General features: G+C 38.1%; 3 protein-coding genes across 9 annotated transcripts; 1 reads left to right on the top strand and 2 right to left on the bottom strand.

Annotated features, from left to right (window-relative positions):
• Positions 1-393: 393 nt before the first annotated feature.
• LOC113544308 (astrocytic phosphoprotein PEA-15) lies at positions 394-13866 on the top strand. Its single transcript, XM_053230883.1, has 4 exons — positions 394-1324; positions 9126-9300; positions 9484-9639; positions 10432-13866. Exons 1-4 carry the CDS (start codon positions 1148-1150, stop codon positions 10494-10496), a joined length of 573 nt encoding a protein of 190 aa, XP_053086858.1. The 5' UTR covers positions 394-1147; the 3' UTR covers positions 10497-13866.
• A 5254-nt stretch (positions 13867-19120) lies between these two features.
• zgc:92594 (uncharacterized protein LOC436996 homolog) lies at positions 19121-30329 on the bottom strand. 7 transcript variants are annotated; one of them, XM_053231110.1, is made up of 8 exons: positions 28608-29290; positions 27479-28115; positions 25499-25594; positions 25188-25421; positions 24771-24793; positions 24540-24685; positions 23457-23707; positions 19121-22167 (listed from the first exon to the last, which is right to left on the bottom strand). In XM_053231110.1, the coding sequence occupies exons 1-7, from the start codon at positions 28616-28618 to the stop codon at positions 23487-23489; spliced, it is 1368 nt and encodes a 455-aa protein (XP_053087085.1). In that variant the 5' UTR covers positions 28619-29290; the 3' UTR covers positions 19121-22167; positions 23457-23486. The 7 variants fall into 7 exon arrangements, with proteins under 7 accessions (XP_053087085.1, XP_053087087.1, XP_053087088.1 ...); XM_053231112.1 differs by lacking the exons at positions 19121-22167; positions 28608-29290 and adding an exon at positions 29517-30329 and having other exon boundaries at positions 23011-23707; positions 27479-28189; XM_053231113.1 differs by lacking the exons at positions 19121-22167; positions 28608-29290 and adding an exon at positions 29517-30329 and having other exon boundaries at positions 23011-23707; positions 27479-28112.
• A 2054-nt stretch (positions 30330-32383) lies between these two features.
• On the bottom strand, positions 32384-43163 carry sb:cb1081 (sterile alpha motif domain-containing protein 9-like). Its single transcript, XM_026942968.3, has 3 exons — positions 43045-43163; positions 40889-40997; positions 32384-36733 (listed from the first exon to the last, which is right to left on the bottom strand). The coding sequence occupies exon 3, from the start codon at positions 36668-36670 to the stop codon at positions 33965-33967; it is 2706 nt and encodes a 901-aa protein (XP_026798769.3). The 5' UTR covers positions 36671-36733; positions 40889-40997; positions 43045-43163; the 3' UTR covers positions 32384-33964.
• Positions 43164-60948: the final 17785 nt, after the last annotated feature.

Genomic DNA, 60948 nt, shown 5'->3' with positions numbered 1-60948 from the left:
TGAATTGAATTGAACAAAGTTCACATTAGTGAGTCTCCTTATACATAAACTTAGATAAACTCAGTAGCTGGCATAGAATATGAATGTTTTTCTGAACTGTATGGATTATCATGAATGCCAGATCTCTTGTGAGGGGGCACGGTGACTTAATGGTTAGCACTGTTGCCTCATACCTCCGGGGCTGGGGGTTCGAATCCTGCCTCTGCCCTGTTTGCACGTTCTCCCCGTGCTTCAGGGGTTTCCTCTGGTCACCAAGTCCAAAGACATGCGTCGTAGACTGAATGCCATTTCCAGATTGTCCGTAGTGTGTGTGAATGTGTCCTGTGATGAGTTGGCACCCCATCCAGGGTGTCCCCTGCCTTGTGCCCTGATTCCTCTGGGATAGGTTCCAGGCTCCGTGACCCTGTGTAGGATAAGCAGTACAGAGAATGGATGGATGGATGCTCTTGCGAACAATTTACAAATAAATTTGTTTGTATCCAGAGGCCTGGTGTATGATAATGTGTCTGCAATTCAGCCTTTCCAATAATAATAGTACTAACCTGACAGATTGTTGGAGTGGATTAATTCACAGTTGTGTGTATATGTGTATGTGTGTGATCAAGCCAGTAAGATCTGTCTTGCCAAGTTCTCGTTAATCACAGAGTTGCCATGGTAACTTTTCACTACAGTTTCTTAGCACGTTCAAGCCAACAACAACTAACCAGGAACCTGTTGCAATGTTTGAGAAGATGCATAAAACCAGATTGATTGGAATCGATTTTTTGGCACAACCCAGATTCATTCCTTATTCTAAACTGATTTATGAGCTAAAACAATAAAACTGTTTTGCCTGGATTATTTGTGATAAACAGAAATTCATCAGATGAGTATCAAAATCAAACTGGGTGGATTGGATTTTCTCATTCTTTATATAACTGACGTATAACTGAGTTGTGGTAGGTTATAAATTGTATTTTGTTATATTATAATATACAAATTTAATATGGCATAAAAAAAATGTGGTTTTCTGTCATTTCTTTCCATGAGAGTTCTCTGAAAAATGAAATACCGTGACAAACAGCTCCATTTTTGACAGCAATTTTGCCCATTGACACTGAATAATGAGAACAAATCACCATCATTAGAGAGAGAGAGATGTGTGTTCATGGCTCCAGCCTTGAAGCCTGCGTTAGTGCACACTGTAGAGTGGCTAAATAGCGAGCCTGCTGATGTCATCGGGAGTAGCTCTGTTGGAAATAAGAAATATTCCTTTAAATCATCTTCACTAGATCTCCTGAGAGACAGCGTGTGTGGTTCACTGGTGGAACGTTTTGCAGACAGAGTGAGTAATACAACAACAGCATGTTGTTTTATTTTTCATTTCAGCTTAGAAATGACATCTGCTGGCTTAGAAATGGAAGAAAGATCTTTTTTCTTGACTTTTCTTTTGTACTATCCATTTAAAATGACCATTTCTCATATTTTGCACTGCTCCAAATATGGATGTGTTATGTATAAATGGCAACATGAAGTGTTTGTCTCTATATAAGTGTAGATGTGAGTGTATATATGTGTGTGTGTTCACAATCATATGTTTATTGTCTCGTGAATGATATTATGTTCCTTTCAGTCATTTACTAAGTTGTTCCATCTCTCTTTGTCATTTGTTCTGTGACTCTTTTTCTTCCTGGAGGGCCGGGTCCGAGGGGCGAAGCGGGAAACTTCGTTGGGGGTTACACTCTTGCCCTGTTGCTAGGTTACAGTCTCTCGTCTCTAAAAGGCAAGCTCGGTCTGGTTGTCATGGCAATCTCAGCCGTGTGAAGGGTGAATGGCGTTGCGGTGGTAGTGCCATGGCTGGGTTTCGCACACACACACGCACGCACGCACGCACGCACACACGCACACGCACATACGTATACACAAACACAGACACACATGCATGCACATTCATGCATCAATGCACTGTATTTCTAAAAGAGATAGTGGAAATGGGTGGGATCAAAAGGAGGCTGGTGAAGATGGATGAAGTTTTTGCAGATCTTTTGTTAGAACTATCAAATAATTGAAAAGCTCAATTGCAGTGTCAATACATTTACTTGGCAATTGATTTAGGTGATGGAAACAGATGCTTTCATGCTTGCTTTCTCATATTCCAAAGTGCTTCTCAGTATCATTTACCACTTTTTTATCTCCTTTCATTCATATGCACATGAGCATTTACCTACTTTCAGACTCCAAACGCTGAATTTGTATCTTGTTAGTGTTCGTTTTAGATTATTAGCTTATATATTATAGGAAACTTCCTAGATGACTGAGCATAATCTGTTTAACAAGGGATTTTAATAGTTATTTTTAAGTGACCATTTAAATCCAGCAGATCTAACACTGCTATTGTTTAATAGACAATAATTAATAAAGTACAAGATTATAGATGAAGTGGAACATATTCAACCCAAGATGGTGGAAACATCTTAGGACTAACCAGCAGGATATATTTCCGTCAGCTTTTTGGATGCATCATAGAACAGAATCAGCACTGGCTAAAGTGGTCAATGACCTATATTTCGTAAATGGAGATTCTTCAGAATCTAAAAATGTACAATATGTTGTCCCACAAGTTTCTTTTTTAGGTTTATAGTGAGCCCCTTTAACATGTAACAGGCTTTCTAATATGTTATTGTTTCTATAGCAACTAATTCACAGGAACCTAATTCTAATAATAAACAGATTAAAAATACATGCTGTTATTTAACAAACATCTAATTGCTGATATGGTAAATGTGAGGAGACGTTTGTTAATGTTTATGGAAGGAGTCTCCAGTGTCAGCACTTTGTAACAGTCACATATAGTGCTATCCCTTTACGTTGTCCTCCAGGGGAAAAGTCTGCGGATAAAGGATATTGTGCTTTGGTTTCCATGTAACAACTTGCATTTTTGTCTTATTGACTTTAAGAGAACGTGACTGTTTATATCTGCTTTAACGTAAGTGATAACGAGAACTAATTTGTTTCTCAGATGTTCCACATCATTAACTGTAACTATAAGCGGATAAAAATTAAGACATATCATTCTTGATAATGAATATAAAAATAACTTGTTGGCAATTGGTGTAGTATAAATCACTAGGAAAATAATATATAACTATCAGGCCGCATCACATCACTCTGTCATTAATTATTCCTTACTTATCACTTATGTTATAACAGCTATAAACATTCATTCAATCGCCATCCTCTCTATTTACTCTTTTGAAGGCAAAAAAATGCAGTCACCGAGAAACCGCAAAACTTAAAGTCCTCTGTCCTGAAGACTTTCCTGCAGTGGAAAACGCACAGGAGCAGCTTTACCTTTAACTTATTATGAAGCGCTGACACTAGAGACTCCTTTCATAATGCTAATAAACATCTCCTCACAGAAAGCTTCACCGTCTCAACAATTATACGTTTTTCTTTAATATTTACTAACACCATGATTATGATTAAGCTACAAGTCGCATGTGAATCAGTTGTCAGTATAAAAATGATAATGTATTACAACAAGCGCATCAATATAAAGCTGCGATCTGAATTTCAGCCAGAACTACTGTCCGAGCTGCTGTTTCGGAATTGTCATGTGTCACTTGATTATAACTTGTTATTAATAAGAATATTGTAGTGCTAGCATTTGGATTTGGCATTAGGTTGACTTTAGCATTGTGTTTTGCAAGTCTAGTACACTAGTGCTAGACATTGGAGATTCTGCAGCATTAAAAGAGCAGTGTGTGGAGCGTAAAAGAGCAGCCTGTAGATTGAGGGGCTCCCAGCCAGACCCCCCCAAAAAAAAGGGCGGGGGTAAGAATTTAGTCACGGGGAAGTGGAACTGTCCCAACTGTTTTTATGCTCTCTCACACACACACACACACACACATATGCTTATGCACAAAAGAGACAAAATGGTATGCCCAGACCCAGTACAGCCCTGACATCTCTCTCTCACACACACGCACGCACACACACACACACACACAAGGCAGAAAGCAGGAGACTGAGCAGGCAGACAAAAGCAGGCTTGTATGCGAGAATGTGAAGGACAGATCCTTTCTCCAATTCTCTCTCGTGTGCCTGATGGGGGGCAGGCAGTGTGGGGAACAATGTCATACTCTTCCCAGAGAAGACAGACAAGAAGTGCAAAGAAAGTGCCAAAAAAATCATTTTCGAGTTAAGGAAAGAGGAACGAGGCTTACAATCAAATCGTGCCTTGCAATAGATAACCTAAAATCCATCACTGTTATTGTCACAATTAAGCTTCCTGCTTAGTATACTCATCAGTGAGAAAATGAAAAGAAAAAAAAAAAAGATAAAGAGCAGAAAATGTGCCATTCAAATAAGAATTGGGTAATGCACTGTGGAGAAGCTTTTGTTTCTTTCTCCCTCTCTCTCACTGAATAAGCGCATATTTTCACCTGTGCGTAATGCAGGGCAGTCGTGCCCATCTTTCAGCGATAGCACAATTGAAAAGATGAACTGTGACGTTTATGGTAATGAGTGTGTGGGAGTATTTACAATCCTAATATCAGTGTCTGGAGAGCGCAAACCTCCATTACAGGAGCACTTTTGCTCTGCGGAGCCAATCAAACACCTTTTATTTAGCCTACCACTTAAGCTTGACCTATCAAAGAGCCGGCGTTTAACCTCTCTCCGAGATTCTGCATGGTTTTGCCGAACATTTTAATGAAGCTGCATTAGACACACAGAGCTGCTGGGGGTTCTGCGGTTCAGGAATAACATTACTAGGTAAAATGCATTTGAGATAAAGATATAATGGTTTGAAAAATTCACAGCATGCTAATATTTACATATATTACTGTCATATGCTTTTATGCAAAGAAGGCCAAGTATTTGGCTCTTTGTACTTTATTGTAATGACTCCACAAAGAAGTGCAAGACAGATATTCCTAAAGCATAAAAGTATGACAGTATCTCCAGCCTCCAAAACTTTAATGTTCTCTCATTGTGTCTCATGCCTTGTACATTCACAGGCCACTTTAATAGGAACACCAGTACACCTGCTCATGCAATTATCCAATCAGCCAATAATTGTGGCAGTGGTGCGATGTATAAAATCATGCAGGTACAGTTGAAGAGCTTCAGTTGATATCCACATCAGACATCAGAATGGGGAAAAAATGTGATCTCGGTGACTTAGACCATGGCACTGTTGATTTGAGTATTTCAGAAATTGCTGATCTCCTGGGATTTTCACGCACAATAGGACGGTTGGTTTGAGTATTTCAAAAACTGGTCTCCTGTGACTTCCATGCACAACAGTGTCTTGGTGACAAAAATCACTGATAATCACTGATATCAAATATGATTTAGGCTAATGTATTTAGGCTAATATTATGAATATTTTTAATATTTAACACCGGTCCCTGGAGGACTAGTGGTTAGGCCACGGCGCTCGCACTGTCGTGGCCCAGGTTCCCAAGCCTGGATAAAATTGGGGAGGGTTGCATCAGGAAGGGCATCCGGTGTAAAAACTGTGCCAAATGCTGACCAATGATCCGCTGTGGCGATGCCTAACAGGAGCAGCCAAAAGAACAACAACAACAACGACAACAACAACAACATTGTTTAGCTTCACACACAAAGCTCTAATTCCCAGCGTTGGAAAACCCTTCACATGGTGAAATATTTACATTTTCTACTATATAATGTTTAGAAAAAAAAATACAGGCTTTCCTGAAGTGAGCTATGTTTATCTTTTGCAGGCATCTCAATCACAATTCTGATCACAAACTGAACTGATTAAGCTTATTAGCTATGACCGTTTGCTATCCAACAGCTGGATCAAAATGTGACATTCACTGTGGGAGGAAATCACATTCAACTAGCAAGGTTTTAGACATCTTTAGGCAGACTGACTGTTTTTATCACTGTGTTTGTTAAACTAGCTCCTTACTCATCCTGATCTTTGTAGGAAGATAGCCTAGGCAAGATTAAAGCATAAATAAAAACATTTTCTCATTGCTTTGGGGGAAGTATACATTATATGGCCAGAGGTTTGTGGACACCTGACCATCACACCTATATGTGAATTTTTGAACAACCTATTTCAGATTTAGTCTCCCTTTGCTGCTGTAATAATCTCCACACTTCTGGGAAGGCCTTCCACTAGATTTTGGATTGTGGCTGTGGGGATTTGCCCATTCAGCCATGAGTATTAGTGAACTCAGGCACTGATTTACCAGAATTCAACCACCAACATCCAATGGGTTTTCCCAGACTGCCACATACTGTAGTTACAGTCAGGTTGATAAATATTTGGACATTGACAAAGTTATTGTTATTTTAGCTGTCTACCACAGTATATCGCAGTCAAAATTAAATAACGAATAAAAATAATGACCCGAAGCATATTTCAAAAGCAACCCAAGATTTTTTTAAGGCAAAGAAATGGTATGTTCTGCGATGGCCATGTCAGCCACCTGACCTGAATCCAGTTGAGCATGCATTTCACTTGCTGAAGGTAAAACTGAAGGCAAACCACCATAAGAACAAGCAGAAACTGAAGACAGCTGCAGTAAAGGGCTTGCAGAGAGAGAGAAGAAACCCAGAGTCTGGTGAGGTCTATGGTCAAAGTCATTGACTGCAAAGGATTTGCCACCAAGTATTAAAAATGACCATTTTAATTTATGATTAAATTAGTTTGTGATTATTAGTTTGTCAAATTACTTTTGGTCCCTTAAAAAAGGGAAGCCACATATAAAAAGTGCTGTAATTTCTACAGCATTCACACAGTCCTGATGTAAACATCCTCAAATTAAAGCTTCTTTTAGCCCATATTCATTTAATTTCAACTCCTATATACTATGGTAGACATCTAAAATAACAATAAATGTCAATCTCCAAATATTTATGAAACTGATTCTATGCTATACGGGTATAGACATTTAAATCTTTAAATGCAGTTTTCTCTATTTTCATGTTTGGTGGTATCCAGACTTTAAAATGCCAGAACTTCACTTGTTATTGAGATAGGGACAGGGAAACATATTTCAGTTCAGAAATGGGTGCAGTTTTACTATATATAGTAGAAAATATAAAAAATTTCACCATGTGAAAGGTTTTCTGAGGCCACCACATATAACTGTTTTTGATTTTCTTATTCAGGTATGCTGATGCTCAGTTTTGAAATAAGAATGATGTTGCCTTATTTGTTTAATCCTGTTTGATCCCATTTCCTAGCCTCTGGTTTAACTATTAATTCTCATCTGAAAAATGGAGTCTCTTGAGTCCCTCCTTTTGTCGGTCACTGCTGAATGTTACTGTTACTAAGGCCCTCTATTGCCCAGATATTGTAACTGCAATGCTTGTATTTAGGCCACTCCTCTGTACCAGTTGTTTATATATATATATATATATATATATATATATATATATATATATATATATATATATATATATATATATATATATATATATGTACATGCGATTTACAATAGAGGAACTGCAGTGAGCAGAGGCTCATATTCTTCCTGAATGTGTCTGTGTGTGCACAGGATGCCTTCGTTTCATTCATTCTGTTTTGTGGTTAATGCACATATAATCGTACACACACACACACACACACACACACACAGTCCCACAGAATAGTGGTAGATAGTGAGGCCTACAGTTGTGAACAGTACAATTTGGTCACATTTCATACACAGAGAGCTCTATGTTTGTGCATACAGCGGAGATGTGCTGTATGCCCCATTTAGTTCACTGTAATTTAAAGTTGCTGCACTTTAGAATATACAAGCTTGCATATGAGCTTCAAATCCTGCAGACTGCTTGTGTCCCTTTTTACAGAATGGGGTGGAATATAAATCTGCATTTGAGAACTACACCAATCAATCATTATAATGACAACATAACAGCAGTTTCTGAAATATTTCCAAAAATAAAAGTCTTCTGAGTCTTTCTATCAAGCCATGTTCAACAAGAGATCCACTAGAGGGGCTCGGAGAGCTGTGTGCCATCCTGAGCAAGTTAGAAGAGGCCAGAAACAAAGAGAATTAACCTGAACTCCATGTCTCTACTCCTCTTATAACATAACATAGCATGCCTTCATCCTTTTGAATTGTTTTCCATCTACTTTCTGGATAACAAGCCTTAGGTTTTGGAAATGTAAAGGATATTAGCAGATTAGAGGAAATATTTTTATATTTACAATATATTTTTTTGTGAATCCATTTATTTCTGTAAAGCTGCTTTGTGACAATGTCCATTGTTAAAAGCGCTATACAAATAAAATTGAATTGAATTGAATTAATGCATTTAAAAGGAAAAACCCACCCTGAAAGACTTGCATATTAATCTTTATAATTAATGTTATCTATGGCGGCATCCAAGATTTATTTAGCTTCTTTGTTTGGCACTATTTAACATAATGCCATTTCACTACCTGCTAGTGGCATTAGTGTGATTTATCTGTCGCTTAATCTCTACCTAAAGAGATCGATGCAGCTGCACTTTATTCCTTTAGTCTGTCCAGCTCTCTCACCTCCTCATCTGTACACTTTGCTCAAATAGATCAGGTTCCAAAGCTTCAACCTTAATGCTAATACTGCCATCAATGCCATTGTGCTTGTCATCTTGTAGCTCTTATGTGGCTAACTAGCTGCACTGAGTCTCTGCCATAACTGAGCCCAACTGCAACACATCATAAGTTGCAATTCATTCTGCGTTCATTCTGAGTTCAGCGTTTGTCATCTCCACTAATTTTACACTGGATTTTTCATTAATATGACACTGAATAGTTTTTTTTAAACATTGAAACCTGATCATTATCACTTATGTTTAAGAGCACTGAATTTTTTTTTTTTCTCCTATTAAACACCTTTGTAACTGAGCAAGCAGTGTATCCCTGTGACAACAGCTCATTAGACAACTGCTAATTTCTCACAGGAATAAAAAAATATAGCACCAATCAACACAAAGTAGCACAAGTACTACGATATAAACAAATTTAATGTGTTTTTTTGTTTCCTTTAATTAATTGTAATTTCACATAATGAGACTCTCTTACATAGAGCTTTGGATTGAAACTATGGTGGCTACCCATTCAGGTGTTGATTTAAAAAAAAATAGTTCTCACCTCATTCCCTTTCTTTCAGATCATGTCAGAATACAGCTCTTTGCTGAGCGACCTGTGTGAGAACATCACTAACGAGGATCTGGAGCAGCTGAAGTCGGCCTGCAAGGAGGACATCCCTGAAGACCAGAGCAACTCCATCACCTCCTCCAAAGAGTGGTTCAGTTACCTGGAAAAAAATGATAAGCTAGCTCAGGGTGAGAGAACAGACATGTTGGAAGAACCGCTTTTAATTTTCTAGGTGTTAGATACTGTAATATCTTTCATTTCCATTTCAGTAATGTCTGTTTTTTTTTTTAGATCAGTTCTAGGGAATTTATGTTTCTTTGCTTGTACAGATCACATATGTGTTTGTGCTCTTTTCTTTTCTCTGGCTGCAGATAACCTCTCCTACATCGAGCACATCTTTGAGATCTCGCGAAGGCCTGATCTTTTGACCCGGGTCATCGAGTACCGTACGACAGTGCTGAAGATCTCAGAAGATGATGAAATTGACACCAAACTAACACGAATCCCATCGGCCAAGAAGTACAAGGGTACCAACATTTTTCAGTTGTTCTTTTTAAACCTTTATCAGAAATTACCACTTTTCAGTCTTTTCAAAGTATGGCTTTCCAACTACTATAATGCAACAAATAAAAATGTCCAGTGTTGAGGAGTGCCCTTAGTGGTACATTAGGTCTTAATTAGGGCAGCCACTGTATGCTACTTATGGGTGTGATGATATATCACCATGTCAGAATAGTCACACAGTAGAATATTACAAAAAATAGTTATTTCCAGGTGTGTGAACTTTGCTGCATTTTAAAGAGCAATCATAAAGCGTGGTGAGAATAAACCAAAGTGATAAAAGCCATTACTGAAGAATATGTGGAGAGATATGTGGAAAAAATGTTCTCTGTTCTGATGAGACCAAAATTTTCCTTTTTCGGCATTGGAACAAAGTGATACGTTTAGCAGAATCCAAAACTGTTCATTTACATGAGCATACCGTCCCCATATTGAAGCATGCTGGTGGTAGCATCATGCCTTGGGGATGTTATTAATCAGCAGGGACTGGCCAGTGTGGAGGGCAAGGTGAAGTCAGTGGAGCTGCAAGAAAATGTGTGTAATGTTGCATACAACATACTGTAGGCATAGTGTGTAGCCAAAAATTGGCTACAGTGGTAGGCCATAAACAAAAAATGTGACTGATGACAAATTATACACAAAGATACTGAAAAGCATAATTGTCCAATCCAATTTGACCCCAAATTTAAACCAACTGTCACTTTAACATTTTGCGTAAAAATTCTAAACCCTAATGCTTATGTTCTCATTTCTTGCAGATATCATTCGCCAGCCTTCAGAAGATGAAATTATCAAGTTGGCCCCTCCCCCCAAGAAAGTCTGAGGTTGAAGTTTGTGACCTTTCTTCTCTGTCCATGGCACGCCACCTTGTCAAATTGTCTTCAGCTCCTATCTCTAAGCCCCGCCTTGTCCCACTCGCTCACCACAAGCCGCCACCCGAAACAGCTAAACAGCCAATTGGATTGACAAATGCTTCAAAGCCACATTCTGAACCCTGGAGGCTCGAGAAGTTTTGAAATCCGGAAGAAGGTGAAAGAAGGAGTAAGAGAAGGAAAGATGGAATGGACCAATAGTTAGTGTTTGCCATGAGTGTCGCTGAGATTGTGTTTCCTGCTATGGGAAATTGTTGTCAGTGAGTATGTAAGCCCATGTGGTTTAGAAGTGAATGTGTGTGTGTGAATGGAAGAGAATTTATATTCTGACCATAGAAATGTTGAATGCAACAGTGTAGTCCAAGCAGCCCGTGTAACCGAGACCTCTTCACATATCTAATATGGTGATAAATCTTCCAGCCTGTTTCGTTTACTCTTTGCTACTCTGAGTAATAGTGTAAGTACAGTTCACCTGGCTGTAGATTCCCTTTAAAATTCACAAGTTAACAACCTGCAAAAATGTTTAGAATTTAGTGAGAATTTAGTGTCATTAATTATTTGATAATTGCAAAGCCAACATTTGCCTTCCGTAGAGACACATTACGTGTGTACGTGATTAGATCTGTTTAAATTTAAATTATTTTTTATTATTTCTTTTGTTTATTTATCCTAAGCATTGTAATGAATCATTTTATGAAGTATGATGAATAGCTTATATCGCATATCAAACATATCACGAGGGTCACGTTTTCAAGAGTGTTTCTTTGATATCGATAAGAACGCCCATATTAAAGATGTACTTCATTAGCATACATATTGGGATTTTAGGTTTAAATACCTCAAACATAAACAGTGTTTGTGATCGGCGATTAAACAGTGACCGAAAAGGCATCCATGTGATTTTATTGGCTTAATGCTCATAAAATGACGACTTTTGCACAAGCACAGGGCTTGTTAGGGCTTAATATAATGTTGAGTCAGTATATTATTTTGAATCATAAACTGTGAATGAATTATTTGTGCTTCTCAGTATACTATACATTTGCATAAAAATTTCATAAGATGCATAATTAGAAATCTGCGAAATGATGGACGTTAGCATTACAATTAACAATGTGATTATTCAGTATTATATAATTATCGTACTACAATAAACAAGCACCGACCCCAGTTGGGGTAACAGGGGTGGACAAATCACAAGCTAGTCCACCAGTGAAGTGGAAGCACTAATGTGGTGCCCAGCCCCATGTTTCTGTGTTTTTGGTAAACCTACCTGACTAGGCTAAAAAAATGGTAGCTAATGTAATGTAATAACATATGGCCAGCTAGTTAAGTACATTAATACAGATTAATGTGTATGAATTGAAACTGTAGCCATAATCCTGATCAGCTAGTCATTGGCGAATGTTGTCTATAAGCTGTAGTGTTGATTTGAGTCTGATGTCTTTATTTTCTCTCAGTAAGTTTAGCTGTAAGGTGACTGCTGTCAACCAGATTGCCTCGGCTAATGTGTGTAATGCAGTAGGCAACCAGATTCAAGGTGTCACTTGAAAATCAAATGAAAACTTTTGTTTTGCGAAAGTCAGTAAGTAGTAAGGTTTTATTTTCTTTCTTTGGTTGTTTAACCTATTTGCCTGCAAGGCAAGAAAGGAAAACAAACAAACAAATATTCCAGACACAAAATCTGCTTGCCTTGGGCTAGTGATTCGTCCACCTCTCGTTAAAATGGTTGCTAATGAGTTATAGCTATGTGGAGCTAATGAGTTACATCAATAATATCACCAAAATAAAAAATCCTAACAAAAAAAAAAATAGGGTTCCAGCACTGTTGGTGCTTGGACCCCTAATAAACTGTCAAATAGAGTACAGGAAGCTGAAACTGTCTCTGAAATGAATCGGTATTACTGAATTACTGTACTTATATCAAAAACATTTCCAAGTGCATCTTCTTCCTCCAAGCCATCATATAATATTGCCCAGTTGCAGAAAGACTGTTGATTTAAAATCCAATATTAGCTAGATCACTGTGTCTCTTTTGCCCAGCCTCAACAGACTGTTGCTTTTGCTATGCTAAATACCAGTATGCATTCATATGACATTAAGTGCTAGAATAATTGCTGAGTAAATAATGTGTTTTTGTGTATATGCGTTTGTGATGTTCTTTTTACAGCTAGTGTTAAATGTCAGCACTTGCAGGGTATATGTGGTCCCCAGAAACCCTTGGACCTAAACTCGGTTTGTGCAACAACGACAAAGTCCAATTTATACCTATCCTCTCCTCTCCTTGTGCCAACAAACAAAATGTATTTTTGGATTGGATAACTTGTAGTAAACCTTTGTGTTTTGGTTTATATTGCTAGCTATTTTCATGTGATGTTGTCTGACAAATTGTAGGTATCATAAGAAGTTGAATTTCGCCTTTAGAATTCTCCAGTTCGAATGTGATCAACTTGATCCACAATATCTTCGAAGTTGGATGTTAATTGGTTATGTAGTATTATGCATTGTTGAAAGTAGCGTCTTTGTTTCTATGAAGTACTTTGGGTCAAACCGTTTGTATCCTTGGTTGCCAAGTCTAACAGGTGGAGTAATAGAAATGTTTAAAGATTCATAACTTGATGCCTTCTGATAACAAATACCTGGTAGATCTGTGAACACGTATCACAATACAAAATTTGTGAAGGACCAGTTTCATAAAATTCGTTTCTTACAAAGGGCTGGATGACTGAATGGCACCAACAATTACATTGAATGCTTAACCATTAATTTAGTTCATGGATAAAAATAAGACAATTTGAATAAAATGTTTTGTTTCACAGTGGGGAAACACATTAACATTACCACTTTTGACTAGTGCCACAGACTCACATGAGATACATCGGTTTTGAAGTAACTGTTTATTCTTCCTTCATCAAATTCAAAATAGATGCTTCTCCAGACCTTTGTAAGCAAATGATCTTTTCAACATTGGATCGGATTGAGAATAAGCTTTTTTTTAAGGATTGTGAAGAATAGTCTGCATTACAAATGACCAAGAAAATAGCTACCGAGTTCAGTCTGAGGGTTGGAGATTTTAGTTGTTTTACTGTTTTCCAGCTATGTATGTAAGTTTCAATGTTTGTGACCGTGTGACTTTGATAGTTTTCGCTGTTTAATCTTCAATTGGGTAGTTTAAGAAGTCTGAATCTTTGCACATATAAGCCAATTCGCATAATGTTGTGCACTGCCAATTTACTATTATTCATTTGGTTTATTTGCTTTAAAAACAGTGTAATGTTCTGCTTATTACCCAGTGTGAAAGTAAATCTAGACTTTGTCCTACATTGTTAGTCATTTTTTGACTGCCACAAGCTAATCAACCCTATTTCATGCAAATTTTTAATGAATTGCAACAAGTGAGGTCAATTTCATTGTATATCAGATAAATGAGATATGCCCCAACTATAACTCTTACAAATTTACAATTAATCATGATATTACAGCTGACATCAGACCAGCAAAAAAGACCTTGAAATGTCCTCACTTTATTTTTGTATATCTTGTCAGTCTGTGGGCAGTTCACAGTAACAGCTTGAATCATTGGTCACACTGCTTAGGCTCAGATTGCACGTGTAAATCCCAGCTTGTACCTGTTACTGTAGCTCTGACTTGCCAAGACGCTGACGAATCAGTTAGTTAATATCCCTTTTTGGAAAAGTCACGGGCAGCATTTCAATACTATTTTTAACACACCATCAACTTTCCTAAGCCAGAATTGCCATCTTATAGGAAAAGTTCAACCTGTAACACATTAAATAGGTTTATCTTGAAATATTTGTGATGTGTTTGGCGATTCTTGTGCTAATTTGTTGGTTGGTGCTGTTGGTGGGTTTGCTATGCTGATATCACAGAAGGACATTGGTAGAGCAGTTACAATGGTGTTTAGTAGGAGCAAAAAAAGGTAATCTCAAACATAAGGGATAACAATTAGCTTCCACTGTAAGCTCCTAAAAACAAAAGAGCAATAATGTATTTTCTCACCAATTTTCAGCAACAGTCAACGCCGTATTAATGAGTAATCCAACACAGAAGTTACAGAATGCGATGCAGCTACACAATGCAGTTATGCTGAGTACAGCAGAGTCTTGGCTCAGCTAGGGAGCAGTCTAACGAAATGACGAGCGCGATGGCATTGACAGTGGTATTAGCATGAAAGCTCTGAAGCTTTGGAAGCTGATCTGTTGGAACAGAGTTTACAGATGGGAATGTGATAGAGCTGGACTGACTAAAAGACTAAAGCTCTGCTGCATCGCTCCCTTTAGGCAGAGATGAAGCGAGAGCTAATCCCACTGGCGCCACTATCAGCGGGTAATGTGGGATACTAAGCAAAGTGAAAATAGACCAACATGTCAACTGAACGAAGTTTAAACTTAAAAAAATGTTCATTATAAATAGTAACATGCAAGTCATTTAGGGTGGATTTTTCCTTTAAGAGTTGTTCCAGTACTGTATTCACTCAAAGCCAAGAAGTGTGTTAGATAAGCAATAAGACTTTTGTGTTGTTGTGTTGTTGACTACTCAATCTACACAATGCAGTAATACGTCATGACTTTATTCTACTAGCTAGTTAGGTAGCTAGCTAATTAACATAGTCAGCAAGACAGCTAGTTTGCACACTGTATAAATTGGAAGAAAATAAGGGTAAGTTCTCTTCATTCGCATAGGATGTCAACAAGGGTGTGTTAAAAACAGTATTGGAAGGCAAGGATAATTACGTGACTATAAGGATAATCAGGTTTAAGTCCCTATATGATCATTGTACATTAATGCAAATCATTTTATATGAATGCAAGCCAATTGCTTTGCCTGGTTCGCAGTATGAATTTAGTCGGTACTTCGCTGAATATTTGCCAAGCTCTATGCAGATTATACATAGTAACGGCACTGTGCATATTTGTTACACCTGTTCCTAGCATTTCTTGGTCATTGTACCTCAACATGCAAGTGATTTGAGAACTTGGTATTTGTGTTCAGACCAATAGTCTTAAAAAACATGAGATTTTGACATATCCAGTGTATAATGGACATCATCTTAAACATAAGTGCATGAAAAGGTCCTATTGTCAAAATGTCATTGTCAAATTGGATTTCATAACATTAAGAATATATCGAATTTAACAATGCTGCAAAAACCATACAATGGCAAAAATGAGCCACTCTCGGCTTGTAACTGACCCACGTGGTGTTTCATTTTAGCTTTAGCTTTATTACAGAGAAAAAAAAAATCCTAGAGCAAACAAAAATCTAATGATATAATAACCTTTAAAAATTATTTTTCAATTATGATTTAAACTTACAAAGTATTTTTATTAATTGAAAGATTTTTCCAATTCTGGCTGATGTTTTCACCTTTAGGTAAGTTGTAAATATATATTGTGAATTTATAGCAGTGTGTTTTATTATTGATTTATTTATTTAATGCAAATGTATTTTTTGGTTTTTATGTACTGAAATTTGCTTACTAACTGGAAAATATGAGAATGTGTCTATTAACAGTTGCAATGAATCTGACGTGTAATGAGCCTGATTTTGCTATAAGTTTTTATTTGGGAGTCTTGCCTCAGGATTCTTTTGCTATTTGGCAGTAATGCTTTCTCTTTTGATACTCCTGTTTGAGCTAATTTATTATTTTCATCCTCTGATTGCTATGAAATTTGAATTTAAAAACGAATCAGACTCTGAATAATTAGCAATCTGTAGCCATCTAACCTGCGAAAAATATAGCTACTTTATTTTCTCACCACTTTAGTACTGAATCCATAAATGTATTTTGGTTTCTGTTTTACCTTCAGCTTAAGATATATATATATTTGAATTTGTCTTGATATAAGACGATTTTTCTTTATTTTTGTATTTTTGTTACAGCGATGTAAAATCATTTGTAGTTGATCATTTCTGACTATGCTTGTTTTGCTAACATGACAGGATTCAAACACGATTTTGCTTGACATGCCTTTGATGTGTATAGAAATGCTAACGGGTTTGATAATAGACTAGGAAGCTGTATGGTGGTTATGTATGTTATTAACAGGGTAAACACAGTAAACATGGAGAGCTGATCTGAGTGTAAGCCTGAACTAACAGGACAGTGGTGTTCATATAAAAAAAATTAGATTGGAAAATGAGCCAATTTTTTTTGCACATAAAGCTCTAAGATGAATGTCTGAATGTGACAAGAGTGAATTCCTGTTTGTGCGTTTGTGAACGTTTTGGTATAGGCATTTTGAAAGCTAGAGTCCTTTAATGTAATGATTTTAGAAAGGAGCCAGTAATGAATTACTTATGACCCTTTATAGGAGATCCACTTAGGTATGTTGAGTATTTTCATGTGCTTAAAAAACAATTCCTTGCATAAGTATTCACCCCCTCTGAACTTTCCCACATTTTATACTGCTAAAACCTGGAGCTGAAATGGGCTTAATTAGGATTTTTACCTTTCCAACTGCACAATATGTGTAAGATTTGGAGGTTCAAAATATATTTTTGTAACACACAGGATAATTAAATAAAAAAAAACAGAAATTTGTTGGTTGCGTAAGTATTCACTCCTGGATCGATTATAGCTGGGAGTCTGCTGGGATATGTCTCTTAGCTTTTAGCACTTTTGGATCCTGATATTTTTGCAAAATTTCTCAAGCTCTGTTAGACTGAATGGTGAACAACAATTTTCAAGTCTTGATCTTCACAGATTCTTAATGGGCTTTGCCTGGGTCATTCTAACACATGTTGGTTTTGAACCATTCCAGTGTTGCTTTTGCAGTATGCTTAGGGTCATTGTCCCGTTGGAGGGTTGGAAGGTGAACGTCTGCCCCAGTCTTAGGTCTCTTGCAGACTGGAACAGGTTTTCTTCTAGTTCAGTATTTGGTTCATTCCAACTTGCCATGAGATGTTCAGAACTTTATCCCGGAATTGTTTTGATAGCTCCTTGGTATTCATGATGCTGTTTTTTTTCTCTGGGGCCTTCCAGGAACAAGTGTATTTATACTGAGACCATATGACACTTTAATTGCACACTAGTTAACTCCATTCAACTAATTATAATATGACTTCTTTTGGCAACTGGTTACACCAGAACTAATTTAGGGGTATCACAGCAATGGGGTGAATACTTATGAATTCTCTTTTGTATTTTATTTTATTTCTTTATTTTTTGCATACTATATTGATTTTCCCCCTCATTCTAATATTATGGGCTATTTTATGTAGCTTCATGACATATAATCCCAATTAAAAAAACATGGAAAAGATAATGTGGTGGTGGTGGTGGTGGGGGTGACTTGGGAGATGCTTATGCAAGGCACTGTAAGTTGACCCGGTTTTTCCTCAGTAGCAAGACTTAAATATTATATTATTAAAGGATTAAAAGATTTTTATATGTGAAAAATTTCAAGAGATTATAAAGTTTAAGTTATCTTCTCCTGCTTTGGTATTGTGCCAAACTAGTTTGCTTAGAGACTGTACAGAAACACTTGATCACAAATCTTGCTGTAAATACAGCATATATTAAACAGAACCTTAAAGACTAGAGTGCTGCAGTGTGTGTGTGTGTGTGTGTGTGTGTTTTGAGGTGCTCAGTGCAGTGCTAGGCCCATGTGAGTGGAAATGAGTGTGAGATTGTTACCTGCCATGCTGAAATAAGTTATAATAGATGTGCAGTAGGCTTAGGTATTGGCTTTCCAATGAGTTCTGGCACATATTATTAACATAGAATTGTTCCTGGCAAAATGCTTATGGTGTGATATTTATATTGGGTTTGTAGCACTTTTTCATTTTCACTAAGGGTCTTTTAGAAATAATTAAAAAAAAAAAATGATGGAGGCTAAAATTGCATGTAAGGTTGCTCACCAAAGCAACAATTCAAGAGCATGGCTACTAAGGTCTGCTACTTGCATCTGCTGCTTGCCATCTGATTATCTGTTCTCCAGGATTAACTCAGTTGCTTCAACAATGACACAGACATTGGCTCAACATTGGCTTGATAACTTATTAAATTCCAAGATATTTTTATTTGAAAATATTCCTCCAGGATCTTATTGGAAGACCCAATAGACAATTGGACATAGAGTATTCCTGAAGGATCCTGTTGCACATGACTTCATCAGTTAGTAACTTTTTTTTTTTCTTATGCTGATTATTTTGATATGCATCTCTTAATAGTTTATAATTTTCCTGACATCAAACTACTTAACATTTTATGGGCTGTCTGCTGTTTCATTTTTTTTTTTTTCATTTTATTTTCTTGAGAAAATTGGATAGCTATTTTGCAATTATAATAAATAAAATACAGACATACTATGAAAAATTAATAATAAATTTATGATGACGTAAATTAAACTGAAATGATACCATTATGTCATTGTGCTGAAATCTGTATAAATATTTAATTATATATTATATTAAAATACATTTGCTAACCTACAGATGTGCGATTTTTTTTTTTTTTTTTTTTTTGTGAAAGGTGTATGGAAGAGGTGTTTCTGTTGCCAGAATAATTTAGTGAAATCATGGTAAGGAAACCAAAAGTCCCTCAATACAGCAATAAAGAGCCTATTATGGGAAAACAAGTAGAACACCAGGCTAATTTGTATGGTAGAAATACCCTTAAAATACACTTCAAACAGGAAGGAAGCTATTGAAGACATTTCAGACATTTGATCTTGCTGTGACCTTCCTCCTGTTCAGATTAATTCCTACATCTAACCTGTTCATAAGCTGGTTACAATGATAACTCCATATAAACCCTACAAACATTCAACCTCTTGTTATTGAGATATTGTTCTAAAGAAAAGCTCTGACGAATGCACGGATGAACAACCTGAAAACAGAACGCCTTCACCACTTGATGGCAGAGGCATAAAAAGGCTGCACGTTTTCTGATTTCTTCTCTGCCCAGAGCCAACAGGAATTATAATCAGTAAAGTAAGCCTGAAATATGTTGCTACACACTAAAATGTGCTCTTATAATCATTTAAATATGAATATTGGAGATACTAGATTCTTTTTTTATTTTATTTTACCTCCAGTTGAAAGAAACCTACACTATACCGTCAAAAATATGTGGACACCTGATCATTATATCCATATATGGCCCTTCCCTAAACTTTTGCCAGAAAGTTGGAAGCGCACAACTGTATAGGATGTCTTTGTAGGCTGTAGCATCACAGTTTACCTTAACTGGAAGTAAGGGATCCAAATCTGTTCCAGGATGACAAGGTCCCTGTGCACAAAGCGAGCTCCATGTAGACATGGTTTGAGAAGGCTGGAGTGGGAGCACTCAAGTGTCCTGCCCAGAGACCTGACCTCCACCCCACTGAACACCTTTGGGGTGAACTGGAACACCGACAGCGGCGCAGATATCCTGCTCACCCAACATCAGTGCCTGTCTTCACTAATGCTCTTGTGGCTAATTGGGCAAATCTCCACAGACACGATCATAAATCTAGTGGAAAGCCTTTTCAGAAGAGTGGAGGTTATTATAACAGAAAGGGGGAGAATAAATCTGGAAAGGAATGCTGTAACTGTGTTAAAGTAAAATAATTTCACATTTTGTGTTTCATTATACATCATATCACAGTCTGCTCTTAATTACTATGCAAAGAGAAAACAATTTTCCACCAGATTTCTTTCTAAGCACTGACTGGAAACATTGATAATGCTCATAAATTAATGTCATATCAAAACCAATGCTCAATATATTTTTTTAATTTGCTCATTTTGGCTCATTTTACAAACTATTTACAAAAAACTATTGAGAAGAACATGAATAGCTAATCAGTCAAAAAAACTATAAACAGCAAACACTATTATTTCATTTTTTTTCTTAAATACACTACAAACATTTTATCTTTAAAAATGATTAAATAAACAAATTTATGGCTGGAAAACATTGTGCAGTACACATGCCCTTCCAAACAAGACCATCTAGTCTAATATACACTCACCAGCCACTATTAGGAACACCTGTACACCTGCTCATTCATGCAATTACCCAATCAGCCAAAAACACAGTGCATAAAATCATGAAGATACAGGTCGAGAGCTTCAGTTAATGTTCACATCACACATTAGAATGGGGGAGATTGTGATCTCAGGGGCTTATCTCCTGGGATTTTCTCACACTATAGAATTTATACAAAAAGGTGTGAAAAGCAAAAAAAAAAATGCAGTAAGCAGCAGTGCTATGGCCAGAAACACGTTTTTGAGGAGAGAGGTTAGAGGAGAATGCCCAGGCTGGTTTCGAGCTGACAGGAAGGCTACAATAACTCCAATAACCACTTTTGACAACCATGGTGAGCAGAAAAGCATCTCAGAACACACAACCTTGAGGCGGATAGGCTACTACAGCAGAATACCACATCAGTTTCCACTCCTGCCAGCCAAGAACAGGAATCGGAAGCCACAGTTTACACAGACGCACTTCAGCTGGACAGGTAAAGATCGGAAAAAGACCAAGCAACATTTTATATACTCTAGAGACTGCTGAAAATCCCAAACCTCAAACCAACCATGTCACAGTCAAAATCACTGATATTACACTTTATCCCCCTTCTGATGTTTGATATGAACATTAACTGAAGGTCTTGACCTGTAACTGCATGGTTTTATGCACTGCACTGCTGACACATGATGGAATGAACAAGTGTACAGATGTTCCTAATAAACTGGATGGTCAGTGTTTATAAATATCCAATGCCCAGTAAATATTTATTTCAGTGCAAAAATTAGCTTGATACAGGTTTAGAAATGTAGAAAAAAAAAAACAGCAGTTACATTCAGTGCTTCACAAGGCTAATTTTATATTACACTAACACATTCATCCAGAAAGGGCAGCTCAGATATACACCCATCAGCCATAACATTAAAACCACTGACAGGTGAAGTGAATAACATTGATTATCTCATTACAATGGCATCTGTCAAGGAGAGGGATTTATTAGGCAGCAAATGAACAGCCAGTTCTCGAAGTTGATGTGCTGGAAGCAGGAAAAATGGACAAGCGTATAGATCTGAGCCACTTTAACATGGGCCAGATTGGGATGGCTAGATGACTGTGTCAAATCATCTAAAAAACGGCAGGTCTTGTGTGGTATTCCCGGGATGCAGTGGTTAGTACCTACCAAAAGTGGTCCAAGGAAGGACAACCGGTGAACCAGTGACAAGGTCATGGGCGCCCCAGGCGCACTGATGCGTGTGATCATTGTGAAACATACCACCTTCCTAAACATTGCTGCAGACCAAATACACCCCTTCATGGCAACGCTATTCCCTAATGGCAGTGGCAACTTTCAGCAGGATAATGCGCCCTGTCAGAAAAACAAAACATGACAACTCTTTGGCAAAAACATGACAAAGAGTTCAAGGTGTTGACTTGGCCTCCAAATTCCCCAGATCTAAATCCAGTCGAGCATCTGTGGGATGTGCTGGACAAACAAGTCTGATCCAAGGAGGCCCCACCTCACAACTTACAGGACTTAAAGGATCTGCTGCTAACGACTTGGTGCCGGATACCACAGCACACCTTCAGAGGGCTTGTGGAGTCCATGTCTCAACAGGACAGAGCTGTTTTGGCAGCACAAGAGGGACCTACACAATATTATGCAGGTGGTTTTATTGTTATGGCTGATTGGTGTGTGTGTGTGTGTGTGTGTGTATATATATATATTATTTTTTATTACATACACACTGCCCATTTTAATAGGAATACCTGTATACCTGCCCATTAATCAGATATCTAATCAGCCAATCATGTGGCAGCAGCACAATACAAAAAATCATGCAGATACAAGTCAAAAGCTTCAGTTATTGCTCACATCAAACATCTGAATGGTGAAAAAGTGTGATCTCTGTGACTTTAACCATGGCATGGATGTTGGTGCCAGATGGGATGGTTTGAGTATTACAGAAACTGCTGCTCTCCTGGGATTTTCACATACAACAGTCTCTAGAGTTTACACAGGACACAGGAAGTCTACAGTAACTCAAATAAGCACTCTTTACAACTGTGGTGAGCAGAAAAGCATCTCAGAACACATCAAACCTGTTGGTGGAGGGGCTACAACAGCAGAAGACCTCATCAGGTTCCACTCCTGTCAGGATTATGAGGAATATGAGGCTATCATATGAGTTACTTTATCCTTCTTGGCAGCTCAAACCAATCTGGCCATTTTCCTCTGATCTCTCTTATCAACAAGGCGTTTCCACCCACAGAACTGTCGCTCAATCATTGTGTTTTGTTTTTCCACACCATTCTGTGTAAACACTAGAGGCTATTGTGTTGTGAAATTCCCAGGAGGTCAGCAGTTTCTGAAATACTCAAACCAGCCCATTTGGCACCAACAACCATGCCACAGTTAAAGCCAAAGATCACACTTTTTCCCCATTCTGATGTGTGATGTGAACATTAACTGATGCTCTTGACCTGCATCTGCATGATTTTATGCATTGTGCTGCTGCCACATGATTGGCGAATTGGATAACTGCATAAATGAGCAGGTGTCAGGTGTTCCTATTAAAGTGGATGGTGAGTGTAGACACGTATAGTCACAGTCAGTAGTATCAAAACACACTTTTTTAAATTTATTTTTATATAACTGCAGTTATATCGAAAATGTTGTATACATTATAATGTTTAATATTGTTTTCTTAAAACACATATGTTAAACACACCATCAGACTCCAGGTTGAAAATATATGAATTCATATTCGTATCAAGTTATTTAGATGAGCACACATTACGCTTCCCTAGTGGCCAGCCTGGGATAGAAATTTTTACTAAATATTTAAAGATATTAATGCATTTTTGGTTATCAAAAATTAACAGAACAAGTTACAGGAGCAATCACTTAATTTCATGAGTGCAACAAAGTGCTTACAAGTGTGGAGAAGGCTCAGTGAGGATAGTATTACTCATCCTCCTCTTCTTCTTCCTCCTCTGGGGAATAGTCAGTAGCAGACTCGCTGTGGTCATACTCTTCCTCTTCTTCGCTCATCTCTTCCTCTTGCCCTTCGTCTTCATCACTGCTATCATTTTCGTTTTCATTTTCATCGCTGTCCTCCTCCTCATCCTCCTCCTCCTCTTCCTCTTCCACTCCCTCATCTCCTTCATCTACCGCATCACCTGTACCTAAAAGAGAAACACGCATCTTTTCTGACATTTAAAAAAGAACTGGTCAAGAGTACAGGAGGCAGAAATGAGGTGCCTCTGCAGGGTGAGGAGCTCGACAGTATGGGAGAGCCTCGGAGTAGGGCCACGGCTCCTCCGAATTGAGAGCAGCCGCCTTGGTCTGCTCCTGCTAGAGCCGTATCAGACACGTCCCACTGGACTGAGTAAACCAGGGCAGATCCAGCGCCCACTGCAAAGATTATATCTTATGGCTGGCATGGGAAAATGTAAGGATCCGCTAGGAGGACCTAGGGTCTGTAGCTGGAAATACCGAAGTCTGGACTGACTTCTCTCCTATCCAAGTAGTACCATTTGGTTTCAAAGTTCCACAACATTAAGTTTAACTATAAATGGATAAAAAGTGTTAGTCATTAAAAAAAATGAAAGATGTAATCATTGGCAAATTGGCCAATAGCTGTGGTAAAGAAGAACAGAACACTTCAGTATGTGATGTTATAGGGAAATAGTCTCTTGGGGTGGTTCATTTACTCTGCTTCACATCAGTCCACATCATTCCACCCCTTCATTGTTTAATTTCCTATAACAGCACACCCTGTCATGTTTTATACCTTACATAACTTTCGTTCAGCATGTTAACTGAGTGTTCAGTTTCATCACTGGTGTTATAAGTCTTAAAACCAAACCGTGTCAATCTCAGAGAAAATATCTACTGGCATCACTGATGCACTCAAGCCTTTTTTTTTTTTTTAAAACAACTGAGCCAATAGTTGGATCATTCTCTGCTTTTTATAATGTACTCTTTACATAGCTACTATTACTAACTTCAACTTACAGACAGTGTTAATGAATGCGGTGATGTGTTCCCGCAGATCAGCCATAAAATCCTCCAGTTTTCCTTCCATACGTTCCTCAATGACCTCCGTATCCACTGTCGCAGCGTGTGGCTGAAACAGTGGCCTTTTCAGAAGCCTGCGGTAACTGAGAAACACAGACAGTAACTCACATCTCCAAATTCACACTGGTGCCTTTAAATGTTACTGTATCACTCAAACTGGCCTCTTACCTTCTGGCACATGACATATATTCCTTTAAAAAAAAAAAAAAAAAAAAAAACACAGAACACCTTAATAAGCACAGTATCTACTGGGATATTAAAGGCTATTTTCAGATTACAAGCCCTGCTCAGTTCAGTCTTTTCACTAATGACATTAATGGTTCAAAACGGTCAAAATGGTTCTGCACCCTCAACAAATGCTCACACTTTCTAAATCAATAACATCCAGATATATTATAAACAAGGGTGAAACATCAAAAATGACATAACATAAAAATTCAATGCAAATCTCATTAGCTGTTCATGACCAGAGCAAGCCTGATGCATCCCATAGATTTGAGATCATTGTTGTGATTATTTCCCTCTAACAGCTTGCCCTGTCTTATTCCATAAACCAAAATTGATGACCTTAATGAGCTTACTGACCTTAATGAACTGGAATGGGTCATTCTCCTGTAGCAGCTGCTCGATGCCTGCGTGCACAACTCCTAGGCGACTACGGTCCTCTTCTGTTCGCACTAATTCCTGCTGGATGCTGAGGCTGTTCTCCCCCTCGTAGGCACGCACACACTCACTCAGCGACGACAGGAATCCATCCAGCCTGGTCATCAGAGCCCCTCGTAGGGTGTCCACCTGCTTGTCCACTTCCTCCAGGAAGGCCTAGAACAACACAGGCAAGCGTGTGTGTAAAAGACATATTTTGAGAGGGACAGAAGGAATCGAGTATGATGCATTACCTTGTTTTGCTGTTCCACCTCTCTTTGCTCCTGCACAGTTTTCTCTACTCTTCTGATCTTCCTGTCCACCTTCTGCAGTTGTGTTTCCAGAGATGCCTACAGTGAGACATATTAATGAGACCAAGGCAGTGTGCTTCCAAAATGGCTATGAAAAAAAAAAAAAGGAAAAAAAGTGCCTCACATTTTGTAGTATAGTGCAAGCTGAGCTGGAACTAAGTGGGTATACATGCACAAATAATCCATTATGTTCACTTTTAACAGCTCAGAATGTTTTTCTAGTTTTCCAGATTTGTTTTCTAAGCAACTTCGTCTACACACATGACGTTTCAGTATTTGGTACCAAGAATTGCAAACATGTCATTTAAATCACAAAATTCACTAGAGAAACACGGAGCGAGAGTGAAACACAGATCCCCAGTTCATATTCTCTACTGCTCAGTGGTCCAATCAATGGACAAAGCACACAGAGTAAAAACACTGCTCTGCGTTTCTCCTGTGTTCTCCTGTGCTCTTTACTGAGACAGCAGGTGATCTGTATTGTTAGTGATTTTAACAATTCTGTAGTCATTATTGTAACATGAGTTAAGCTGACTAAATAAGACCTACAAGAGACCTGAGCCATACAGAAGCGTCATGCTTCTGTCACTTTCTACATTCCACTTGCATCCGCTATACAAGTCCCTGTACATTAATATAAACCTTTGATTAGAATTAAAGGCTGCCCTGCTGTCAGAGCTGCTGTTATAGTAAATTAAGGAAAATCTTCTGACCAATCAGAATCAAGAATTCAACATTGTTGTGGAAATTTGAACAAATGTACAAATTTTAAATTACAATTTATGAAGTACTCACAAAATTTTTGATATTCACTGCAGTGTGATTGTAATCTTGATGAATATTCATTTAATTGTGCAGCCCTACACGTGCTGAAACAGAATGTGTGCGAACAAATTCTTCCAAACACACCTGTGTTTATCTCTATAAACATCCTGTTTAGCAATAAAGATATGTTCTTCAAGTGCAGTTTAATAAGTGCACTCTTGCCTGATAATGATATAACATTTACATTTATGTATGTAAAATAAAACTAAAAAGACATTTTAAACACAGGTTCTTCCCAACAATCTATGTGCATGTTTCAGATAAATCACCTAAAACTTTACTAATACCCACAGCACTTAGAAAACAGCATTTTTGCATGCCCCAGCCCACTATAAATACATTTACCTTAAAATATAATCATTAAAATACATTAAAAATCTCATAATTATTGCACTAACATGTGACTTCATGTAACACATCATGCTGGAAACGCCCTTTTCCATGAGTCATCCACAGGTTATAAAAAATTTACAATTTAGCATCCCAACCCGGTTGAACACATTCACGCCTATGACACATACAACAAAAAGTTGAACATTCAAATTTCCTGAAGATCATGGGAAGAAGAAAATCAGGTTCTCTCAATCTTGTTTATTTCCAGTGATATTGTGATACTGACTGGCGAGGTCATTTTGAAAATTCAGCCTGGTTACCCACATTATATTGAAAATAAATTATTAATTAAAAAATTCTCTCAAGTAAATCATTAGAATGTCTTTAAAGTCTTCATTCCATTAGCACATATATTTGCAAATACTACGCTGAAAACCTCATCCCTGTTACTCATTTAAGAGTATTTTTCACTGCCATTTTCAGAGAAAGAAAGAAATCTTGCAATAATATGATGTTGGCTGAGATGGATTAACACGTGGCTCCTTTTTGAATGGTTAAAAGCATGTTTTCTTAGATTCAATACTGGAAATTATAAAAAGCTAATCATTTAGCTAAAGAGTTACAAGGTCAAAATGACCGTGTAATCGTGGAATCACGCATGGACACTCCACATCTTATTATTAAAGACCACATTCAGACATTAATGCCAGTGTAGAACATGTCAATATGTCAGTCAGTATGTCATGTTAGTACTGTGCATCTTACCCGCAGATCCTTCATGGTATTCTTGAGCGTTTTGATAGCATGCTTGCTGTGCCCTCCCTCAATGGTGCAGGCATTGCAGAGGAACTTGCGCTCGTCCATACAGTAATATCGAAACATCTCGTCATGCTCGATGCACTTTCTCTTCCTCATGTCGCTCAGTGGCTCCACCAGTGGATGCTCGCGGAAGGCAGGGAGCTCGAGGTGGTGCTGAACATGCTCTGGACACATGGACACCTCGCACTTCAGGCACGTCTTCACCGCTGTGGATCTCTTGGCTGAATCGCCAGTGACGTCCGGACTACAATAATCACAGCGCACCTCACTGGTCCTGTATGAGGGTCCTGGTCGGCTGTGGCCGGACCTCTGGGCACGGCTGCGGCGCCGTAAGCCATCAGCGATGTTGGCGAGCTTGAAGTTCTTCTGCCATTGCGTGGAGCAGCGATGGCTCTCTCGGCATTCGGGGCAGCGCAGACGGCCGCGCTCTGAGCGGCTCTTCAGCCTCCGCAGACACTGCAGGCAGAAGTTGTGGCCGCATGGCAACAGGTGGGGCTCTCGGTAAAGATCTAGGCACACGGGGCACGTCAGCTCTTCCTCCAGCACGCTGGTGTCGTCCAAAGCTGTGGCCATGACGATGCTTCTTTAAGTGCAAGCAAATGAAAACTTTGATAATCCTCCAAAATACTTCTTTGATAACACAAAGAAGTCTCTTTTCTTTTGAGTAAAGAGATAAAAGGTTAAAAGTAAAACAATTTAACCCTAGAGTTTATAAAAACTTAAATAATTTCGGAGAAGACACGAGGCTGGCTCACTTTGTTTCTTAAAACAGAAGTCTAAAATGAAAGCAAGACCAAGGTCACCAGGTCTGCATGACAAAATCCACCCAATGACCAAGCAAAATTTTCCCCTAATTTAATACCTCACTATACCAAATGCGTTCTTCTATTTACACTGTAACACCCTACAGTTTGACAAAATGCTAGTAAAAAACACACTGGACGTAAAATGCTATTATTTATACGGTCTTAAATAATAGACAATGAATATATTTCATGTGCATTTCCTTATAGTTATAATTGCTTATTTCATCTTGCTATTTTGTATTTTTTTTTCAATAAAATATTCCTCTTACCTTTTTGACATGGAGAAGATCAGTATATTAATCTAATCTACGTATATTGATCTATGTCCATCTCCAAGAAAACAAAAACAAACAAACAAACTCGTCACAGGAAATCAACTTATCGGATGAGCAAACCCGCGGACCTGATGGCACTCAGACACATATCTATAATGACACTGACGGTCACGTGATTCCTCTTGCGCCTGCCTGCATCCAGATCAGCGGCTGCGCACTATTTTGACGTCCTGTTCAGTGCAGGTGCACAGAGGTTTGGGACGCGGTCGCTGTCTCTCAGTGCACAGAGAATATGACGAGCAAAAATACGTCAGAACTCGCGCGCACAGCTTTAAAAAAAAAAAAAAAAAAAAAAAAATTGCGCGAGACGCAAGTATTTTGCCGACAATTAGCATATATGCTAACGTCAAGTATTTTGAGAATTTAAACCAAAAGGGTGTCACCAATTCCCAACAACAAACGTTAACTAGAATATGAACATATCCAAAAATGTTTAAATAACGTCGTTTGTGTTTGAAAACGTCGCCGCTGTTTGTGTTTATTTAAAAAGAACTTGATGAATTAATCACAGCTGACCCTGTGACGAGGATTAACACGCCTCCAGTGGCACCTGCAGCGGCCTCGAAAATATCAACAAAACAAGTATAAACCAGATTAAATATTCATGTCTGCGTGTCATACACAATAACGAAGCCGGTATCAGATGAGCCCCTTACCTCACGCTTCCCAAAGCTTCCCCTCTGAACTCTCACATTCCCTTACTAGTGTTTAGTTTTAGTTTTAGGTGTAGGTGTAGGAGAGATGTGCGTCTCCGTGGTGTTATAACTAAAATCTGGTTCATAATAAATAGCACATAATAGTGGTCCTAAGTCTGAAATAAACGCAGGTGCCGAATTGTAATACCTGTTTCTCAGTAGAGTAGATATGCTTCGTTCGCCAAGGAGTCGGCTCTTTGAGTCGGCTCTTTTTATTTGATCAATGAACGCTGACAGTCGACTCGCGCGAACGACTCGGTTCTTTTAGACGACCGTTGAGATTCGACCGACATCCTGTATATGAGCCGTGTTTTAGATAATGCCGTTCCTCTTGCAGTGTACAGTATTTTAATCAAAATAGCTCCATGGAAATCCGTTTTAAACGTCTGAGCTTGTTGGTGAGCGGTGAGGCGTGTGGCTGGGTGTTTCAGGTAGCTTGAGGAGGAGGAGGAGGAGGTTCTTCTTCGTCTTGTTTTATGGCAGTTAGCACACCAGGTTACTGTGCACTTCCTCAGCTGCTGTGACTGGAGCGTTGAGGCTGAATAGTGACTGATGGGAAGGGCTTAAAAACATTATATATATATAAATCCTGCTAATCAGTTTTGGTGTTTTTAGGTAATTAACAATGTACTAAAGGATGGTTCGCCTGCAACCGGAGTAAAGTTGGCTCAGCCTTTGATAGTCATGAGGACATTTCAAAATAAAAGCCATGTACGTCGACGCCACATTGTATGACTCAATAAAACAGTTTCAGGCCTTCCGTTCCATTGTCCTTATATCGCTTTATCTATCTATCTATCTATCTATCTATCTATCTATCTATCTATCTATATATATATATATATGTATATAGATAGATAAATTTTTTTTTTTTTTTTAAATAGTAGCACTTTTATAAGGAAATGAGCTGTAGGTTTTACTGAGCATCTTGCAGAACCAGCCACAGTTCTTCTGGAGGCTTTGACTGTCACACTTGCTTCTTATTTTTTGCAGCAAAACCCTATAAATAAAACATATTCACTATGTTTTTTTTTGTTTGTTTGTTTTTGTCTGAAAAATGGTCTCTTATGTAATATGCTGCTTTCTTTACTGACATACAAACATTTTTCTGTAACATTTCATTTTTGCTGGAAAACTAATGTCTGGAAATCTAAAATGTTTTTGTACTGACTCAATAATGTCAATCATAAAATAAAAATCTAAAAATAAAAAGAATGTGATCTCATTTTGACCGTGGCATGATTGTTGCTGCCAGACAGGCTGGTTTGAGTATTTAACTGCTTAAGTAGAGAACTGCTGATCTCCTAGGGTTCCACTTCTGTGAGCCAAGAGCAGAAAGCTGAGGCTGCAGTGGGCACATGCTCACCAAAACTGGACAGTCGAAGACTGGAAAAATGTAGCCTGGTCTGATGAATCTCGATTTCTGCTGAGACACACAGATGGTAGGGTCAGAGTTTGGTGTCAACAGCATGAATCCATGGACCCAACCTGCCTTGTGTCAGCAGTCCAGACTGGTGGAGGTGGTGTAATGGTGTGTTTGGTAATGGTGTGGTGTAATAATTTTGAATGTTTTCTTGGCACACTTTGGACCCATTAATACCAATCAATCACCGCTTGAATGCCACAGCCTATCTGAGTGTTGTTGCTGACCATGTGCATCCCTTCGTGGCTACAAGTTATCCATCTTCTAATGGCTACTTCCAGCATGATAATGCACCATGTCACAAAGCAAAAGTCAACTTAAACTGGTTTCATAAACATGACAATGAGGTCAGCGTTCTTCAGTGGCCTTCCCAGTCACCGGATCTGAATCCAATAGAACATCTTTGGGACGGGGTAGAACGGTAGATTCGGAGCATGAAAGTGCACCTGAAAAACCTGCAGGAATTGAGATGCAGTCGTGTCGACATGGACCAGAATCTCAAAGGAATGTTTCCAACATCTTGTGGAATCCATGCCACAATGAATTGAGCAAAGGGAGGCCCTATCCAGTATTAGTATAGTGTTCTTAATAAAGTGCATGGTGAGAGAGAGTGTGTGTGTGTGTGTGTGTGTGTGTGTGTGTGTGTGTGTGTGTGTGTATGTAACAGGAAGAACTCTACAAGAAGTGCATGCAAATCTAAGTTAATTTCAGTTCACTTTTGAGTTGCATTTTTACTCAGTGCACTACATGCATGCCAATAAGCAGTTTGTAATTGTAATTTTGCGATTGTATGCTAACCTTTTTTTTCTTAATCATAGAAATAACATTCATAAATCAAATAACATTTTGCCACCTTATCTTCTAGGTGGTGCTAGATAGAGAATGTTGAGTAAACAAGGAGCCATATGAAACATGGAACATGGAACATAAATGATCCAAGCCAATTAAAAGCAAAACTCACAAACATTTGAATATGGCTCCTCTGATGAGTTACATTATTATGATAGAGGGAAAATAGGACCCAGGAACAGAGTTAAATAAATGTAATTTAATTTTTAAAAAGATTGATATATTTAAGGTAAAAGGGAAAAGAGTGACTTCTTTCCTGGCATAATGAACTTGGTAACATACAAATTTAATTAATAAGATAAAATAAATCAAATCTAAACTACATAGTAGCCTAAAAACGTAATTCTTTTCTTATCTGATCCTCAAAAAGACAGTTTATCTTCTCTAAATTTCTTAGCTAATGTTCTGACATCTGTTCAATCAGATTTGGGATTGAGCCGTTTTTCTAGAGTAGTTGAGTGGGATTGGTTTTTTATATATATTTACTATGATGTAACATATTAACTAAGGTGTCTTTCTCATTTTATGATGACAAGAACCACACCTGCTGTATCAAACACAGATACTTTTTTTTTAAATAGCCTTTTGAATGTAAATTATCAAAATGAACACTGCCATCATTTTAGTTTCAATTCAGTTGCAAATTTTATTAGTGTAGCGCTTTTAACAATAGACATTGTCACAAAGCAGCATTACAGAAATCTATAAATTCTAGATATAAATTTTAAATTTATAAATTTATCCCTAATGAGCAAGCCAGAGGTGACGGTGGCAAGGAAAAACTCCCTAACACAACATGAGGAAGAATCCTTTAGATCCCATAATCCCATAAAAAAATTCCCTTCTATAACTGTGTACTATAGAGGCAAAAAGTGATTTTTTTTATTTATAACAATGCATCATTACAATAGTATATTTAATAGCATGCACTGTTTCAAAGAATATAGTAATTTATCTAAACTCTCAATGGAATCTGAAAACAAAAAAAAAAAAAAATCCTATCATTCACATAAGACCCTCCACCGACTCTTTAACATGCTAATAGTACATACTTATCTATTGAAATAAGAATAAGATTCGCATATTTCAGATGACAGAGCAAAAGAACAACAATAACAAAAATAAAAAATATATATATACACAGTACATCGCTACCGTCTGAGCAGTAAACCTGATTATTATCTCATTATCTAGAGGTAGTTTTGCTGGACTGCCATGCTGGTTAGCTTAGAATAGTGATGTCTGGTTGCAAAATGGCTGACTCCCCAAATGGGTGTACCCAAGTTATTGATGCCAAACCATTTATGATTAATTGCGTAGACACAAGGATTGTGTTAGCTAAAGTCATGTCATTTCATGTAGGTGTCACTGCTTTTAGTATTAGCGTATACATATAAATGAAGAAATTATATTCGTGTAATGAATGTGCAGGAAATGGATGACAAAGTGTGCAGTTAAATACTGAATGAAGGATTCAGAGTTGACTTATGCGTGTGCAAAAAATGGAGGCGTCTCAGTTACCAATGAATCTGACCTTGAATGATCCAGACAGTGTGATGTAAGCATTATGCATCACACTGAAATGTACTGTAAGGTTTATCCTGTAAGTACACTCAAATATGACATTATTAATTAATTAATAGCATTGTCCTTTTAAAGTCTGCACAAAAGTGCTTTTTTTTCCCCACACAGAGGACACTGAAGGAGACAGCATCATAATTGGAGACATTGCTCTCATGGGGCAAAAATTTTATCTTGGACACCTTTATTCAAGAAAATTCTGGCTATCTTGGAGCTACGCACAAGTATTTTGTATAATCTGAATGGCGCACCCAGAAAGTCGACTTAAGCTTAACCCGCGTCTGAATACGAGGAACGTTCCCTGAGTAAATATTTACATAACGTTTGCACTTGTCAACTCGTAATATGTTCCAGACTGTATTTATACTAAACCATAAACTATTTTATCGTATTTGCCTTTTCTAGCAGTAAGATACGGAAGGTTAGTCAAATTCTATATCCCATCAGAGATATATTTAAATAAAAGCAGTGTCTCAGATCATGTGTAGTTGACACTGTAGTCCAGCAAAAGCTGACCCATTATGAAGAACATTACTAAAACCAATATATTATGTAAAATTGATTAAATTGACCCTACACCAGTGATGATATATTTGTAGAAAGTTTAGAATCCTGTTTTTACTTTCATACTTAATGGAGATTAATCTTACATAAAGGTAGTATTCATCCAATCTCTGTGTATTCATTGAACCCTACTGTTTAACTGGAGCTCACACTCATATCTAATGTATTTATCTTCAGCTTTATTGCTCATATCTGATGTTGTAAGCCACAGGTCCCTTGATGTTAAAGGCAAGGTAGAAAGAAACCTTTCCTTGACCACGCACACTGGCTGGATGATTGGGAGAAACCTCAATCTTCTCAGATCCTTCTACAGCAAAAACCTTATAATTTCTCACCTCTCCTCTCACACGTCGTAGTTTCGGAATTTCAGCTCTTTCACGTCCTTTGGTAAGAATGTCAGTTGAAGTTTCCTCTAGGCATGATATATGGATAAATCTCCGTAGTCCGTGGTCTTCAGTGAGGAAGAAGAGAGGAACCAGGTAACGAGAGCGTAGGTAATTTTTGTATGTTCTTTCAAAGGAATGATGCATGTATCTAACACATTCAGATACGTCCAGACTGTTGTGTCTGCCCTGTTGTTCATCAGGCCAAAAAAGCAGAAGGACCAACAGGTAGAACTCTGGACTTCTTCTATCTTTCTGTTCTGTCCAGAGATTGTGTAGCATTTCCTGAAGTTCTCCCAGTGGTCTGAGCGCTGTGGATGTGCCATTCCTTTGACTTAACATGACATTTGCAGCAATGTAGTTTTGTATAATATTGGCATCACTCTGTGAATGCAAGTAAATTTCTTTCCATTGTTCAGTGATCAGTTCCAGTTCAGTGTCTTGGTCTTGTGTGTGCAGTAATCCTGCAAATGTGCTGGCCTTTCTTTCCTTGAGGATCTGAAATGCTGATTTGTTCTGTTTGGATTGTGTTACAAATTTCTTGTAGCATGCATCAACTTCTGGCCTAAAGTATTTGGGTTCATCTTTGTGGCTGCTTGGCTTTGAGTAAAGGAGATACCATTCAAAAAATTCAAACTTTTCTTCAACTTCATCTCTTAGACTTGTAATGAGACTCTTATACTTCTCACATTTACCACTTCCGTAAGAGCTGAGAAAACGGTGTGGGGATATTTCCTTTGTAAGTACCTTGGCCCATTCATCGTGAAAGCCTGTGAGACGGTCAAAAATTATTTTTGCCACTTGCATGTAGCCGAAGATACCCCGGTTGTTGAAGATGGTAGATGTGTTTATCAGGACATCCTCTTTCAACTCTGGTGCCTCCTCTGCCACAGCAACTTCTTCTTCAGCTTTAAAAGCCTCAGTTGCTTTTTTTCCATGATGCAAGATTCTTCTAGCATATGCTTCAGGGTTTTTCAAGGGTTCTTCATTACAGGCAAGATTTTTTAGGCAGTTTTTATGCACTTGTCCAAGGGTGTCTCTGATAAAAGAGTTTCTTTCATCCCTCATAATCGCCATTTCAGCCCAATATTTAGCTTTTTCATAATCTTTCCTCTCAATGTAATAGAAACGGGCAAGAGCTTGTGGATAAAATGGATCTGCTGTAAATTTTTTCAAGGCCATTTTCAATACTGCAACACAGAAGGATGTTTTTTCTTCTCGTTTTATATCTAGGATCAGTTTGGAGAATTGATCTAGGCTCACTCTGGAGAATTTCTCCTGTTCTTGCAGCCTAGATTCTCGCTTTGTGAGTAATTTTTTAATAGTTTTCACCAAACATGGCGGCATGTCATCTCCGCACAGTTCTGTCAGTAGCTTCAATGTAGTGTCACTTCTGGTTACACCAGCTTCAGCTAACAATCTTAGACATTCATGAGCAATCATGGGATGTACCATTCGTACACGTGTGTTCTCACTTCTGTCCTCTTCTTCTTTCATTGAGAATATGACCAGAAAGTCTGTGAAGGGCTGCATATATTGCTCCAAAGATAAATTGACAAGCTTATTAACTTGCCTCTCAATGAACGTCTGACAAAGATCATGGGGGAGATCAGAGCTGGGGACATATGAATTAATCAGTGCCAAAAATGCCAGAAGTTGTTCTTTGCGGGACCTCCTTTTTTTCTTTAATGGCAGAAGAATTCTGCAGACCTCTGTAACATAAGATGGATCGTAATTTCTCAGCATAATGTTAAAGGCATAAAGTTGGGTATGTCTGTTTCCATGTATTTGAATGATGTCAGACTGTTTTCTCTTAAAATTGTCTTGCTCTTTCTCTGAAAGGCTTGAGGACAGTATTACATTTTCTGTTCTGTCAGTCAAGTCTGTCTGGCGGAGACAGTTTAAAATGATGACCACAGGGATTGTAGTAGTGATATTGTTCATCTTAATTTCATCACATAGGTTTTCTTCAAGGTTTTCTCGAAATGAAGGATCGTCACTTGTGTACTTATTGTCTAGAAGAAGGAGAACAGTATTTTGGTTTTCTGAACCACCTGCTCTAAATAACCGCAGCACTTGCTGTGCAATTGCCTTTCTGTCTGTTGTGGAATCTATTACTTTGGCACACCTGAGCTCTTTTCTCAGGTCCCATAGTACCTGCATGGCCAGGGTGGACCCTCCACTGCCTGGTTCATGGAACAAGTTAATATGAGCAATGCTCGATCTTTTAGTTTTAGTTTCACTGATCTTTCTTTGTAGTACCTGATACAGATCCCGCTTGACAAAGGGGGAGTTCTCTTGTTCAGCCCAGTAGAAGTTCAGCCATTGGGGTGGGGCACCTTTGTAAAACTCGAATTCCATCTGCATGGCATTTGTAGGATTGATCATTTCACCCTCATATTTATTGGCCCACACAACATCAAGGGATGACAGATGGTCTCGGTCTTGAGTCTTCAGTGGAATTTGCCCACCACGTTGAGAAGGAACAGTATAATTTGCCATCAGGCCAGAGTTCTGAGGTTAACCCTTGATTGATTTTGATTCTGTGTCTTCCAAAGTGCCTTGCTGGAGGAAAAAAAATTAAAAGTAATCATCAGTTTGTTGTAAACTCAATATTGATTTTTTTTTTTTTTAAATAAATGTTTGGCAGTTTGGTAACACTTCACAATATGGGTCCTTAGTAAACTAGTAACTATTCAAGAGCAACACATGTAAGAATGTATTAGGACACAGGATTGAGGTTGTGGAATACTGTGGTTGGAAGGCAGTAACCACCAGTAAGCCCCATGATTTTTAAAACAGATATGCAAAAAACACACTTTACTATCATTTAACGAAAGGTTTTATGCATCATGCACTCAAAGAAGACCCCCTTGCGGTGTGAAAAGAATAGAAACTGAAATTTACATAACCAAATTAGGTAACTAACATAAGTGACATCAGAAGATCATGAAGAAGCAGTGATCATGAAGCCCCATATACCTGGGGTGGAAAAACACAAAAAGAAGAAAGTAGAAGAGGAGAAATGGCCGCATAATACTGATAAGAAATTAATGCTAATATATTGGATTTTTTCATTTTTAAATGGAAAAAGGTTAGTGGCTAAGTAGCTAGCTAGTATATGGAGTAAAAATCAAGGCTAGGGTTAGACACACTAAGTTGCTAGCTAGTTACACACACACACACACACACACAGCGATTGGTGCAAACACTTCATTGCACCAATTGTATGGCGCATTTGGTATAACATAATCTTACATTAATTAATTAATATTTTTGCTGTTTCAAAAATATAACACATTGAGCCACAACCACCATATCACATTATAAGGAATTTTAATTTTGTGTATTGTTACACCCCTAATAATTATTCATTCATACTACCACAGGCTCACAACAAGGCACCTCACAGTGTACATCTAATTAGGCTGTCGTGGTTACGCCGAAAACAGCACATCACTACGATTCCCATCAGCCACTGCACCTCACCGGATCACGTCTCAGCACAAGTATTTAAGTCACATCTTGCACCAAACTCAATGTCTAGCTTTTGTCTTTTGTTGTTGTTTGTTGTCATGTTGTACATGTTGTCATGTTGTTTATGTTTTCTGTATCATTTGTGTTTTTATTAAAATATAAATCTGCACTTGCATCTGCCTCTGCTATTAATTCCTGACATACGCTTGCAGTTTAGAAAGACTTTAACACATAAAAATGTCATGTTAGAAGATTCATGCTAATCACTCATAGCAGGGCAGCACTAAAAATGTGCTGATTACCATCTAGGATCTTGAACCATCTAGAACCTTGAAGCCTGTAGTCTGATGTACAGTCATGGGATAAAGAAAGTACACCCTCCTTCAATTCTATGTTTTTATTTATCACAGCCTAAATAACAATTGTGTAGTACTCACCAACTTCTATAACAAACTCAGATGACTACAAAAAACAGATTTCAATATGTAGTCATTTTTTCCCAAAAAAGTAAACCGACATTCAGAAACCAGATGGGGAAAAAAAACAAGTACACTCTTCCTACTTTCATAATCATTAAGAGAGTAATTAGCTGCCAGGTGTTACTAATGAAATGCACAAGAAGACAAATGTGAGGCCATCTGTCCAGCAGTTTAATCTAGGCCAAAATTGGGTCATGCAACAGGACTATGATCTCAAGCACGCCAGCAAATCTACATCTGAATGGCTAAAGCAGAAGATAATCAAGGTGTTGGAATGGCCAAGTCAAAGTCCAGACCTCAACCCCATTGAGATGCTGTGGTGGGATCATAAGAAACCTGTGCATAAACGAGTGCCCTCAAACATCAATGTCCTGAAGCAGTGTTGCAAAGAGGAGTGGGCCAAAATTTCTCCAAAACAATGTGAGAGACTGATAAACTCCTACAGAAAACATTTACTTCAAGTTATTGTTAAAGGTTAAAGAATTGAAGGAGGGTGTACTTTCTTTTTCCAATGACTGCATGTGTATTAATTAGACAAAAAAGTATTTGGACACTTAAAATTATTCTGTCACAGTTAATCCATAGTTGATCTGATGGGGTATCTGTATGAATTTGAAGGTAATTAACTACATACATCCACTATAATTTAACTTGTGACCAGTTGGTAAAAAGTAATTGCAAAAATGTCTAAGAAGAGGGATGTAAATTTTGAGAAAAGTTAAGCTGTTTGCACAAAGAAGGCCACTCTATTCACCAGATCTATACAACCTGTAAAAAGGTTTAAAGATGGAGGACTTGTAACTAAAAACAGACAATGTAGAGGCAGCCCCAGAAAGACCACCAGCAGACTGGGTAAGCATAATTATGAATAAAATCAAGAAAGACAGCCGAGAAACATCAGAAAGGATTGCGATAGACATCAGTAAGAATTACCAGATACAACTAGAGCACAAACTATTCAAAACAGGATCAACAAGCATGGGAACAGAGCAATGGCGACTGGTGGTTATTAAAATGGGGAGGCACAATTGTCAGTTATGGACAATATTTTCACATATTATATATGCACATTTAACATGAACAATAGGTTTATATCATCACCCACCTTTTAACACATTATCATTTCTACAGTAACAGCTCATTTACAGGGATTTGTATGCCGGATGCTGTCCATAATCTAAGACTAATAATAAAAAAAAAATAATAATAAAAATAATACTAAAAAAAACAGTCAATCAATTTTACTGAACCAAGACAGCTAAAATGACCCTTTTTTGCTCCCTGACTTTTGAATTAAAATCTTTGGCATTGGTTTGCCATTTTGTTTAATTCTCAGTCTTTCCATATGTATGAGCATCAAAAGACTTTTCTAAAATCTGGTCAACATTAGCCGTTCCTGCCATTTTGTGCCAAAAAAGCAGATTAGCTGCTAAATCACACCACCACCGCAGCTCCAATTAATTAACTGATTGGCAGTTGGTTACAAGGTTCCACCTTTTTAAGAGGTCTCCCAGTCATCATATGGAGAAGTCGTGCATCCAGAGCTGAGACAAACAAAGAGCGCACTGTTCAGTAAATGTTGAGGTGTTTTTCTGTGCAAAACACACACTCCATTCACTCCGTTTGGGTGGGGTGTCCACTGAGTGTTAATCTTTCGTCCCACTGAAACACCATGTACATGAATTTTTAATAAACAGTCAGACACACATGGGCTTCAGTGAGTGTCTGTTAGTTCTCTGTCTGGGCTTTCAAAAGAAGCCCTGCTAGTACTGTACCAAAGGTGCCGTTACCTTTGGTAAACATTTCACTGTGGCATTTTAATGAAATTTTTGGGGAAGCCAGGCTTCCTGTGTAGCCATAAAACACTCACCTGTCATACAGAGGGAGAATAATGTGGGGGAAACCATTCATCAGCCTCAAGATTAAGCAAGCAAGGGCGAAATTTGCAAAAGAACATGAACAGAAGTACAGAAGCTTCTAGAGAAGTGTCTTATTTTCAGATGTATCCAGATTTAACTCCGATAGATCTGAGGGTAGACTGTTTCTGTGGAGAAAGCCAGGAGAAGAACTCCAACTAAATTGCAAGAGTACTATAAATCACAGACGTGGCTGGGGCTGGTTTTCCTACTGTGGTATTGGTAAGCTTGTGTTTATTGATGGGATCAAGAAATGTACAGAGGCATTCTGGATGCAAACCTTCAGAAATCAGTGAAGAAATTATTTGAGTGATGGAAGTGGATTTGTCGGTAGGATAAAGTTTTTGTTGGTTTTGTTGGTTAAAACTCGAAATTTCTACCCAACTATTACAGAAAAGAAAAAAAATGTGCTCCTGGTATCTTTTTTTGAAAAAAATGCCACTTGGTGTGACATGTTGTTTTCTAATGCATTGAAATACATACATCTGTAAGTGTGGCTTAAGTGTCCAAATACTTTTTGGGACCACAGTATATTAGTAAAATCTGTCAGTAATTTTAGTCAGTTTGATCAGGTAGACATGGCACTTACCAATTTTTTACCATAAATAAATTATCAACACTTTAATGCCAAATCATACCCATTTATATATTTCTGAACTAACACCCCATCTGCTTTTGCATACCTACGTTTTGCATTTGTGACAGTAATGACAGTGATTGAACACAACCTCAGCTAATGAAACTCAGTGGAATGTATTCAGGGTTGCTGACTTAAGACCAAAAGTTATGTCAGTGTTTACACAGGTAAATCTCTGTTTATTAAGACCTTGTCAGATTATGTAAATCACCTTCACGTAGTACACGTCTCCGAGGTTGTTGGATTTTTCTTCAGTAGAAGAGTCCGCGGCAGAGTCTTTCAGTAGGCTTTAGACCACGGCTTTAAACACAAGCACTTGCCTATAAACCAGAAAAAAACAGGGATAGAAAATGTGGACTGAAGAACGAAATAGCTTTTTTTTCTTTGCTGTCTAGTGTAATTGTCACAAATTCTTTTTCTCTGTGCATAGTGTGCTCCCCAGCATGGCATACACTGTTCATGATTTTTTTTTCCATGTGTTTCTTTGTGTCTTGTCTCTTCCCATGTCTTCCCCATTTGACCCCATTCTGTCAATTATTTTGTCTGTTTAAGCCCTGTTCTATTTTTTGCCTCATCAATGTTTGCATTTCTTTGTTTCTTTGTTTATTGTATTTTTTGTCTCATCAATCATGCATTTCTTGTTTCACTGTTTCCCTTTTCAAGTGTTTCTAGTTTGATTTCATGGTTTTGACCTGTGCTTTTGTTCCTGTGTATGAGGAATTATGCCTGTTTGCTTCTCTCTGCCTCTGCTTTGACACATACTACAGACTCTGATGATGAGTTATGGATTGCTCGTAATAAACAACATGCTGATTTCATGCTCTTGCATCTTGCCTCTTACCACACATTACAGTAATGTAACAAGAGACATATGAATGAGAACATGGCAAGCATTGAAATAAACATCTAACAGGAATCTAGAATATTACCAATATACTGCTGCATGAATAGTCGTACTGTAATTATCACATTAATCAGTAACACACACAATTTCTGAATAGCAATTTCTGAAATCCCTAGTTATGGCTGAAAAGTGACTACTGACAACCTTTCTTTCACTCATAGAACTGAGAAGCCACAAAGGGTTGAAAAGGTTAATGTCTGAGAATTAAGTTATACTGTCTTGTGGTCTGCCAAAATGACAGGTCTGGTTAAAGCCTGGAAATTTAGTGAACTTTAAAATAATTTTATCAATCTTAAAATCAATTTACAAAAAAGGTTTAATAGTTCTTTTTTCTCATCCATCTAGGGGTTCCCTGAAAGCAAATCTCCAAAACTCTTAAATAGACAATGTACCTTTATAAGAATTTTGTGCTACTTACTATTATATCATGGTCTGCCTGAATACTCGATTCTGAATGGCTGGAAGGTGTGGGTTCAAACCATTGAGTGCACAAGTAGTTCCAGTCAGTTTAATCACCGTTCTAAATTAACATGCTGCCTAACAACAGTTGTAACCATAGTAACATACAGATACAGTTGCATACAGTAGTTAAACTCACAGCTTCAATATTAGCAGAGACGCAGCACAGACACACGTCTCTGTCTCTCTCTCTCTGTCTCTCTCTCTCTCTCTCTGAGAACTATTTATTATAATCCATTCAAGTTGAGCTTTATTGTCATTCTGCTACATGCGTGGACATGTAGTTGAACGAAATATCGTGTCTCGCAGGACCACGTTGATACATACAAGTTAAATATAAATATAAACACAGAAGTATAAGAAACAATTAAGGTGACTATACATACTTTACAAAAACTTTACAAAAACTATACAAAACTTTACACAGATACTGTAAATGGAATTGTGCAAAAGAGGTATTTTATACATGAAATTGTGCAAAAGAGATATTTTAGGGGAAGCAGCGCATAGTGCAAGATGATTTGTAGTGCAATGCACAAGTAAACATATATTATCAGACTGAGTCTTTGCCAGCTCTCAAAACAGCAAGAGCCAATCTGTCTCATGGCATCAAAGAAGGCAAATGTAATTCAAATAAATGTAATCTTAATGCACTACTATATCTCTGTGTATGATTTATAGCTGGCAGAATTCTAGATCTAATGACCCGTATATAAAATAAATAACAAAAATTAATTTTAGAGTTTCAGTCAAATTTTGCACTGCAAAAAATCAATGACAGCTTTAACTTGTCAATGCTGGCAAGCGGCCACAGTATAAGTAGGATAATCCACGGCTAGTTGTGCATTACACCACTTTAATGCACTCCGCGGAGGCAGATCTGCTTCACGTCGGGTGGTTGTTTGCCTCCACATCGTGCATTAAAATCATGTAATGCACACCTAGCCGTGGATTATCCCTTACGTATTTTATTCATAGATAAATGATCTGTGCAGATTTCTTACCTGTGTGCTAGGAGGTAGAGTGTGCCCTCTGAATGTGGTTTGAATGTGCCCAGGTGTCATTTAAATGGTATAGCAGAATACAGCCCCACTTTTTCATCCAATAATTTGTATGAGGTTTGTTTATCTCCACCCATTGTAACTGCCATTTACACTGAAATGAGAGTGAAGACTAACAGAGACAATGCCCATTGTTTCTGTATCTTGCATTTACTCTGAAATGAAAGTAAAGACTAACAGAGACAACGCCCATTGTTTCTGTATCTTGCATTTACTCTGAAATGAAAGTAAAGACTAACAGAGACAATGCCCATTGTTTCTGTATCTTGCATTTACTCTGAAATGAAGTTGAAGACTACTGTAGAGATGTGCCACCTTGAAGGCTTCATTCATTTATACTGTACACTGTAATTGTACATCCATACTCGTTTATATGAGCGGAAACAATATTTAAATGAGTTTTCTCATAGTTGCTAATTGGTTCTAATTGTCCTGGTGACAATAGTTCTGGAAGAGTAAACTGAACTTGATGCATAATTGCATGTCAGGTATAACTCTGACTCAAGGCGTTGAGGCATTCTGAAAACCGTTCTGAAAACCTGTGTGTATCATGGAATTATTACCTCAAAACGTCAGTTATTTTGAGTTAATGAGTCATTTTGAGAAACCTAAATAAAATAATGATTTTAGTTTGCCTTCAAATGCCAGAATTAAGCTTACACAAATGTAGTACCTGCCTTTTTTGTCATATTAATTCACAAAGAATATAAATTTCTATTACAAAACTAAATTTCAGGCTGCGCTAAATCACACTGCAGATGCAAAATGAATTCTTTTTGGATAGTCAAGGGTATTGGTCTTTTAGGAAGAAATGGCACAAATTTCATATTCATTAAAGCAAGTTTGATGCAAACATACAGCCTGTAAATAAATCAGCCTTAAAGTTTTTGAAGGTTTTTACACATAGAAACCTTTAGTAAAGGTTGTGTCAGTGTTTTTTTCCCCATAGCTTAATTCTGATATACAGCATTGCACAGTATAACACTTCTACAGTAACACGTTGTTCATGTCAGTATGGTGTAAGCTTACTACGTCTGTCAACTGAAAAGGAGATCCTAAATGATCATAAGGAAATCATTAACATTTTCAAGCAACTGACAAACAGAAGACTGCTGATGTAAAGCCAGAAGCTAATGCTAAAAATGATACTTGAACAAAGACTAGAAAGCATGATAGTGAAATGTATGTCCTGTGCAGCATTGCCAGTTGATGGCTGAATATACAGTATATATATATTTCATTTGGTAAAAGAAATACCTTAACCTTTTTTACAAACAACATCCACATAATGCTGGATTTTCTCCAATGTTATTGCACAATTGAGCTGAAGTACCTAATTAGGCTGTTAATCTTTAATATACATGGCAACTATCAAAGTATTATATGTTTTTACTGGAGTAGGGAGTATACTGTACATATAGTTCTGAAGAAGAATGCAGGAAATAAAATGCAGTGTACTTCAGTGTAATAAACAAAGTTTCTGAAGGTTAAACCAGTATACATTCAAAAAGGTTGATGATGTAATAGCTGTTGTCATGACATTCATTCCATGGGATTACAAAGTACAGAAACTGTTGTTGTTCCCTTTAGGGGTCACCACATCAGATCATTGGTCCACATATTTGATTTGGCACAGTTTTTATGCCAGATGCCCTTCCTGATGCAACCCTCCCCAATTTTATCCAGGCTTGGGACCAGCACTGAGAGTGCACTGTTGTATGCTGGGAATCGAACCCGGACTGCACCAGCGAGAGCGCTGTGGCCTAACCACTAGTCCTCTAGGGACCCAAAGTACAGAGACTGTACAGTGCCAAGAAAATTATTTGCCCCCTCATAATTTTCTCTATTTTTGCATATTTGCCACACTAAATGGTTTCAGATGTCCACACTAAATAATATAAGACAAGAAGAACATGAGGAATCACAAAAACATTTTTAAAAGATAATTTCATTTAACCCATTTGAAACAATAATTGACATCCTAATCTCCATAACCTAACTGCCTTTGTCAGATTACAATGATTGATGACCAGACAGATTTTCCGGTAGAGAGCAGAATTCATAGTTCTGTCATATATGGCAAGTCACCCAAGCCCTGAAGCAGCAAAGCATCCTCACACCATCACACTACAGTACCACCACCACCATGTTTGGCTGTTGATATGGTGTTCTTATTGTGAAATGCTGTGTTAGCTTTACACCAGATATAACTGTAGAACCCAGTGTGGATAGGTGAGGAGGAAGACTTGGGAGGCAGGCAGAGTGTCAACAGAGCTCTGGGATCACATTTATTTTCAAGGCACCTTCAGTGCACTTTCAAAAACTCAACAAAGGGTGACAAACAGAAAAAGGGTCATCATTCAAGTCCAATGTATGTGTGTGTGTCTATCAAGCTCTACCAGCTATGCCACTCTCCCTCTCAGGTTATGGGAGTCACCGAAAGCACAAAGAAACCCACATATGTAGACATGCAGTGATCATACACCATTGAGAATCATCACACGTTACCTGCCAGTAAATTTGGTTAACTGGTTGATTGAGTAACTGAGGGGGCAAGTACTTTTTTCACAAAGGGCCACTTGGTATAGGACAACTTTTTTCCTTCAATGATCACTTAAAATTTTGTGTTTACTCAAATTGTCATTGTCTTATATTTTGTTTGAGGAACAAATATAACAATTCCAGAAGATCAGCAGTATTATAGGACGGTGATACTGTTACAGGCTGTATAGCAATACAGCTGCATGGCTAATGCGGCTGCTTCATTTAGAAAAAGAAAACCTTGCTTATATGGATATACAATACCCTTTAAGTGGGCAAGATATGTATGCAAGTAGGCACAAACACAATTACAGTTTATCTAAATGGGGAAAATGTTCAATTAACCTGGCTATGGCAGATTTTTATTTATACACCTGAATTCAGATAATCATTAACTGTAACATCACCAATAAATAAAAATTATGGAACATATATCATTTGTCTAGCGTTCTAATTATTCTGTTCATTCATTCACTCCATCTTCGGTAACTGCTTCATCCTGTTAAGGGATGCAATGGGTTGCAAATAATCCAGAGCCTATCCCAGGAACACTGGGAATCCATACTGGATAGGAGACCAGTCCATGTACTATTGCCCACACACATTCGAAGTGAGCAAGTTGTAAGACATTAGAGCACCTGGAGGAAACCCGCACAGACACAGCAAGAACTATGAAATTCCACATAGACGGTAGCCTCGAACCCAGGGTCGAACCCAGGATGCTGGGGCTGTGAGGCGTCAATGCTACTCATCCCACCACCAGATTCTCAAGTTTGTCAAGTTACAGAATAAATTAAGGTAGTTATTCTGAAGTGTAATAGTAGTAATCAGACTGGGAGAGGTTGCTGCTACCCCAACAGTAAATCGATTCATTATAAAGTGTGGGTAGTAATGACAGGAATGGGCGTTCTTTAATGCAGCACAGGGTTACTTGGTTGATCAGAGAGTTTCTGTGCTTAGCCAAAGTGGCATGAAGAGAAACTGTTGTAGCATATCTAATAGTTTTTTAAGTGTTCTTTATTCTGTCACAGTTCCCAGTGAACCAGTTGAATTATTTAATTAATTAAAAAGCCTTTACAGTTTACAGTTTGCGTCTTTACAGTTTTTTCATGTCATTGCCCTACCACACAGTAGTGAAAAATAATGCACTAGAAATGACAGACTGGTAGTAGACTACTGCACATGGTGCGTGACTTCAGTCTCCTCAGGGAGTGTTGTGTTCTGTTGTATTTCATGCTAGATGTGCAGTGTATATAGTTTTAGATAACAGTTTCATGGACTTGCACAGGACGATAAAGGACAATGAAAAAGAACAATGGATGTATTGCTTGTGTAATTATCTTTGGAGAATAAAACATATTACTACTTAACACAGTTATTCATTTCCCTTTGAAAATTTAGCAATATTCCATTTGTAATGATATCAAAACATGATCATTTGTAATGATAACATAACATGAAAGTTAAGACTAATTTTAAACACTGAACATGGGAAACTGAAACATTTAGTGATAAGGAACAATTCTCTGTCATGTAGGTGGTTAATGTTATTTAGCTCTTATGACACGAGACTGGGAAAGCGGTTGAGACTAGATCAAGAAACATTTATTCAAATGCTTATTTTATTTTCTTGTCATGTGCTTATGGTTTTCTGTTTAATTGTATGAACTGTATGATTTTCAATTTTCAAAGACCTTTCTTCATTCTTTCTTCCTAGAGGACAACTATAGAATTCTAATTAGTTCAAACTAATCTTAATTTAAAAATTTATCAACACAATTTAATGATTTATGCTACACTAGGTACTTATAAAAAAAATACAGATTTATCTTTAAAATGCCTTTTCTTCATATCATGCTTTTATTTGGTATTTCAAATATTTCTGAAAACGAACCTTTTGTCTAATAAATTGGTTATGTAAATTAAACTTATTATTATTATTATTATTATTATTATTAGTAGTAGTAGTAGTAGTAGTAGTAGTAATAGAAGTAGCAGTAGTAGTTTATATGTGTACAGTATGTTTCCTGTTTTTCCAACAGGGTGTGGTGTTGTTCCATTTGAACCTGAATAATCTGTTTATTTTTTATCACCAGTGTGCTATTCAAATCATCTTAACTGTTAGAGAATGTCCCCGTATCTGTCCCTACATTTCAACCCAATCACAGTCTGAACAACACCTGGTGACAATATTACTACCTAGCCATCCATCCATTCATCCATTTTCTGTACCGCTTATCCTACACAAGTTGCGGGGAGCCTGTTACCTATCCCATTGGACTCAGGGCACAAGGTGGGGGACACCCTGGACGGAGTGCCAACCCATCGCTGGGCACACTAGCTAGACAGATCTTTTGATATTTTACAGTATGAAAGTTCTGTATTAAACTTAAGATATCACACTGATGTTCAGTAGAGATTGTCTGCTTTTAAATATAGCTAAGTGCTGCTACAGCCTATAGCAGGGGTGTCCAAGGTCTGGCCCTAGGGCCAAATGTGGCCCGTGGACAGATGTTAGTTTGCCCAAGGCTTCTCTCTAACAATGTATGATAGGTGGCCCCCAGCCAACACGCTGCAATTTTTCCTTTCACCTCACAATGGCAGCAAACAGTTAGCTAAATTTTAGCAGTTGTCCCTTTTTTTTTTAACTATACCTGCAAATTAATTTACTGAATGATATTTAGTCATAGCTACAAACAAAAAGTGCAAAGTTAACAGTAAGGAGGGGCAGTTTCAAAACAGCCAGAAACGTGAATAAGTTTTCATTAAGAGCCATAGCAAATTCATGTGCCTCAGATGTCAAAAAACTGTTGCAGTAATTAAGAATTTTAATGTCAGTAGATATTATGAAACAAATCATGATCAATACAACCAAAAAATAAAACTATTCAGAGGAGGAGAGAGCAAAGAAACTAGAGCAGCTGGAAGATATCCTGGTAAAAGCAAGCTAATCATGGAAAACCTTTTGTGAATTCATAAACTAAAGTGGATTTGTAACAAAGCATTAAAAATGGCAATTTAATGTATGATTATGTTAGTTTGTCCAGTTACATTTGGTCCCTTAAATAGGGTGTACTACATAAACAAAAGTGCTGTAATTCTGACAACTCCAATATACCTGACTGTATAAGCTTGTCTGCTTTTATGTTGTAAATATTTAGTATTTTTGCATAATTCATAAACAATATTTTGGTGACCGAACCTCTGGTATTTTGATGTGGTCTGATCTGGCCCCCTTTGAAAAAAAGTTGGACACCCCTGGCCTATACATAACACTCAGGATAACGTGTGAAGCACATTCTTGATAGATAGCTAGACACATGCATGAATTATCAAGACTAAGGTAGCCAGGTAAGTAATTATTCACGTAATGGTGTTTGTATGTCCCCATTTTAGCTGCTTACAAGCCAAATACATAAGAGCTGCAAAATTAATTGCACACACACACACATCTACACAGTATTGCCTCCCCAACCCCCTACCTCCACCCTTCTGTAGCTATAGTTACATTAAGAAAGAAACAATGTGTTCATTTGTATCACTCACCACTGGATTCAGGTAGGAGAAAAAAAATTCTGTTTTTGAACTTTTCAGTATATATGTAATTATATAAAAATAATATAATCTATAAAATATAGCCAGATGTCACAAACCTTCTGTAATTCTGAAAGACTGCCACTAGAGAGAGAGAGAGAGAGAGAGAGAGAGAGAGAGAGAGAGAGTTATCTTTCAGAGAAATATTCAATAACCATTTGTTTTTAATTTGTACACTTTTTTCATAAAATGTTTTGTAATAATTATTTCACTGTTTTAATTCATTGTTTAAGTAATATAGTTTCATATTTATTTTATTCATATTTGTTATCAACAGAGAAATTTAACCACTTAAAGGATATGAATTAGTAATGGATTATTTGAAAGCAGTACATTTTTGCAGTTTGAGAACGACTTAGGAAATGAGACGCAAACGGCAGCATAAATTGTAAATGTAAATTGTTGACTCTTACGAAAGGCCTTTAGGTATTATGTCTTTTTGTCTCTACTTCTTTCGGTAGAAAATTTATAATATACTGTATATTAATTAGCAATGATGTAATCATGTTTATTTAAACACTTTATTTTAATATTTTACAATCTGTAGGTTCAGACTGCAGCCCACCACAAATCTGATTGACAGTTCTAAGAGAATAAGAGAATTTCAGATGCTATTAACTGACTATACAACAGCAACAACAACTAATAATAATAATAATAATAATAATAATAATAATAATATATGTTCCTTAAGTGTGTTTCATCTATAAATAACAAGATAACAAAATCCAGTTGATGATTAAAACAGTTTTTCATGTGTAGAAGCCTAAATGGTTCCTGGAGCGGTTCATAACAGTCTTGTGAATAATCATTTTGTGCATATGCCTGTCATCATCTACTGTCTTGAGAACAGTGGATAAATATCAGTTTGTAAATTAAAATCATCTAGTGTCATATACTAGTGTCAAATCATATACTGTTGTTTAGCATCTTGTTGCACCAGTCAAACGTATTCTCTCTCACATAGTAGTTTAAATGTAAATTAGAAAAAGCCTTAATTTATTTCACATGCATTACAGCACAGTGAAATTCTTTTCTTCTCATATGCCCTGGAGCAGACCCCGACCTGATCAGTAACTCTGAGCCTTAAACGTTGAGCCACAGATTGCCAGTATGTTTAAAAACTACTGCACCAAGTAGCATTATGCCAAAATAACCTTAACTTATAAAGTAAAACCAAGAATGGCAAACTCTCTGAAATACACTATTTGTATTGGAGCATAGGCATAAACTGGAATGATCATGAGAGAATCTACAAAGCTGTTTTAACTTTTTTTTTTTAATAGCAGCCAGCATTGCTAGGTCCTTGGCCAGTGAAAAATGTAATAGATTCAATGGTGATTACTGGACAGATACCTCACAAATAATTTTTAGAACTTTACTAATAATGTAAAGTTTTCTTTTGTCTGTCATTCAGAGTATTCAGCTGAAGATTATGGTGGTAGCACTTTACAATAACAGTACATGAATAATCATGCACTAATACTTGAATTAATACTTACTTAAATATGAACCAATGACAAGCTAAGGCACATACTAATCACGAACTAATGAAGAGCTAACCTTAACTACAACGTGAGTCTTATGAATTTATGTGTGAATAACGATCACACGTATTAATTAACATATAGGAGTAAACTAAATCCAACATACTCTATAAGAAAGAAAATGAATTATATGTGCATAATTTCAAATTATATAATTTGCCATATGCAGCTGCATACCCAAACATCACTGTTGGCACTGGATTACTTTCATAATTTACAGTGATCCTCCTTATAGAACATAGAAAGACAAACTAATCATAATAATAAACACCAATAATTTAATCTCAACCCATACTGCATCATTCTTCTTCCAAGCTACTGTACATAGTTGGCCCCCATATTATCCTGAGCATTACCTAAAGGCTGTAACAGTACTTAGATATATTTAAAACAACAGGTAATCTCTACTGAACATCAAAGTGACATCTTAAGTTTAATACAGAACTTTCATGCTGTAGAACCTCAAAAGATGACTTGCTAGTTTAGCTCATTCAGCTACTCAATGGTTTATCTAGGCTGCACATGTTTCCGGTGGTTAGAAACAAGTTTTGGTTTGCATATTTCACAGATCATTATCACACTTTTTCTCTGAAGCATTTAAAACTGAAGATAAATTGAGCCAGGGATTCTTATCTATCGCTGAGTAAGTATTTGGCACCTAAAGTTTAGACTTTCAGCAGAAACGTTTGATTGGTTCAGAAAATTTAATTAATTAAAAATTGCATATGTCTTTTAATTAGCTTACAGTCTTCTGGGTTTAAATGCATTATTATCTTTTTACTCAGTAACAGTCATTGAAAATCAGTGTAGTGAAGTTGAATATTTTATTTTTAATAACTCAAGTAAAAGTACTCTGATTTAATTATACTCAAAAAGTACTGTTACCATGAACCATGTACCCAAGTAATGCAATGAGAGTAGATGTCATTTGTTATTTTCCACCTCTGCTCAGAAGTGACTATTTCATCTGGTTATTCAAAACAGACTAGCTGAAATGGTGATGTATCACACTGAATAACTAAATGAAAATAATTTAATTTCAATGCCAGGACAGCACAGTGGTGCAGCTGTAAGCATTGTCTCTTTACATCTCCAGGGTCCCTGGTTCAATCCTGAGCTCAAATTACTGTCTGTGTGGAGTTTTTTATGTTCTCCTCATGTCCAGGTGGGTTTCCTCCCACTACCCTAAAACATGCCAGTAAGTGGATTGGTGTGGCCTCCTAACAGTAGCCAACTAGCCATCTGGCTTCCCTTCACATATCATTTACAAACACCACTCTAAATATCCTCCTCTATCCATTGCTGTCTTTTAAAATTCATGTCCTCCTCCAAGGCATGCAATCAGATCAGTTATTCAAACCGGGAAATCTTGCTACCCCTAAACTAAGGAGAGAACGTAACAATACCCAGTAGTCATGTTTACAACAGATGTATTGATAGTTAAATTTTTTTATTTTGGCCAGAGTATCCCTTAAAAACTAAAGCAAAGATATCTTTAATATATTATGTAAACAGAAAAATGTTCTGTAGGCTTAGATTATATTTTACATGATCATTGGAATTACACACATTTTGAAAGTAAGTGCAGAAATTCTTGCTTAGTGTTCAATATTAAATAAAACAGTACTTTTGCTGTTACTATAGGAGAAGAGAATTAAAACTTTTCAAATAATTTTTAGAGGAATTAAATGTCTTCAGGTTTTAAAGTAATGTGTTTTTCTTTTTTCTATCATTCAGTAGGTCAGTGACCTGTAAATTGTGTCAGATGGGATCTGGAGGTGACAGCATGTAAACTCTGGGCTTCTTTATTAGGGCTTAACCAAGAAACATAGTCATAGTTTATATCATATATTTAAATCATAACCATACATGGTGACTGTAGATAGTATAATCATATAAGCAAACCCAAAAACATGCTCAAAACCAGAGACTAAAAGAAACATAGGTGGATAGAGCTATGCAGCAAGATACCAGGAAAGCCTACAAAGCAGAATAAACTAGAAAGGCAACTGGTAGTAAAGTAAAGTAATAACACGGGAAATCTGGAAATACGGAAGGACAAAAGCATGTCTCATGCACCTTTGAGATGCAAGACCTCTATCCTGGCACTGGTAATATTCTAGTTTACACTGTTGGTACTCACACCTAATGGTCAGTTTAAGAACTCTGTCAATTTTATTAATTCAGCAGCCATTCTGGACGCCAGACCTCATTGTGCAGAGTGCAGATGTGCATCCACACCCATCTTTCTTGTTTTGCTCTTGGAAAAGCACAATCTATAAGTTTAAAAGGCTAATCTATGCACTAACATATGATTATGTGTATTTTGATAACTATTTACATGTGACATGGTAAATGTAACTCGAGGCACATAATTGTGATGCTAGATTGTTTATTCATCTTAACATCGCTATGTTCCTCATATCATCTCGGGGAGTTTTTCCTTGCCACCGTCGCCACTGGCTTGCTCATTAGGGATAAATTCACAGTGATAAATTCAAATATTTACAATATATTTTTGTGAATCCATTTATTTCTGTAAAGCTGCTTTGTGACAATGTCCATTGTCACAATTTTATACAAATAAAATTGAATTGAATATGTTCTAAGTTATGTAAAGGTGATTTATATGCAATCTTACATATTGTTTTGAGCTATGTGAAATGACTGTAACTTTGTAAGAGATAGTATTTTTTTCCATATCATTGTCCATTTTTGTTACAGTTTCGCAAATTGGTCTTCAGTAATGAGAGTTTGACCCTGACTTCCATCTACTTTACTGTGCCTTTGTTTAGCTCGCTGCCAAAGCAAAATAAGAAAAACGCAAGCTGAGGGCAGAAGAGTGAAAAGACTCACTTCGCATCAAGAGCCTTATAGTGGACTACATGCACTTTATCTCCAGAGAGATCCAGAATGTCGCACTCATTGAAACAGGTCAGAGGCTGAATATTCAGCCAGCAACACTGCATCCTCACGTCGCTCCCATAAATCTATTGCAAGCCAAGCTGCAGCTGAAGCAGGTACAAAGGCAGAGGCCGCGCGCACAAGAGCTGAGTTTGCAAAGCGCCAGATAGATATGGAGATCAAAAAAGCTAGGATTGAAGCAGCACTGAATGCTCTGAAAGAGGAGGGTGAAGCTGAAGCAGCTCTCGCAGCAGCAAGGGTGTTGGAATCCGCTGCAATTTGTTCAAATGACGAAACTGAAAGGGGCAGTTCTGTTGCCGTGGAACGTACCGATGAATACAATAGAACATACTTTTCTCAGAATCAAAACGTGAAGAAAGATGATGATCAAGCAAGTGCCGAGCACAAAGACATTACTGGAATTAGCCAGTTTTCTCCTGATGCTGTAAATACAATGAGCAGACATGACCAAACAGGGTGTCACCATACAAGGCAGCCAAATCGCTCTCCCTCTCACCGCTTGCCAGGTACGCCAGCATCTCGATCCAGTGAAGTGTCTGATCTTGCTGTGTTTCTTGTATGTCATGATCTTCTCACTACCAGCTTCAAAGTATTTGACAACAAACTGGAGAATTACATACCCCGGAAAAGAACATTCATGAACGTCATTGATGGTCTGAATCTAAAAGGCAATGAAGAGCTCGATTTGCTTACCAAGTAGCTTGAAGGTGAGTCCTTCCAACATGCTCTGAGAATAAGAGCGGCCTCATGCACACGACCCTGAAGCGGGTCTGAGACATTTGTGGCAACGTCTTGACTGAAGCATCTTTATTTAAGCATTCAGAGAGTTTCCTTAAGATTTCTCACAAAGATTTCAATCAGTTGCAAGAGCTCGCAGATCTGCTCCTGGAAGTGCAAGCAGTGAAAGAGAAAGGCTATCTACCTGGTCTCTGATTCCTTGACACTTCAAAGGGAATAAACTTGATCATCGAGAAACTGCCTCACAGTCTTCAGGAAGCTTGGCGTGTTAAGCGAACAAAATACAAGAAAGAATATCTACTTTTTGTTTGTCAATGAGCATGCTGAAATGAGAACAGATCCCAGCTTCTTTTCAATGTTCCAGCACATTGCCTCTTAAAGCTGAAAAGATCCCAATGACGCAGTCAAGATTCAGAGCTTCTGTCTCTGCCAGCAAAACAGAGGTAGAGTCGAACACATCTGCAAGTTCCAACATCAGGTCAGTTGACCTGAAAAGACAGTGACCCCTCCATACAAGGAACCATTCATTAGTGAAATGCAGAGGTGTCAGAATGAAGTTCTTAGCTGAAAGGAAAAGGTTTCTCAAGGAGAACTCTATCTGCTACAAGTGCTGTGTTTCCTCAGATCACAGGGCCAAAGATTGCAGGGTGACTATCCATTGTTCAGAATGCAATAGCCATTACCATGTCTCCGCTCTTCATGATGGTCCAGCTCCATGGCTCAAAGAGGGACCTACCACACCAATAGAGGCTCAAGGCGGGGAGCAAGAGGAACCAACTTCCACAGACCACATCCGTCTGCACAGAAATATGTGGAACAGGGCTACAAGGAAAATCATGCTCAAAAATCTGCCTAGTCAATGTTTACCCTGACTGTTGTCCTAAGGAAAAAAAGCATATGTACATCATGTTGGATGATCAGAGTAACCTCTCTTTAGCAAGGTCTGCCTTCTTTCATATGTTCAATGTTCAAGGTGAAGTCTTCCTTTACACGATGAGAACATGCTCAGGCACAGTTGATACTAGTGGAAGTAGAGTAAAGGGCTTCATGATGAGACTTTGGATGGCAGAGTATCGATGATGCTTCTGACACTCAGAGTATAATTCAATCCCTGACAACAAAATGGACATTCCCACTCCTGAACCTGCTGCTTACCATTCTCATCTTCAAGCCACTGCATCTCAGATACCTCCTGCAGCTGCAGCTGACATTCTCATTCTTATAAGGAGAGATCTTATCCATGCATATAAGGTCCGCAGACAGCGCGATGGGCCTCACAAGGCTCCATATGCCCAACTCCTTGACCTGGGATGGGTGATTGTGGGAGACGTATGTCTCAGTGGAGCTCACAAACCCACAGTGAGCACTTTCAATACTAGTGTGCTTGGGAACGGCAGCCCCAGCTTTCTCACTTGCAAAAGCAACATCTGTTCTAAAGAAAGGTTCACAAGTGAAGACCCCAGACTATTCATAAGGAGCACAAAATGATCTCACGACATTGGGAAGCATATCTTCACACAAATCAGTGAAGACAATATGCTCGCACTATCTGGGGAAGATGAGGCTTTATTGGACATGATGGACAATGAATTCGTCAAAGACGAAGCAAATAGTTGGGTGGCCCCACTCCCGTTTCGCTGTCCCAGAGGGCTTTTGCCCAACAATAGAGACCAGGCTGTCAGTCGTCTCGTATCACTTCATCATACTTTGAAAAAGTAGACAGACATGAAAGACCATTATGTGGAATTCATGGAGACAATGTTCAAACAAGGACATGCTGATATTGACCCCCTCTTGAAGACAACAAGGAATGTTGGTACCTCCCAAGTTTTGGCATTTATCACCCACAAAAATCAGGGAAGATCAGGATAGTGTTTGATTCAAGTGCCCGATACAACAATACAGTCAGGTCCGGAAGTATTTGGACAATGACAAAGTTTTTGTGATTTTACCTTTATACACAACCACAATGGATTTCAAATAAAACAATCAAGATGTGATCGAAGTGTAGACTTTCAGCTTTATTTTAAGAGGTTCCACAAAAATATGGCATTTACCATTTAAGAATTACAGCCATTTTAAGCAAAGTACTTCCATTTTCAGGGGCTCAATGGTATTTGGACAAAGTGACATAATTGTAATTATAACCATAATTTTAATACTTGGATGAAAATCCTTTGCAGTCAATGACTGCCTGAAGTCTGGAGCCCATGTTCTCAAAACTCAAATTCTGAGTTTCCTCCCTGGAGATGCTTTGCCAGGCCTTTACTGCAGCCACCTTCAGTTGCTGCTTGTTTGTGGGTCTTTCTGCCTTCAGTCTTGTCTTCAGTAAGTGAAAAGCATGCTCTATTGGGTTGAGATCAGGCGACTGACTTGGCCATTGAAGAATATTCCATTTCTTTGCCTTCAAAAAAGCCATGAGTTGCTTTCGCAGTATGTTTAGGGTCATTATCCACCTGCACTGTGAAGCGGCGTCCTATCAGTTTTGTAGCATTTGGCTGAATGTGAGCAGAGGGTATAGCCCTATACACCACAGAATTCATCTTGCTACTTCTGTCAGCAGTCACATCATCAATAAACACCAGTGAGCCCATTCCATTGGCAGCCATACATGCCCATGCCATAACACTTCCTCCACCATGTTTGACACATGATGTGGTATACTTTGCATCATGAGCTGTTCCTTTCTTTCGCCATACTTTTCTCTTCCCATCATTCTGGTACAAGTTAATCTTGGTTTCATCAGTACAAAGAATCTTATTCCAGAACATGGGAGGCTTTTTTAGATGTTTTCTGGCAAAGTCTAATCTGGCTTTCCTGTTCTTGAATGTTACCAGTGGTTTGCACCTTGTTGTAAACCCTCTGTATTTACATTCATGAAGGCGTCTCTTGATTGTAGATTTTGACAATGATAAGCCTACCTTCTCCATCAACTTCTGTTGATGTTGTGAAGGGGTTTTTCTTCACCAAGGAAAGTATTCTGCAATCATCCACTTTAGTTGTCTTCTGTGGTCTTCCAGGCCTTTCGATGTTGTTGAGCTCACCAGTGCTTTCTTTCTTTTTAAGAATGTACCCAACTATTGATTTGGCCACACCTAAGGTTTTTGCTATCTCTCTTATAGATTTATGTTGTTTTTTCAGCCTAATGATGGCCTCCTTCACTTGCATTGGGATCTCCTTGGACTTTGTTTTGGTAGCTCCAGTCAAACAGCTGCCAAATGCCAACTCAATACCTGATATCAACTCCAGACCTTTTATCTGCTTCATTTGTCTTGAAGTAATGAGGGAATAGACCACACCTGGCCAATTAACTTCTTGTCAGTCAAGCCTTACACTAGGCAAGGAGTGCTTAAAATGGCTGTAATTCCTAAATGGTAAATGTGGAACCTCTTAAAATAAAGCTGAAAGTCTACACTTCGATCACCTCTATTTATTTCAAATCCATTGTGGTGGTGTATAAAGGCAAAATCACAAAAACTCTGTCATTGCCCAAATACTTCCAGACCTGACTATATATCAAGTTCTCCTTAAAGGCCCAGACCTGAACAACAGCCTGATAAGTGTGATCATCTGCTTCAGTTCTGACTCAGTGATGGTGGACATTGAGCAAATGCTTAATAGCTTTCTGGTCAAAGAGGAGCATCGTGATTACCTGCGCTTCCTGTGGTTTCAGAATCACAACCTTGATGGAGATATTGTGGAGTACCGCATGAGGGTCCATGTTTATGGCAACTGTCCCTCTCCATCAGTAGCTGTATACGGGCTTAAGAGAACAGCCGTAGAGGGAGAGCAGGAGTATGGAAGTGATGCAAGGCTCTTCACTGAGTGCCATTTCTATGTGGACGATGGGCAAAAATCATTCAGTTTGGAATCAGAGGCCTTTGAGGTACTGTGCAGATCTCAACATATGCTGGGACGGTCCAATCTCTGCCTACACAAAATCTCATTCAACAGCCCCATCGTCACAAGAGCCTTCCCAAATGAGGATCTCACAATCACTTTGCAGGGCCTCGATCTTGGTCTAAATTCACCAGCCATCCAACAAAGCTTAGAATTAGGCTGGGACTTGTCAACAGATATGTTTGTATTTCAAGTATCCATCAGTGACACTGATGACAAGCCATCAGTGACAGTGGTAAGCACCGACTACCTTACCAACAGACCACAGTATGTAAGGATGCGTGACTGTGTGTCTGAGGTGGTAGTCTGCAACACCGGGGCTCCACAGGGCACGGTGCTCTCCCCGTTCCTTTTCACACTGTACACCTCAGACTTCAGTTATAACACCAACACCTGCCACCTCCAAAAGTTCTCAGATGATACAACCATTGTTGGATGTGTATCTGATGGGAATGAACAGGAATACAGGGACGTCATCAAGGACTTTGTTGACTGGTGTGAGTGTAACCACTTGCACTTGAACACCAGTAAGATGAAGGAGATGGTGATTGACTTCCGGAGAGTGAGAACACAGCACCACATACCAGTGACCATCCAGGGCTCGGACATTGAGTTGGTGGATAGGTTCAAGTACCTAGGTGTCCACCTAAACAATAGACTGGACTGGCTGGATAACACTGATGCTCTGTACAAGAAGGGCCAGAGTCGCCTCCACCTGCTGAGGAGACTAGGGTCCTTTGGAGTGTGCAGGACATTTTACGACACTGTGGTGGCCTCCGCAATTCTGTACGCTGTAGTCTGCTGGGTGGGAGGCAGTGCAGAGCGGGACAGGAAGAGACTGAACAAGCTGGTTAGGAGAGCCAGCTCTGTACTGGGCTGCCCACTGGACTCTGTGGAGGTGGTGGGTGAGAGGAGGATGTTAGCCAAGCTGACATCTATTATGAACAACACCTCTCACCCCCTGTATAGGACTGTGGAGACCCTGTGTAGCTCTTTCAGCAGCAGCCTGCTACACCCCCAGTGTAGGAAGGAGTGCTACCACAGGTAATTCATACCAGGGGCTGTCAGACTTTACAACACTGCATTACTGTAACGTTCAAATGTGCAATATTTTATAATTTTATATAATTTTATTTCTTACAACACTGCATTACTGTGATATTCATCTGTGCAATATTTTTAGAAATTTTATATAATTTTATATAATTTTATTTCTTTTATTATTCCTAGTGTGCATATATAGTTATAGTTTTAACTTTTCTTTCTTTCTTCCTTCCTTTTCTTTCTTCCTGCACTTTAACTGTCTGTGAGCTGCTGTGATAAGTGAATTTCCCCACTGTGGGATCAATAAAGTTTATCTTATCTTATCTTACACTAGGCAAGGAGTGCCGTCTACCATTAACAGCTTGTATGATCCTCTTGGACTTGTAGTACCTGTAAGCATTGAGGGTCGCTCCATTCTGAGAGATATCTCCGGAGATGCAGATGATTGGAGAAACAAGATCGATGGCAGAAATGGAAAGATTTCCTCAAACATCTGCAGAGACTGAAAATCCCAAGGATGTATACTTCCGCTTCCTTGTCTACTGCACACTGAAACTGAAAGAGATCATTGTTTTTTGTGATGCCTCCACTAAAGCTGTAGGCACAGTAGCTTACCTGAAAGTCACTAATGCAGACGGTCTCAGTGAAGTTAGTTTCCTCTTCGGTAGAGCAAAACTTGCCCCAAAGCCAGAGGTCACTATCCCTCGACTTGAGTTATGTGCGGCTGTACTGGCATTGGAAGCAGCAGAGTTATTCAAGAACAACTGGACACAACACTGGATGATGTGAGTTTCTACACTGACTCTAAGGTAGTGCTAGGTACATCTTCAATGAGACAAGGCATTTTTATGTCTACATTTACAGCCGAGTACAGCGCATTAGACACTCTACATGACCGCATCAGTGGAACTTTGTACCCACTCATCTTAATCCAGCTGATGCCACTAGTAGAGGACTGCCCTCCAAGCATCTGACTTCATCATTTTGGTTTACAGGGCCTTCATTCCTCTTACACCCAGGACAAGGTGAGCTTAATAAGGAGCACGACAACCTTGTCAGCCCTGAAAAGGATGTAGAGCTTCGTCCAGAGTGTGTTACCTGCATTATTAGCCTGTCACAAAGCAAATTTGGAAGTGCAAGGTTCCAACGATACTCCAGATGGAGCTCCCTGTTAAAGGCCTTAGCACGGTTGCAACACATTGCCAAATCTTTCAGGTATGAGCCAGAAGAGGTCTGTCACGGGTGGCACATTTGCAACAAGCATAAGAGGAAGATCAGCTAAAGCAGGCTAAAGCTACAATCATTCGAACTGTCCAGAGAGAAGTCTACAGAGATGACTTTAAATGCCTAGAACAGGGTCAATCTGTCCAAAGGTCAAGTCCTCTCAGCAAACTGTCCATTCATTGACACAGAAGGGATTCTCAGAGCCGGAGGTCGGCTGGTGAGAGCTCTGAAGAATTGTATCCAGCTCTCATACTTGGTAAGCATCATGTTACCCAGCTTTTGATTCCACACTTTCATAAAAAGATACGTCACAAAGGCCGTCATTTCACAGAAG

Source organism: Pangasianodon hypophthalmus, chromosome 28, assembly GCF_027358585.1.
Source record: "Pangasianodon hypophthalmus isolate fPanHyp1 chromosome 28, fPanHyp1.pri, whole genome shotgun sequence".
Lineage (NCBI taxonomy): Eukaryota > Metazoa > Chordata > Actinopteri > Siluriformes > Pangasiidae > Pangasianodon > Pangasianodon hypophthalmus.
The sequence above is the reverse complement of the archived record's forward strand: the minus strand, read 5'-3'. Positions and strand labels throughout refer to the sequence as shown.

Excerpts from the sequence above, each read along its gene's own strand:
- LOC113544308 (XM_053230883.1), top strand. The coding sequence starts at position 1,148 with ATGGCTCCAGCCTTGAAGCCTGCGTTAGTGCACACTGTAGAGTGGCTA. Across the intron at positions 1,325-9,125 it reads TGGAACGTTTTGCAGACAGA|ATCATGTCAGAATACAGCTC; the intron begins GTGAGTAATACA and ends CCTTTCTTTCAG. Across the intron at positions 9,301-9,483 it reads AAATGATAAGCTAGCTCAGG|ATAACCTCTCCTACATCGAG; the intron begins GTGAGAGAACAG and ends CTCTGGCTGCAG.
- zgc:92594 (XM_053231110.1), bottom strand. Across the intron at positions 25,595-27,478 it reads ATACCATGAAGGATCTGCGG|GCATCTCTGGAAACACAACT; the intron begins GTAAGATGCACA and ends GTCTCACTGTAG. Across the intron at positions 25,422-25,498 it reads AGGTGGAACAGCAAAACAAG|GCCTTCCTGGAGGAAGTGGA; the intron begins GTAATGCATCAT and ends GTGTTGTTCTAG.
- sb:cb1081 (XM_026942968.3), bottom strand. The coding sequence starts at position 36,670 with ATGGCAAATTATACTGTTCCTTCTCAACGTGGTGGGCAAATTCCACTG.